Source organism: Bos taurus, chromosome 13 (genome assembly GCF_002263795.3).
Source record: "Bos taurus isolate L1 Dominette 01449 registration number 42190680 breed Hereford chromosome 13, ARS-UCD2.0, whole genome shotgun sequence".
NCBI classification, from domain to species: domain Eukaryota; kingdom Metazoa; phylum Chordata; class Mammalia; order Artiodactyla; family Bovidae; genus Bos; species Bos taurus.
This window is the reverse complement of record NC_037340.1, coordinates 35,363,046-35,435,134: the sequence shown is the minus strand read 5'-3', so window position 1 is coordinate 35,435,134 and position 72,089 is coordinate 35,363,046. Positions and strand designations below refer to the sequence as shown.

General features: G+C 43.9%; 1 long non-coding RNA gene across 2 annotated transcripts; it reads right to left on the bottom strand.

Moving 5' to 3' along the window:
* Positions 1-16,705: 16,705 nt before the first annotated feature.
* Positions 16,706-41,703, bottom strand: LOC101903449 (uncharacterized). 2 transcript variants are annotated; one of them, XR_009496874.1, is made up of 4 exons: positions 38,372-41,703; positions 34,496-34,605; positions 19,114-19,306; positions 16,706-17,027 (listed from the first exon to the last, which is right to left on the bottom strand). It is a non-coding gene; the product is annotated as an uncharacterized lncRNA (long non-coding RNA). The 2 variants fall into 2 exon arrangements; XR_009496873.1 differs by lacking the exons at positions 34,496-34,605; positions 38,372-41,703 and adding an exon at positions 22,042-27,943.
* Between the last annotated feature and the right edge of the window lie 30,386 nt (positions 41,704-72,089).

Here is a 72,089-nt window from a genome sequence, read left to right as displayed (position 1 = left end):
GAAGCAACAGTTAGAACTGGACATGGAACAACAGACTGGTTCCAAATAGGAAAAAGAATACGTCAAGGCTGCATATTGTCACCCTGCTTATTTAACTTATATGCAGAGTACATCATGAGAAATGCTGGGCTGGATGAAGCACAAGCTGGAATCAAGATTGCCAGAAGAAATATCAATAACCTCAGATATGCAGATAACACCACTCTCATGGCAGAAAGTGAAGAAGAACTAAAGAGCCTCTTGATGAAAGTGAAAGAGGAGAATGAAAAAGTTGGCTTAAAGGTCAACATTCAGAAAACAAAGATCATGGCATCTGGTCCCATTACTTCATGGCAAATAGATCAGGAAACTGTGGAAACAGTGACAGACTTTATTTTGGGGGGCTCCAAAATCACTGCAGATGGTGATTGCAGCCATGAAATTAAAAGACGCTTACTCCCTGGAAGAAAAGTTAGTGACCAACCTAGACAGCATATTCAAAAGCAGAGACATTACTTTGTCAACAAAGATCCATCTAGTCAAGGCTATGATTTTTCCAGTAGTCATGTATGGATGTGAGAGTTGGACTATAAAGAAAGCTGAGCACTGAAGAATTGACGCTTTTGAACTGTGGTGTTGGAGAAGACTCTTGAGAGTCCCTTGGACTACAAGAAGATCCAACCAGTCCATCCTAAAGGAGATCAGTCCTGGGTGTTCATTGGAAGGACTGATGTTGAAGCTGAAACTCCAATACTTTGGCCACCTGGTGCGAAGAGCTGACTCATTGGAAAAGACCCTGATCCTGGGAAAGATTGAGGGCAGGAGGAGAAAGGGACGACAGAGGATCAGATGGTTGGATGGCATCACCGACTCAATGGACATGAGTTTGGGTGAACTCCAGGAGTTGGTGATGGACAGGGAGGCCTGGCATGCTAAGGTTCATGGGGTCGCAAAGAGTTGGACATGACTGAGCGACTGTACTGAACTGAACTGAGAGTTGTAAGACCCACTGTCCTGAACAATTCCCTTCAAGGCCACTGGGTTCCGTGTGCTGCCTTCACCTTCATCCACTCTGATCTGGTCCAGAATATCCTCAGGATTAGACTCCTCATCTTCCCCAGGGGATCTTCCCTTCTGGAAGGACAAGGCTCTCTCTCCCTCAGGGCCTTTCCTGTCCAGTGGAGGGAATCCAGCTGCCAGCTGTGACATAGAGTATTTCCTGCCATAGCAATACACAAGGATGTTACAGTCATCAGCGATTCCAGCCCTCCATAAAACTCAAGAAGGAGGAGGATCCCTGAGATTGGCAGACATCAGGCTGCAGCCACTCCCCATGGGGAGCCCTGAGCAACTAAGGATGTGAAAAACACAGGATGCCTGACCCACATAGCTGAGATGCATAGGAAAGGAATGATTTCAGTGAGCCCAGACTCTTGCGTCTTTCCTTACACAGGAAAGCACTAAATTTGTTATCTTGGGATATCTGCTTTTCTTTAATTAACAAAAACACTGTTCATGTTCAGACTACTTGCCCTTTTTTTGCAAACTTCTGTATAACCTGACTCTTCCTGGGAACAAAATTCTCTCATAATCCTCAACTTTTAGGTTGTGACTGTTTTTTAAGTCAACACAACCTTCCTCCCACACATGCTTGGGGCCACACAGGTGGGGATGCCGCAAACATCCAACTTGCTTGGAATCCTAATTAACCTTCAGGATCCTTGGTCCTTGGAGATGGAAATGGTAACCCACTCCAGTGTTCTTGCCTGGAGAATCCCATGGACAGAGGAGCCTGGTGGGTTACAGTCCATGGGGTCACAAAGAGTTGGACATGACTGAAGTGACTTAGCACATCCATGGTCCTATCTCTTCTTTCCAAAACCAATCTTATCCCTGGACCTGTGCTCTGACGCCATCTCCTTGAGCTCTGCAATTTGGCAAGTCCACGAGATAAAAACAGATCAGCTATTCCAAGAACTCAGAGCTGTTCACAGTAATAAGATGTAAGTGGGAAGTTTCCAATGAGGTCCTTCCATATCCCTCTGTAATGAGGTCATTCATCAATGTCTCTGCAGTGTAACCAGATGACCTTTTTGAGACTGGACCCCAAATCTTTCTTTTTTAAAGCTTGATAAATTAAATCTCAAAATATTCATAAATGAAAAGCCACATGTGTGTTTTTCAAATTAGCAAGAGATGACCTGATCTCACATTCTGGACCCGATGAAATGTCTTTGTTCTGGTGTTCTGGGGGTTGCCCTTAGTTTTGTGATCTCTTAAGAATTTCTTGATTTGGGAAGGAAGAAACTATTAGTTGTGCCTAAAATTAAAGTGTTGATTGTTTTTGTCAAATTTCAATTAATTGTTCTCAAGAGACACGCAAAGTAGTTGAATTCAGGGTAAGCTTACAGGAACCGTCTTCACTACTGCCCCTTCCTTGGAAGGTAATGTGTCCTAAATGGGGTGAGGGTGGGGCTGCTGATGCCCTTGTTAATTTGTATTTAAGACCTAACATCCCAGAACAAACTCCTGATGGGGCTCTGCATTTTTTGAGAAATTGCCTTTAGGGGCCAGAGAGAAGATGATCCCACTGTCCATCAGCCTGAGAGCCAATCCTGGCACAGGAATTGTGGTTTGGGAGGAGGGTTTTACCTTGAAGATGAGGAAATAAGCTTGGCCTTTCTGTGGGTCAGGGTCTCCTGGTGCAGATACACTGTGGCAAACAACCCCCATGAACCCCAAGTCAGCTCTGGAATGCAGGCCGGCATGTCGGCAGTTCACAGAGAAGGACTGTCAGATCAACACCTGTGAGGATGTAGAGAGCAGAACTGAGCAGAGGGGGAAGTGGGCTTGCCACCAACACAACAAAGACCTCAGCCAATCCTATGATGTGCCCAGGACCCAATGTCCTGCAAAGTTGTTCCAAATCATGGCCTTTCCTCTCCGTAGTGACTCATCAAATGAGGCACGTCCACGCCAGCTCTGGGGGGATCTGAGCTCACCACTGAGAGAACTCTCTTTGGAGCCAGGATGTGGGCTCTTAGCCTATGGCCTTGGGCAGGGTGTTTCGCCTCCACAAGGCTTGGTTTCCCCATCTTTCATGAAGGAAAAGGTGGCACATCTTTGGGGCTAGGGGCAAGGATTCACTAAGACTGCAGGTGCCAAGCACTGTCACAGAGCAGCCAGTGGCACTCAGTACAGACACATCCTGGGGAAGACAGTGACACAGACAGGGATGCTTTGGGGACAAACGGGACAGTTCTTTTTTATTTTAAGATGGGGTGGATATTTGAAATGGAGGAGGCCCTGGAGGAGGCTGTCTGAAAGGGAGAAGGATCTGCAGATGGAGGCCTGGAGAGGACCCCGCGAAGTTCCACCAATTTCAGTTTCCCTGAGCAATCTCTGAAACCCATGATTCAGTTTTTCAGAAATTGTGTTTTAAGACGTGACCAAAACCACTCTCCATGAGCCTCAAAGCTGGGTTAGGGAGAAGGAGCTACCAGAAAACGCATCCAAATGAACATTTCCCGGGGAAGCCAGGTCGGAGCGAGGATTTACACCTCTTCTGAAAGCCTGAACACATTTGCCTCACACATCATCCAAAGGTTGGCGGCTTTGCTGCCAAACCCAACACACTCGGGCAGGCAACAGGTCAGGCTCCAGCCTGGCCGCGTGGGTTGTGTGATCCCACGATTGGGAGCCCTCGGTCCACATAAATCACAACAGCTCCAGACTTGGTAGAGGAAATGAGCTCAGAGAAACGCCATGTGTGATAAAAAGTGAAACAGATTGACATTCCAATAAAATCAGCTCTCCTACCCTCTGTACACTCTTGGGTCCCTGGAGAGGCGTATATACCAGAAATAGCATTGCAGTCACATCATATTCTTGGTTCAGAACTACCCGGGCTCTGCTCTCCCATCACGGCCAGAGGGCAGCTCTGATTGATGTCAAGTCCGCCTGCTCCATGTAATGCTGCCTGTTATTATTACTAATGGTGACAGATCCTTACCAGGGCACTGTTTGCAGGGAATGTGCAGCCTTGAAAACACAAAGGGAAACAAACTCATTCAATGCTGCAAAAAGCCTTACGCTCAGACAGCAGATCGTGACATTGACCTTTCTCAGCACAGGAGCAGATGGCAAGGTCAGGGAAGGTGGAGGTTTTTACTCGCTGTTAGGAGATCTGGGTTCCACCCCCCTTTTTTTTTTTTTTAAATTTTATTTTATTTTTAAACTTTACAATATTGTATTAGTTTTGCCAAATATCAAAATGAATCCACCACCCTTTTTGATGCCAATTCATTCTGTGGCCCAGGGCTCTTTGTCTCTCCCCAGGTTTCCTGCAAGCTTTAAGGGTCAAGGAGCCAATGATGGTGCTATTTGGAGGTGAAGGACGTGGAATTAAAGGGCGATCTCTGGGTTTCTGAAGGAAGGGTTGTCAATGTTGAAAAACTGTCTTTGACAGGGTGTAGTATGTCTTGTGTTCTGTGTCCTGCCTGTGACACTCAGCACAAAGGTCAGCCTGCTCTTTTCTTCCCACCACCCCCATGATTAAATAGCCAAGAGGGAGTAAGGGGACGAGGAAGGCAGGTAATCACATATTCCAGAAACTTCACCCTTTTCTGTTTCATACACAAGTATTGGAAATGAGAGTCAAAATCCAGTGAGATTGCTCAGGATATAAGATTTCTACCTACTTAAACCACAGGTTCAGAAAAGGGAGATCTGGGAAACACCCTTTAACTGATGTGGGGAGGAAAGATGGAGGAGGGGAAGTCAGGAAAACATTTCTGATTGATGTCTTTTTTAAAAGCAGTCTTGCTAATGTAAAAAAAAAATTAGGCGATAGATCTGTAATGTATGCCTCTGCCTTGGAATCCCCTCCCCTTTCAATCTAGTAGAATGCCACCTCTTGTTCTTTTGCATTCTTTTATTTTTAGAAGTATAAACAATATGATAGAAAAAATACAATTGGAGACCTATGGTCACCCTTCCAAATTTACCCCTCTTTTAGCCAAAGGTAATTTACTGCAACAGCATATCTATACAATCAGAAATGTGAATGCCCTTAGGGTCAAGTTTAAAAAACAACAACAACAACAATAAACTATTATTGATATCATACTGTCGATTTTGGGTTGGATTGAATTGTATTTGACTGGACTGAATTATATGGATTGGAATGGATTGGACTGCCTGACATTGGACTGGATGAGATTGACTGGATTGGACTGGCCTGGATGGGACCGGATTTGATTGTATGGCATTGCATTGCACTGAGTTTAATTAGACTGGCCTAGCTTGGATTGAATTATATTGGACTGTATTGAACTGTTTTGGATTGCATTGTATTGAACTGGACTGAACTGAACTGAAGAACTATGGATGGAGGTTCCTGACATTGTACAGGAGGCGGTGATCAAGACCATTCCCAAGGAAAAGAAATGCAAAAAGGCCAAATGGTTGTCTGAGGAGGCCTTACAAATAGCTGGGAAAAGAAGAGAAGCAAAAGGCAAAGGAGAAAAGGAAAGATATATCCATTTGAATGCAGAGTTCCAAAGAATAGCAAGGCGAAGTAAGAAAGCCTTCCTGGTGATCCATGCAAAGAAACAGAGGAAAACAATAGAATGGGAAAGACTAGAGATCTCTTCAAGAATATAAGAGATACCAAGGGAACATTTCATGCAAAATTGGGCACGATAAAGGACAGAAATGATATGGACCTAACAGAAGTAGAAGATATTAAGAAGAGGTAGCAAGAATACACAGAAAAACTGTACAAAAAAGATTTTCATGACCCAGATAATCACGATGGTGTGATCACTCACCTACAGCCAGACATCCTGGAATGTGAAGTCAAGTGGGCCTTAGAAAGCATCACTATGAATAAAGCTAATGGAGGTGATGGAATTCCAGTTGACCTATTTCAAATCCTAAAAGATGATGCTGTGAAAGTGCTGCATTCAATATGCCAGCAAATGTGGAAAACTCAGCCATGCCCACAGGACTGGGAAAGGTCAGTTTTCATTCCAATCCCAAAGAAACACAATGCCAAAGAATGTTCAAACTACTGGACAATTGCACTCATCTCACATGCTAGCAAAGTAATGCTCAAAATTCTCCAAGCCAGGTTTCAACAGTACGTGAATTGTGAACTTCCAGATGTTCAAGCTGGATTTATAAAAGGCAAAGGAACCAGAAATCAAATTGCCAACATCCATTGGATCATCAAAAAAGCAAGAGAGTTCCAGAAAAACACCTACTTCTGCTTTATTGACTACGCCAAAGCTTTTGTGTATATCACAACAAACTGTGGAAAATTCTTCAAGAGATGGGAATACCAGACCACCTGACCTGCCTCTTGAGAAAATCTGTATGCAGGTCAGGAAGCAACAGTTAGAACTGAACATGGAACAACAGACTGCTTCCAAATAGGAAAAGGAATACATCAAGGCTGTATATTGTCACCCTGCTTATTTAACTTACACGCAGAGTATATCATGAGAAACGCTGGGCTGGATGAAGCACAGGCTGCAATCAAGATTGCCGGGAGAAATATCAATAATCTCCGATATGCAGATGACATCACCCTTATGGCAGAAAGTGAAGAAGAACTAAAGCTTCTTGATGAAAGTGAAAGAGGAGAGTGAAAAAGTTGGCTTAAAGGTCAACATTCAGAAAACTAAGATCATGGCATCTGGTCCCATCACTTTATGACAAATAGATGGGGAAACCGTGGAAACAGTGACAGACTTTGTTTTGGGGGGGCTCCAAAATCACTGCAGATGGTGATTGCAGCCATGAAATTAAAAGACGCTTGCTCCTTGGAAGGAAAGTTATGACCAACCTAGATAGCATATTCAAAAGCAGAGACATTACTTTGCCAACAAAGGTCCATCTAGTCAAGGCTACAGTTTTTCCAGTAGTCATGCATGGATGTGAGTTGGCCCATAAAGAAAGCTGGGCAGCAAAGAATGGATGCTTTTGAACTGTGGTGTTGGAGAATACTCTTGAGAGTCTCTTGGACTGCAAGGAAATCCAACCAGTCCTTCCTAAAGGAAATCAGTCTTGAATATTCATTGGAAGGGCTGATGCTAAAGCTGAAACTCCAATACTTTGGCCACCTGATGCAAAAACTGACTCATTGGAAAAGACCCTGATGCTGGGAAAGATTGAAGGTGGGAGGAGAAGGCGATGACAGAGGATGAGATGATTGGATGGCATCACTGATTCAATGGCCATGAGTTTGAGTAAACTCTGGGAGTTGGTGATGGGGAGGGAGGCCTGGGGTTGCAAAGAGTCAGACATGACTGAGTGACTGAACTGAACTGAACTGGCCTCGCCTGGCCTGGACTGGCCTAGTCTGGCCTATTTTGAACTGCTCTGTCCTGGCCTGGATTTGATTGTGATTTCATGGAGTGGATTGGATTGTGCTGGATTGAATTCCATTGGACTAGACTGGATTGCACTGGCCTAGGGTGGATTGGATTGGATTGGACTGGATTGGACTGGCATGCATTTCACTAGCCTGGATTAGACTGGCCTGTCTTGACCTGGATTGGATTGGATTCAAATGGCCTGTATTGAACTGTATTGGCCTGGCCTGAAATTTATTGGACTGTCCCAGATTGAACTGGACTAGCCTGGACTGAACTAGATTAGATTGGATTGGATTGAACTGGCTTAGGTTTGCCTTCTCTTGACTGAATTGGAGCAGATTGAATTGGATTGGATTTTCATGTTTTGTACGTATTTATCATCTATTTCCCTTAATGGTATGAGAAATCTTCCTGTCTCTCTTTATCCTTATTCCTTTAGAATGCTGATCAAGCTCTGGCTCTTCCATGAGCTCTTTTCTGCCACCTCCAACCCGTGCGGTTTTTTGAAATGAGCTGCAATAGCACAGAGGGCCCTGTCCACCTCTGGGCCCTTGCCCCACACCGTGTACTTTTTGTCCTGAATCTTCACCAGCACCTTGCAATCCTGGTGTTAGATGCCCATTTTGAAGAGGAAAATGAGGCTAAATGGAACTCATCACCTTGCATCTCTTTATTCCCTGGAAGACGCAGATCCTGACCCAAGTGCGTCCCAAGCCAGTTCTTTCCATCTCCAGCCCTAGGCTCCATGTCCTCACTCCACCTACTCATTCAGCAGAAGAGTTTTGAGTATCAGCTACATTTCCATGCATTATTCTGGGTCTAGAGATTCAGGGGTGAGCAAAACAATTCTCTTGACCTTGTGATACGTACTTGTTTCCTTCCTTGTAATATGCCCAGCCCTATTGATGGGTGCAATCTGCACAGGTATGATAAAGAGTTTCTGCTGAACCAAACTAAGACTCATTTTGAGAAACGCAAGATGCCATGCCTGACCATGAGACCACAAGGGGAAAAACACACTATTTTGTAAAAAGCCAAAATGTCATGTTTATCTCATGTGTTTGGGCTTCCCAAGTGGTGCTAGTGGTAAAGAATCTGCCTGCCAATGCAGGAGACATGAGAGACATGGGCTCAATCTTGAGGTTGGGAAGATCCCTGGGAAGAGGAAGAGGAAATTGCTATCCACTCCAGTACTCTTGCCTGGAGAATCCCATGGACAGAGGAGCCTGGTGGGCTACAGTCCATGGGGGTCACAAACACATCTCGTGTGTTTAAAATCACTGGAAAAAGCAATCAATAACTCTTTTCTAAATCATATTTGTCTTAGTCTGCTTGGGTTGCTGTACCAAAATACAATAGACTGGGTAGTTTCAACAGCAGACATTTGTTTCTCACAGGTCTGGATGCTGGAAGTCCAAGATTAAAAGTGCTGGACAATGTGGTACCTGGTAAGGACCCTCTTCCTGGCTTTCAGGGAATCACTTCCTTTCTAGTCCTCACACAGCAGGAAGAGAGCAGTCTTAGCCTCATCTTCTCATAAAGCCTCTAATTACCTGCCAAAGGGCCCATCTCCAAGTACAGTCACATCAGGGCTTAAGGTTTCATCATATGAATTTAGTGGGTGGGGGGACAGTTTAGGTCACCACAATATTCTTCTCTTATCTAATCCTTATGATAAAAACTATCTACTATTTGAGAAACCAAATCCCTTTTAAACTCATCTCCCTCTCAGTATTTCTGTCCTCACCATTCAGACCTGGCCTTTTAAGGTGCTCACCGCTAAGTCATGTTTGTCTCTTTGCGACCCTATGGACTGTAGCCCGTCAGGCTCCTCTGTTCCTGGAATCTTCCAGGCAAGAATACTGAAGTGGGTTGCCATTTCCTTCTCCAAGCAATCTTTCTGACCCAGGGATTGAACCTGTATCTTCTGTATCTCCTGCACCGGCAGGTGGATTCTTTATCACTGAGCCAGGAAGGAAACTCTTTTTAAGATAATTACCCCTCCAAACCAGATCTTCATCTAGTAAAGCAAGTCAAATCTGAAACCATTTCTGTGTTTCCTCAGGTGCTCTTTCCAGTAAAAGTCAAGCAGGAATGCATGTCCCTGAGCTATACCTCAGGGAGCCAGAAGTTCACATTAAACTCAGGTAATGTTGCCTTTTGGAAGCTTGAGGAATCCCGCCACTGACAGAAAGTGAGATGGATGGAAGGAAGCAAAATGATCCGTTTATAAAATGTAAATTAATCAGAGCAGACAAATTTAAATTACATAGAAATATTTGGTCCCTGGAAATTACATCTCAGGGTGAGGGCCCAGGGATGACCAATAGGAAAAAATACAAAAGATGTATAGTATAAACCTTGATTCGTTGAGGGTGAGCAGGAAAGATCTTGAAAAATGCTAAGCTAGCCAATACGTGAATGGAGGCATTGATCTTCAGTAGCACACACTGTTTTTGATTTTTCAGTTCAAAAGTTAAAATTTACATCCAAAGTTTTGTTTCACTACCTCACACGTTGGCCAAATATCTCAGGGAGTCTTTTTCACCTAAGATCTCTCACAATTGACCCTATTATGAAGGACAATTTCCACTAAGAATACTCCTTTTTTAGGTTTTCCTTCTTTATAAATTCTTCAAAAGTAGACACACCATTTGAAACCGCTTTGCTTGCTATCTGTAACATAAAAGCAAGTCTAAGCGTGACAGAGGTCGCTTGGAAAGTATCTCCCAGCTTGTAGCTGTGAGCTCTCAGAAGGGGAGCAAGTTGCTCACACAAAACTGAAACCTTATGGTACAAATGGCATGGCTGTCAAATCAGGGCTGTTCAGTCATGTACCAAATAATTCAACAGAAGGACTGGGCCCGTGGGCCACCGAGAACTAAGTGCAAAGGCTGAAACAGAAAGTACACGGGGATGTAGCCCTGTACCCACATTCAACATAAATTTCACAAGTGGGTGGGACTTCAATGTGGTCCAGTTGTTAAGAATCCACCTTGCAATGCAGGAGACATGGGTTTGATCCCTGGCAGTCAGTTCAGTTCAGTCACTCAGTCATGTCCGACTTTTTGCCACCCCATGGGCTGCAGCACACCAGGCTTCCCTGTCCATCGCCAACTTCTGGAGCTTACTCAAACTCGTTTCCATTGAGTTGGGGATGCCATCCAACCATCTCATTCTCTGTTGTCCCCTTCTCCTCCTGCCTTCAATCTTTCCCAGCATCCGGGTCTTTTCCAAGGAGTCAGTTCTTTGAAGCATCAGGTGGCCAAAGTATTGGAGCTTCCGCATCAGTCCTTCCAATGAATATTCAGGACTGATTTCCTTTAGGATTGACTGGTTTGATCTCCTTGCAGTCCAAGGGACTCTCAAGAATCTTCTCCAACACCACAGTTCAAAAGCATCAATTCTTCAGCGCTCAGCTTACTTTATGATACTTTGCGGACAAAGGTCCATCTAGTCAAAGCTGTGGTTTTTCCAGTAGTCATGTATGAATGGAGAGTTGGATCCCTGGTTGGGTGGTCGGGGTGGGAGGAATTAAGATCTCATATGCCTCGGAGCATGTGTGCCACAAGTCTGTACACTGCAATGAAAGATCCTGCATGCCACAACTAAGATCCGATGCTGTCAAATAGATAAATTTTTCAAAAGTGAGTCACCATGGGCTGGGGTGAGGACAGCTCCATGTACTGAAAAGAACTTTCCACCAGCCCCCGACAACTGGGAATACTTTCTTTGGATTAAGGCAGCTTGTCTCCTGAAAGTTCTTAATAAAAGGAAAAGAAAGTACTTGGGTGATGGATGCATGAAGCCATCATCACCCAATATCACCTTCACACAGGGTCATTCATTCAATAAGCGGTGTCTGAAATTCCATTTTTAGAAAGTCCACACTGGGCACTGAGAGGATGGATGGGATGGCTCTAGGATCACAGAACTTAAATGAGAGAACCTACATCCATGTACTTTGGAACCTTGGAGCTTCTTCCGGATGTTGTTCGTTCTGATGGGATTAAGAGCCTGACTCTGGAGCGCGACCACCTGGTTGAATTCAGGCTCCATCAAGACCAGCTGCTGTCCTTGGGAAAGTGAAATAGGCCTGATAAGAGTGGTTGCTTGAAGGGCGGCTGCAGCAATAAACCTGATACTTGGGAAACACCACAACAGCCTGTGTATCCAGCATGTGCCCTGTTTTTGTGGTTGTTTGTCCTGTTGGCATTACTTTTACTACTAGAGTGCCTCTGACATAGTCTAAGAGACCCATACATTGCTGGCTCATGTTCTTTAACAGATGATCTAAAATAACAATGACTACATAAAACAAATAGAACAAAGGTACAGACGTCCAAAGCTGAGTGGTGAAGGTTAGTGTTGGGGACAGTTGTGTGACCACATTCAAGTTCCTTAAACTTTCTAAGGTTTAGTTTGCAAACCCATGAGATGGGGAAATTAATATTTATGTTGTTGTAGTGATTAAATGAGGCAATTTATGCAAAATGTTTGGTAAGTGCTATGACAGTGCATTTCTTCAAGTGTGGCATCGTTTTGAATTAAAAGACAACCATGCTGGCTGACCTGGGATACCCACTGGCTGGTGCTAGGAAGCACTGCCTAATGGGCTAGACACATTCCACATCCCTTTGGAACTGACACCTGCTCTTTAGGTTCTCAAACGTTTCTGCTTGACCCTGCTTTCTGAGTAAGATCTTCACTCAGCCAACAAACAAGTACTGAGTGCCTCTTTTTTTTTTTTTCTTTTGAACTTTCGGTTTTGTTTTGGAGTATAGCCAATTAACAATGTTGTGATAGAGTCAGGTGAACAGCAAAGGGACTCAGCCATACATATACATGTATCCATTCTACCCCAAACTTCCCTCCCCTCCAGGCTGTCACATAACATTGAGCAGAGTTCCCTGTGCTATTCAGTAGGACCTTGTTGGTTATTCATTTAAATTAAATAGCAGTGTGTTCATAGGAGAAGGCAATGGTACCCCACTCCAGTACTCTTGTCTGGAAAATCCCACGGACAGAGGAGCCTGGTGGGCTACCATGGGGTTGCTAAGAGTAGGACACGACTGAGTGACTTCACTTTCACTTTTCACTTTCATGCATTGGAGAGGGAAATGGCAACCCACTCCATTGTTCTTGCCTGGAGGATCCCAGGGATGGTGGAGCCCGGTGGGCTGCCATCTATGGGGTCGCACAGAGTCAGACATGACTGAAGCGACTTAACAATAGCAGCAGCAGTGTGTTCATGTCCATCCCAAACTCCCTAACTATCCCTTTACCCCATCCTTCCTCCTGGCAACTATAAGTTCATTCTCTAAGTCTGTGAGTCTCTTTCTGTTTTGTAAGGAAGTTCATTTGTATAATTTCTTTTTAGATTCCATATATAAGATTTGTTATACGGTATTTCGTATATTTAACTTATATGCAGAGTACATCATGAGAAACGCTGGGCTGGATGAAGCACAAGCTGGAATCAAGATTGCCGGGACAAATATTAATAACCTCAGATATGCAGAAGACACCACCCTTATGGCAGAAAGTGAAGAGGAACTAAAGAGCCTCTTGATGAAAGTGAAAGAGAAGAGTGAAAAAGTTGACTTAAAGTTCAACATTCAGAAAACTAAGATAATGGCATCTGGTCCCATCACTTCATGGGAAATAGATGGGGAAACAGTGGAAATAGTGTCAGACTTTATTTTGGGGGGCTCCAAAATGACTGTAGATGGTGATTGCAGCCATGAAATTAAAAGACGCTTACTCCGTGGAAGGAAACTTATGACCAACTAGATGGCATATTAAAAAGCAGAGACATTACTTTGCCGACAAAGGTCCATCTAGTCAAGGCTATGGTTTTTCCTGTGGTCATGTATGGATTTGAGAGTTGGACTGTGAAGAAAGCTGAGCGCTGAAGAATTGATGCTTTTGAACTGTGGTGTTGGAGAAGACTCTTGAGAGTCCCTTGGACTGCAAGGAGATCCAACCAGTCCATTCTAAAGGAGATCAGCCCTGGGTGTTCTTTGGAAGGAATGATGCTAAAGCTGAAACTCCAGTACTTTGGCCACCTCATGCGAAGAGTTGACTCATTGGAAAAGACCCTGATGCTGGGAGGAATTGGGGGCAGGAAGAGAAGGGGATGACAGAGGATGAGACGGCTGGATGGCATCACCGACTCGATGGACGTGAGTCTGAGTGAACTCCGGGAGTTGGTGATGGACAGGGAGGCCTGGAGTGCTGCGATTCATGGGGTTGCAAAGAGTCGGACATGACTGAGCGACTGAACTGACTGACTGACTGATACGATATTTCTCCTTCTCTGTCTGACTTACTTTACTACTGAGTGCCTCCTGTATGCTCAGTGCTGGAGATACAAAGATGACCGGGACATAGTCCCTACCCTGATCATGAAATCACCTTGAACTTGCTAATGTGAGGTTTCTATGGTGCTTCCAGGTGGAGCTGGATGTTCAGATCTAAGCTTTGAAGTGACGTTCAGACTGTAGATTGTAACTGGGCAGACATCCCAGGTTGTAGCCGATTGTAAGTGGGAAACACACGGCCCAGGACTGGGTGTAAAGTGAGAAGCACTATGAGCAGCAGACGGGCTCTGGGATGTGGGTGTCCAGCAAGAGCAGAGGGTCCCAGAGTCAGGAGGGCAACTCAGGGGACCGTGGTCAGAAGCAGGGCAGGGGAGTGTCCAGAAACATGAAAGGACAAAGCAAGAAAGCCACCAAGAAGATGGAAAAATGGCCCTTGGATTTGCAATAGGAAGAAGCCCCTTGACAGTTGCTCTGGGATGATCGGGGTGACAGTAAGAGAGATGGCCCAACACAGGGGTCCTTTAAGGTGCATGTGTGAGAAGAGAAGAGATGTGCGGTGGGTGGTCCTAGGAGGGCACTGAGGGTCCCTGGGGAAGAAGGGCTGGAGGTTTTATTTCTGGTGATTTTTATTTTGGGTTTGGTTTTTTGTTTGTTTGTTTCCATGGGGAGAAAATGATCTGATGGTGTTTATAGGTGGAGGGAAACAGCCAGTAGGGAGAGAGAGGCTAGCTGTAAGCCCAGGAGGAAAAACTGACTTCCTCATGCCCTCCATCCCAGACAAGCCATGTGCTCTGGGCCCCTTCCTGCCTTCGCTCATTCTCACACTTCTTACCTATACAGCTTACTGAGTAAAAGGGAGAACTATACAGAAGTTTTCTCCATTCCCCAGCTTGAGCCTCTCAGATCTCCAGACTGCAAGGGAAGGAATTATACAGATTAAGTGTGTTTATGTAACTTTCTTTGAAATAGTAACCAGCCTTGCAATTGGACATCAGCAGATGAATGCATCTGATAAAGTGCAGCCGGTTCAAAGCAGTCACTCACTAGTGTGGTTGATATGTAAGTGAAGACTGTCTTCCTTCTGCACCTGAAATAGTGGCAGGGATCACCATCTACCCATTATTCCCCAGTTGAGTCTTCATATTTCCATGCCTGAACACTGGGTAGTGTGATTCTAGTATAGCCCTGTTCCAAACATGAGGTTAATGCTTAGATTTATAAATCATCTACCTAATTATAACAGAGAATTTGTATGCATGTGAAGATATTCAGGCATAGAGTAAACAGTCTCTCTATGTGTATGTGTGTGTGTGTGTGTGTGTGTGTGTGTTTATAGGTAGGTAGGTTTAGTTGCTAAGTCATGTCTGAGTCTTGCAACCCCATGGACTATAGCCTGCCAGGCTCCTCTGTCCATGGGAGTCTCCAGGCAGGAATACTGGAGTGGGTTGACATTTCCTTCTCCAGGAGATTTTCCCGACCCAGTGATTAAATTCAGGTCTCCTGCATTGCAGGTAGACTTTTTACCAACTGAGCCACCAGGGAAGCCCTATATACAAGATTCTACAATCTTGATTATTGTAGAAAATATATTTGGATGACTTTCATTAAAGCCAGACCATGTTTAATAGGCCCATTTTAATACAAGAAGTATTGACTACATCCTTACAATTTACTCAACAGAAACCCACAGTTTTCTAGTTTGTGAATATCATAAACCTCAGGCCATGAAGCCCTTGGCAGGAGTGGGTTCGGCCCCTGCCATGGAGGGAAGTGGGATCTTTGTTGTCTCGATGCAGAGACATCTTAATGTCTTTATCTATATTTTCAGGAGCCTCAGGGCCCTGCACCTAGATAGCTGATAGCAGGTCCCAGGGCCACTTAATAAACAGCTTTGAATTGAGTGGCATAAACAAGCAGAGAACAAACCCTACTACCTCCCAAGACCTAAGAAAGCACCAGTATACTGGTCCCTTCTGGCTCCTTCAGGGCCTGACAACATGCAGGGGTCAGTCTGGCACAGGGAGCCAGGCCTCCAAACAGAGGAGTCTCTCAAAAAAGACACGATTCGGTGACCATGTGTCTCCATTTCCAACAATCTTAACACACGTGCGTTTGGGGACAGCATTAGTCATGACAATGGCCAAGTTCAGAGGTCACTCAGAACCCCTGATGTCCTGTTTGCCCCTCTCCCCTTCCCGTGAGGCTGCCTTCAGATGGGAAAGATGAAAAGCTGAAATCAAACTGGTCACTTTGTTTCCACAGTTAGTTCTCAGGTTGAGAGACTCGCTGGCAGGAGAGTCAGGGGCATTTGTCCAGGAGAAGATGCTGCCGTATGTCTGTCTCCCCCACCCCCCTGCTCCTCTGAGGGCCTCTGTCTGTCTGACACCAGCATGCTCTGGCAATGATGTGCCCCGCACCTTCCATGTGTTCAAACACTCAGCAGTTTTAATTAACTGACTGCTGTTCCAAGAACCGACATCAAATAGTCTTGTGATCTTTCCTGGTGAAGCAGGAACCACTAGGTAAGGAGACAGGAAGCAGCCCCGCCCCCACCCCTGCTGGTTCCACTGAGCTAGGGCCAGAAACACCCCATAAACCCTCGGCTGTCATTTAATAGAAATAATGTCATTGGGGAGTTGCCACGGCCCAGTGGCCTCCCGCTGAGCCCAGACTCCGGGGGAGGAGGGGGTGATGCACGCCAGTTCTCACTGATCAACCGGTAAACCCTGGCCCCCATCCTACAGATAAAGCACAACAAAGGGGAGCTGCTGACCGCTGTAATAAAAAGGCGGTTCCAACCAGGTTTCTTTTTAACTCAGTGGAATGAATATTGTGAAAGAGTTGGGGAGCAGAGAAGTCAAATCAGGAGCTGAAACAAAATGACTTAATTGCTTTGCCACATCCACGCATTTTTAAAATGAGAGGTGCAGCGGGCAAGATTGCATCACCGAGATTTTAAAGCCTTGGTTACTGCAAGCAAACACAGCCGCAAACCTGATGGAAAGCCTGGCCAAGTTGAAATGGATGCGAGGTTGGCTTTATTACAGACGGGTAAAGAGGTACAATTCGTGGGGCAGACAGCTTTCGCATTCCTCTGGCCTGATGTCGTTTTTTAGACAGACGTGGGGTTGGACGTTCTGAGCCAAAGGATACGGATGCAGATCGCCCAGGCATGTGGTTCTGTTTTTCAGCTCTTCTGGAGGTCTCATTACCTAGTGACCCACTCTCTGGTTTTTTGTAGCTGAGCCTCGTCTGAATATTCATTGGAAGGACTGATGTTGAAGCTGAAGCTCCAATACTTTGGCAACCTGATGCGAAGAAAAGACGCTGATGCTGGGAAAGACTGAGGGCAGGAGCAGAAGGGGGAGACAGAGGATGAGACGGTTAGATAGCATCACCGACTCAATGGACATGAGTTTAAGCAAACTCCGGGAAACAGTGAAGGACAGGGAAGCCTGGTGTGCTGTGGTCCATGGGGTCGCAAAGAGTAGGACATGACTTAGCAACTGAACAACAACTCATCTTCCTGATTTAATTAACAAGCCTATGCTAGTCTCCCTCTGCCATGACTTTTCACCTCCAACATACAAAATGCAGAGCTGAAAGTGATTTGTGGGGACTAGTGGACTCTGGCCCTTCCAGAGAGTGAAGCCCTGCCTGTTCCATCTGTGGTGCAGGAACTTAGGCAGGTCAGTTTCTATGAGTTTCAGGTTCATTATCTCTGAAATCGAGTGAATGATATTAATACTCAGTGTACTCGTTATCTATTGATGCCCGAGCGAATTACCAAAACTTAGCCGCTTAGAACCCCAGACATGGATAATATCCCACATTTTCTGAAGGTCAGGCATCAAGAGCAGTTCAGCAGGGATGTACGGGTTCAGGACTTCCCACAGGGCAGGTGTGGGCTGGAGCCGCTTCTTCTGAAGGCTCGACTTGGGCCGGGGCTCTGCCTCCCCACACACGGGTCCCTCCTGGGGCCACGCACCCCCAAGCCTCAGTTCCTTCGCTGTGGGCCTCTCCTGAGCCATCTAGGTGTTTTCATGACATGGCAACTGGCATCCCCCAGGGTAGGTGATCTGAGGGACAGCACAAAGAAGCCACCATGTCTCTATGCTGAAACCTCGGAAACGACCTCGGAAATCACTTCTGCTGTGACCTCTTGGCCACGCAGACCCACCTGGAGAAGATAAGAGATGGGGAGGCTACAAACGCTTGAAGCCCAGGGGGCAGGGGTCATGGGGGCGTGGTAGAGGCCACCAGCCCTGCCCCCAGAATGGGGCCTTGGAAGCGAGTTTTGACCCTCAACCAACAGCAGAGACAGGGAACTGATAGAGAAACATATACAGAAAGGGGCAAGTGAGAGGCAACACTCATTCAGCCAAAGGCAATGGCACCCCACTCCAGTACTCTTGCCTGGAAAATCCCATGGACGGAGGAGCCTGGTAGGCTGCAGTCCATGGGGTCGCTAAGAGTCGGACACAACTGAGCGACTTCACTTTCACTTTTCACTTTCAGGCATTGGAGGAGGAAATGGCAACCCAGTCCAGGGTTCTTGCCTGGAGAATCCCAGGGATGGCGGGGCCTGGTGGGCTGCCGTCTATGGGGTTGCACAGAGTCGGACATGACTGAAGCGACTTAGCAGCAGCAGCAGCAGCATGTGCATGACAGTGTTCGGGGAACTTGGATCATATTAATACACAAAACCAAGACCACTGTGCTCATGCAGCTGACATTCCAGGGAGGGACACGGGCCATTAAAACAGACATAGTAAGTCAGTAGTTACGCAGCCTGTCACAAACAAGGGAGGACACACAGATGAAGGGCCACAGTAGAGCACGTATGGGAGATGCAGGTAGACATACTAAAAACATGGAGCTGGGATCGGCCTCCCTGAAACAGGAAGTGGAGAAGGGGTTTGATGAGGGACCGAAGCCAAGCTAATCTTCAGGGAAAGCGACCCAGGCGGAGCAAGTGGCAGGTGCAGGCCTCACAGGGAGATTACCTCTCACCTGTGATGGGAAGACGACTTGGGCGTGAAAGTCAAAGAGAAAAGTCCCGGGGTGGGACAAGATCATGTGGGGTGGTGGTTTAGCGGGGGCCTCCCAGACTCCCATTCCATGAGGGTGAAACTGTGCAACTGTAGAGCACAAGGAACTCAATCTTTTATAATAACCTACAAGGGAATTTTCAGTTATATAAAAGAATATGTATACACCCATTGTGCGTGCATGGGTATATATATTCTTTTATATATCTGTATTACTGCCAGAATGTGAGACCCAGTTCTGTGCTGAGGCTGTGATTCTGAAGGCTGCTCCTGACCAATGACGAAGCAGAGAAGGGCTCCGAGGCACACACTGGTCTGGGAAACACGAACCCCTCTGCAGGACAGGAGCGGGGAGGGGGTTGCCAGAGATATGCGTACCTTCAGAGCCAGTGTCCTCCTGGCATCTGTCCATCTCCCTCTCCTCTTCACCTGGGGGCTGACTCACTTGGCAGCTTCATGGCTTTCCCTGCGTCCTCTTCCCTTTCCCGATGTTTCCTCGTGGGCAGATTCCCTCACAAAATCTTCCCTCATTTAATGCCACCTTGGTGTCAGCATCTCAGGAGACAAACCCCTGGGAGAAATAAAAGTGGAAATGAGGCCGAGCGGAAGCCCCGCGGTGATCCAGGCAGCCTGAGGCTGGTGGGGGCTGGGGTGAAACATGGCGGGACTCTGCGGGTCCCAGCACAAATCCTCTCCATGTCTCCCCCACCCCTGCACCACCACTTCTTGCTTGGAGGAAATAAGAGTTCATTCAGACCCCTTGATCTTCCCTGAGTTCCAAAGGGAAGGTTCACACAGTTGCTAATCAGGGAAGGGAGGGGATACAGAGACAAGGGAGGAGCTGACAAGAAACAAAGTGCATCAAAAAGTCTGCCCAAAAAAGTCTACAAATAATAAATGCTGGAGAGGGTGCGGAGAAAGGGGAACCTCCTACACTGCTGATAAGAATGCAAATGGGTGCAGACACTGCAGAGAACAGCATGGATGTTCTTTAAAAAAACTAAAAATAGAGTTACCGTAAGATCTAGCAATCTCACTCCTGGGATCTAGCCGGAGAAAACTATAATTGGAAAAGATACATGCACCCTTATGTTCATGGCAGCACTATTTACAATAGCCAAGACATGAAAGCAACCTTCACGTCCATCAGCAGATAAAGAAGATGCGGTGCATATGTACAATGGAATGCTACTAAGCTATTAAAAAGAAGGAAATATTGCCATTTGCAGCAACATGGATGGACCTGGAGATTATCATACTAAGTGAATAAATCAGACAGAAAAAGACAAATAATCATATGATACCACTCACATGTGGAGTCTGAAAAAAAGTTACACAAATGAACTCATTTACAAAGCACAAAGGGACCCACAGACATAGAAAACAAATTTATGGCTACCAAAGGGAGAGTAGGGGAGGGATACATTAGGAGGATCAGATTAACATACAAACCTTACTATGTATCAAATAGATAACCAACAAGGACCTACTATAGACCACAGGGAACTCTACTCAATATTTTATAATAACCTGTAAGGAAAAGAATCTGAATATATGCTATGGTGTGCTTAGTCCCCCAGTCACGTCCGACTCTTTGCCACCCTAAGGACTGTAGCCCACCAGGCTCCTCTGTCCATGGGGATTCTCTAAGCAAGAATAATGGAGTGGGTTGCCATGCCCTCATCCAGGGGACCTTCCCAACCCAGGGATCAAACCCAGGTCTCCCGCATTGCAGGCAGATTCTTTACCATCTGAGCCACCAGGTAAGCCCATTTATGTGTGTGTGTGTGTGTGTATAATTTTATGTAACTGAAACTAACATGACATTGTAAATCAACTATACTTCAATTAAAAAAAAAAGCAAATACAAACCTTAAAAAAAAATGGTGCAGTCATGGGACAGGGTTCTGTCTCCTCCTCAAGAAATACACATAGCAATATCTTTGGGTTCTTCTGTAGGAACTAAGGCCCCCACCCAGGTGGAGGATGGTGAATGCATGCTAAGTACGAGATTCCTGGAGCATCACCCTCTTACCTTACCACCAACCAATCAGAAGAAAGTCTACAGACAGTGGAAGATAAGGGAGACTCTGATTCCCTCCCGCAAACAATTCTCCCTTTAAAAACTTTCATGTTGGAGCAGAATCTTTGAAGTTGGGTTTCTGACAGGAGTTCACCTTCTCCCAGGTTTCTGGCCTCCTGAATGAAGCAGGCTTTCCTTTCCAACTCACAATAATTTCTCAAGAGCGGGAAGTAGCCAAACCTGAGTCTGGTAACAGCAAGCAGCCAGGAGGTAAGGAGTGATCTGATTCAGAGCATAGGTTGAAGGCAGAGCCTTTGGAATTCCTGGAGCATTGGAGGTGAGATGTGAGAAGAGGAGTCAAAGATTTTGCCTAAGAAGCTGGACTCGTACAGCTGCCGATGCCTGGGATGGGGGAAGGTTGTAGGTGGGGCAGATATGGAGGGAATTTGTACACATCCAGGTTGCTGTCTCCTGAGCATTCATGTGAAGGTATCCAGTAGGGAGTTGGATACACGTATGTGTGCTTTGGGAGAGAGGTCTGGGCTGGGCTAGACATTTGGGAGTTACTATATGGATGCTGTTTACAGACAGGGGGCAGGTGAAACCTCAAGGGAGCAAGTGGGGACAAAGAGGGAAGAGGCCAGGGATTCCAAGACAGACTGTCGGTAGCAGCGGGAGACCCAGCATGGAAGAGGCAGGACCAATGGGACAGCGAAAACAAGAGAGGGAAGCCAAGTGAAGACTGTGAGTGGGGGTGACAGGCCCCTGAGGTCAAGCAAGCTGAAGGCTGAGAGCCGCCACTAATTTAGCAACATGGAGGTCAGAGGTCATTAGTGACAGTTAAGGAAAAAGATGGTCCTTGTCTTCCCTCTGGGGCTTCCCTGGTGACTCAGTTAAGAATCTGCCTGCAATGCGGGAGGCCTGGGTTCGATTCCTGGGTCGGGAAGATCCCCTGGAGAAGGAAATGGCAACCTGCTCCAGTATTCTTGCCTGGAAAATTCCATGGCCAGAGGAGCCTGGTGGGCTATGGTCCATAGGGTTGCAAAGAGTCGGACACGAAGAGCCCACCACCCCTCCTACATGGGGGTGCTCCCTCTCCGCCCCAGGACCCTAGACATGTCCATACACCTGCCTTCCCAAGCAGCACTGAATGACCTAAACTCCCCTGCAGGGAGAGCCTTCCACTAGGACAAGTCACCAAGTCACCCCCTGCAGGGGGAAGGGGGGGAGTGGGGGAATGGGAGGGGGGACAAAGTGCCCCGAGTGGCAGCCGCCCTGCACACCTGAACAGATGGCTTCCGGACATGGCATGTCTCAGTCAAAGGAGAATGTTTGCATGGATGGACTTTCACCTGGGAGAACTCGTCTGTAGTCCTGGAAGCAGCACAGGCTGGACCAGAAGTGACACAGGCTGGACCGGATGTGACACAGGCTGGACCGGATGTGACGGGAGCTGATGGGAGAAGGGCCCAGCTCTTCCAGTTACCAGCCCTGTTGCTCTGCTCTCTCACCTCACCTTTCTGGGCCTGGGCTGCTTCCTCTGTGAAATGAGGGCTTTGGGCTGAGAGATTCTCCTGAGTCCTGAAGTGCAGCCAGCCATGTGAGCTCCTCATGGAGTTCTGATAGATTTCATTTTATCATAAGAAATTGTTTTAAAATTCAAGCGAAAAAAAAAAAAGGAAAAGTAGATCTTATCTCCATAGTCTTATTAGACTGGTTGAAATCTCTGCGTTTTATTTGAGTTTTGGGGGGAGGAGGAAGAGAGCAGCTGCTGACCCCCATTCATCCACCCCCAGAGTCTCCATCTCAAGTCTTGTTGCCTGTTCAGTTAGACACGGGCAGTAGATAAAAAGATTTAAGAAGACTGCATGGGAGAAGACTGTAAGTTGAGAACATTCTACTCATTATTTTTTTCCCCAGGACTTGGGGAAAAGTTCAACCATCAAGAATTACAGTTCTGGAGCAATTCTAGCCACAGTAACCTAGTTTTCTAGGCTAGAATCACTGGTTTATTGTTTAGTTACTAAGTTGTGTCCAGCTCTGCGACCCCATGGACTGTGTGTAGCCTGCCAGGCTCCTCTGTCCATGGGATTTTCCAAGCAAGAATACTGAAGAGGATAGCCATTTCCTTCTTCAGGGGCTCCTCCCAACCCAGGGATGGAACCCATGTCTTCTGCCTTGGCAGGCAGCTTCTTTACCACTGAGTCATCTGGGAAGACCAGAATCACTGCTAGACAATCACTAATGCCCCCTCCAACTTTAAGTGTTTGAGATTATGCAAAGGGACCCCTTCTTCCCATCAGCAGAGGGCCGTGGGGGCAGGCGGCCAGAGACGAAGCTGCCTTCAATACTGCAGTCTGGGCTCCTGAGGCTCCTGTGTCCCCAGAAGCTGATTGTCTTTATATTATTTTAGTTAATGAATTAAATAAGGTTCCAGGACTGGAGACAAATGGGACCTCCTGTTACGTTAAAGTGAGGAAGCCAGAGAAGAGCATAGAAAGACCATTTAAACTTTCAACACCAGAATCAAAATATGTGTAGAGACACAAACATAATATGTGTAAGCATCCCTTAGAAAGTAAAGCAGAGAAAGAAGAATCAATTATTTTTGCTCTCCCTGCAACCCCTTCCTCCTCTCCAGCTTCTCTGCTAAGGTGTTATTACCCTGATTGGCCTGTAGATGGCAGCCTAGGAAAGCAAAGATAAAATGATCGGATTTAATAAGTTGAGCCCATTAAAAACTCAAAAGGACCAGATTCAAGATTCCAAAGCAAACATCACTTTTAAACTCATTATTGACAGAGGGGTTTCTGTCGAAAATAAGACCTGTGGCAGGCGATTTTTATTTTGGCTGGCTAAAAATTAGTTTTTTCACTAACACTTGCAGGTTATTATATTAGTTACTGCCACATCTGCAAAGTCGTCTCCATCACTGTTTCATTTTCACTCTCTGTATCAGAATCAGTCACTAAGGTTTTTGTTTTTTTGTTGGTCTAATATTCACATTGTCTGAATCAGAACTATATTCTGAAGAGCTATCATTTTTCGAGACACTAGTATATAGGTCGCTCAGACAATTAGAGAAAGTATCTGCTTAAAATTCACCAAAAAATTCTTCTTCACTCAAAATTTTGTGGTGTATCATTTTTGAAATTTTTATGGCAATAAGCTTGTGTTTATAATATATATAAGGTTAGAACAAAACCCCAACAGAGCAAAATGTGAATGGTAACGACAATCGTAAGTTATACAGTGAACCTTTGATCAATTTTAATCTCTAACATCTACAGACAGTGATGTTAACTGTATCACTCTCTGAAAACGTATCGAAACATCTCTAGTCAATAATGTGTTAAAATACAGCATCATAAGAGCATACAGGTAAAATATGAAGAAAAAAACTAAGACAAGGAATTCTTGCATATAACCAACCACTTAACAAAAATCCCATTCAAATTCTGCCTAGAATTCTGAAACCACACCAGATCTACAGCTTACCTGGGATACATTTTTGCTAGTTCACAGTCACAGCACCAGTATGGATGCCTTGTTTTAAGCAATACATGCCAATGCAATAGGTGATTTCTTAAGTCTCTTAAGTTCTAAAATTCCCTGAATATATAGACTCCAGAAAAGCGGGGCAAATTCAGTTTTGTAACCTGAATGGTGTTTGCTGATAGATTTCAATGCAGTGTTCATTTTGACTATTCTGTACTTGCCTAGCAGCTCCTAACCTTTGGACCTACTGTTTGTAAGTCAGTGATACTTCCTGGATCCGCACACTTGTGGGAGAGCCTTGCGTGGGTGTCTCCTCCCCTGGGCTGGCTGCTCTGGGCACTGTCAGTGCCCTAAGGGACTGGGGCCTGACACAGAGCAGGTGTTAGAGGTGCTGGGTGAATTGCACTGACTGCAGCGGAACCACCATGGGAATCACAGGTCCTTAAATGAGGCCACATCTCTGCTGCGATGGGTGTGGATTGCTGGACCCAGGGTTTCTGCGCCAGTGCAGGCCTGTAGTGTAGTAGCTTGGGCTGGGACCACCTGGGTCCACATCCCCAGAGAGACCTGAGTGCTGAACAAGGCACTGAGGCCAGAAGCCTCTTGGAACCAATATCCCAAAGGAAGAAGCAGTCCTCACATCCAAGGTCAGCCACACCTGAGGACAGCCAGCTCCTCAGCCGCAGTGATGGACCTGGTAAAACCAGGGCCAAGGATCCAAAGGACAAACTTCCGGTTTCAGGGATGAATGTCCTCCTGATGGTTTGCCCACTTAAAACCCTACTAAGTGAAGAGGAACTAAAAAGCCTCTTGATGAAAGTGAAAGAGGAGAGTGAAAAAGTTGGCTTAAAGCTAAAAATTCAGAAAACTAAGATCATGGCATCTGGTCCCATCACTTCATGGGAAATAGATGGGGAAACAGTGGAAACAGTGTAAACTTTATTTTGGGGGGGGCTCCAAAATGACTGCAGATGGTGATTGCAGCCATGAAATTAAAAGATGCTTACTCCTTGGAAGGAAATTTATGACCAACCTAGATAGCATATTAAAAAGCAGAGACATTCCTTTGCCAACAAAGGTCTGTCTAGTCAAGGCTATGGTTTTTCCAGTACTCATGTGTGGATGTGAGAGTTGGACTGTGAAGAAAGCTGAGCGCCGAAGAATTGATGCTTTTGAACTGTGGTGTTGGAGAAGACTCTTGAGAGTCCCTTGGACTGCAAGGAGATCCAACCAGTCCATTCTAAAGGAGATCAGCCCTGGGTGTTCTTTGGAAGGAATGATGCTAAAGCTGAAACTCCAGTACTTTGGCCACCTCATTCGAAGAGTTGACTCATTGGAAAAGACTCTGATGCTGGGAGGGATTAGGGGCAGGAGGAGAAGGGGACGACAGAGGATGAGATGGCTGGATGGCATCACCGACTTGATGGACATGAGTCTGAGTGAACTCCGGGAGTTGGTAATGGACAGGGAGGCCTGGCGTGCTGCGATTCATGGGGTCGAAAAGAGTCGTACATGACTGAGTGATTCAACTGAACTGAACTGAACTGAACTGAATATGCAATTCAGAGAAAAAAAGTGTACTTGACAATCCAAAATGTTCACTGTTGAAATTTCTTTTTTAAAAAACGAAGGAGCTTTCATAACAAAAGAATTCATAGAGTTGGGATGAATCCTAATAACTCACCTGGTTAATTCCACATCTCCAGGCAGAGCAGCTCCTAAGCCATGCCCAAAACTGTAAAGGGACAAACCAAACACCCTTTCCTTTTCACTGAGCTTCCAGGGGAGATCTGACCAGATAGGTCCTCTGCCTCTCTGTCTTCACTGTCTGCACCTTTTTGTTCATGTTCAGCTGTGAATTGAAACAGACTTAACTCATATTCAGGCTCCTCTACTCTCTGGCTGTGTGAGTTTAAAAGTAAGTTACCTGCCCTCTCTGAACCTCGCTTTCTCCATTTGTAAAACCACTGTTAGAATACACCCCAATTAAAGGCGTTTCAAGGCTTGAATAAAGAAAAGCTAATGAATATAACAAAAAAGAAACAAAGTTTAAAATACAGAGAACAAAGTAGAGATTACAATTGGAAAGAGGGGAGGCGGGAGGGGCACAATAGGGGAAGGATTACGAAGGACCAACCACTAAGGTTTAAAACGGATAAGTTACGAGGGTCTATTGTACAACACAGGCAACGTAGTCAATATTTTTTAATAAATGTAAAAGGAATTTCCCTGGCGACTCAGTGGTAAAGAATCTGCCTGCAAATGCAGGAGATGCAGATTCAATCCCTGGGTCAAGAAGAACCCCTGAAGAAAGAAATGGCAATCCACTCCAGTATTCTTGCCTGGAAAATTCCATGGACAGCGGAGCCTGGCGGGCTACAGTCCATGGGGTCACAAAAGAGACATAACTTAGCAACTACACAACAACAATAACAAAAAGAGTATAACCTTGAAATTTTGTGAATTGTTATAGTATACACCTGTGACTTACATAATATTATTCATCAAATTTATCTCTATTAAAAGATGTATATAAACCACTACACCTATAACTTGGTTCCTAGAGCTGATCAACAAAATATGGCCCCTCTCTCCCCTCCTCCCTGCGGTGGGATGGTGGGGTTGTCATAACAACAGGGGAAGCAGTAATGAAAAATGATGGTCTAGGGTACCAGACACTATTTTGCTCCCTTCAGCCCCTCGACATTAAAATCACCCCATGGCCCTGTATGGTTGTCAAATAACTGAACATTCATGAAACTGACAAACCCAGCATTGCCCAGCCCGGAACATAATTCCATTTCACACACAAGTGCGAGCATTTTCCACATGGTTACAAATACTCTGGATGTTCTAGTACATGTTGTTGCTAATCAAAGGAAGATAGTTTTCTGTGCTATTTTTTACTTTGCTAAGAGTTGTTGGCAATTTTGTAAAATCTCATTAATCATGTTGAGTCTACACTACAGTCAATGAGTCACCCACACTAAGTACCTCTGTCCATCCACGTGGGAGCAGGTGAATTCCTGGTGGCTTTGAGCAGAGGGGCATTGATACCATCCATGGTATCATCCATCTTGTAGACGTAAAAATGAGCTTCGAGTGAAGGAGGTTCTATTAACCATTCATTTTGAGATAGAAAAAGAGTTTTTAACAAGTACCCTATTATCAAACAGGGGCTCTGGGTCTGATTAGCCCCTGTCACAACTGGTATTCCCAGCCTTCAGCCCTCAGGGGTCTCCTGGGCTGTGCCCCCTGCCACATGTACTCCCAGGAGCCAGCCCTTCTCTGCAAGGGTCCCAGAGGCTGCAGGGACCCCTCTCAAGGCACCTCTGGCATCAGGCCTGGTTCCCAGCAACAACCAGTTTTTCCTATTTTGTAATTGAAGCCTAGTTGATTTATAATGTTACATAGTTTCAAGTATACAATATAGTGATTTGATATTTTTATAGATTATATACCTCAAATACAGTTATACAATATTGGCTATATTCCCTGTGCTATACATTACTTGTTTGTTACCTATTTATTTTATACCTAGTAGTTTGTAGGAGGGCATGACAACCCACTCCAGTATTCTTGCCTGGAGAATTCCCACAGACAGAGGAGCCTGTGGGCTACAGTCCATGGGGTCACAAAGAGTCGGACGCGACTGAGTGACTAAGCGAAGCACAGCACAGCAGCTTTACCTCTAAATCCCCCTCCCTGATCAGCCCCTTTCCCCACCTCCCCTGGGAAAACCACTAGTTTGTTCTCTGCATCTGTGAGTCTGTTTCTATTCCGTGGAATCTAAAACAAAACCAATGAATGAAAATAACAAAGCAGCAGCCAGCTTTGAGTGCAGCCCCCAGGGGAGTCCCCTAGCACTCCCCACTAACCTGAACTTACCTTCCCTCCAGCTCGGGCCTCAGGGAACCACCTGCTCTCTCCCCAACTGAGAAAGACCCCTGGGGCAGCCAGGGCAGATGTTTCCCCCTCCACCCCCTACGCAGAGCTCCGTGCCCGGGCTCCAAAGGCTCCATGCCCCACCTGTATCACTGCTCCAGGATATCTGCTTTTTGTAACTCCCTAGACCATCCTTCTACCTTCTAGATCCATCTCTGGCTTCATGGCCCCTGGAATCTAGATAAGAGTCCTTGCTGCCATCACGGCCAGGAAGGCAGGGTCACGCTGGAATTTACTAGAGTTTCAAAAACTAACAAGAGCACCCGGGTCCACCCAGAAGTTTCCATTTCTGACAACCTGGTGAAGAAATCCAGTAGAACTTTTGAATCTTTCCACCCGGCTTCAGAAAGTTCACCAGTGCTAAGAGCAGAGAAAGAATGCAGGATAAATGAAAGAATTCTTGTTCTGTATTGTGTTTCACAAAGACCCATTAAGGCGAGCAGGAATCCATGCTACAAGGTCATGAAGGAGCCCTGGCTGGTAGACAGGGCAACTGAAAGAAAAACAAGCCAAAGTTTTGTGGAAAGTCCACTGGACAGAACAGACCAAGTGGATGTGGGGTGAAGTGTCATCTGCCGGACCCTGTTCCTTTTCCTCTTGGGTAGTGGTGGGAAACCACAGACTTGCAGAACTGAGCCATGCGTGCTGCAGAGGGGACAGCATCCTGTGAGACTGGCAGGTGGAAGCAGATGACATAGCACGGGGAGGCAGGGGCCCTGGTGGGGAGAGTGAGACAAACATGGGTTTAGCAGGAAAGATGGAATCTCCACAACCTAAGAACGATGAAGCTGTTTTTGCAAAGCAGGTGTACTTCATGAGTTGGGGGACACCAAGGGTTTTTCTGACTCGTACAAATTATACTTGGGTTGGGTGACCCAATTGTTAAAAGGGATCTCAGCCTAGACAAATGAGAAGAAGTTTCCAAAAGCTAATCCCTCACCAAGCTTCCCCAGGGCCAAATCGCCTGGTGAGGATGTCCACTGTCTGGCCCCAAAGGCATGATTTGTCCTAAGGCTCTGGAAGAAGGGCTTCCCTGGTGATTCAAACAGTAAAGAATCTGCCTGCAATGTGGGAGAGCTGGGTTTGATCCATGGGTTGGGAAGATCCCCTGGAGAAGGGCATAGCCACCCACTCTAGTATTCTCGCTGGAGAATTCCATGGACAGCGGAGCCTAGTGGGCTACAGTCCATGGGGTGGCAAAGAGTCAGACATGACTGAGAAACTTTCATCTGGAAGAAGAGAGAGGTGGTTTGATTTTACAGACATCTTCCCCACTGTACATGGGTGAGGCCCAGGGAGGAGGTCCTGCCTCAATGGCCACCACCACTGACCTCCAGAAACACGACTGTGTTGCGGGTGAGATGCGCAATCTACCTTGGGCTGTTATAACAAAAGAATGGCAAACTGGCGACTTAAACAAGCATCTGTTTCTCACGGTCCTCAGGGCTGGGCAGTCCGAGGTCAATGTGTCAGCAGATTGGGGGTCTAGCAAGGACCAGCTTCCTGGTTCCTAGATGGAATCTCCTGCTGTGTCTTCAAGTGGTGGCAGGGGCAGGCAGCTCTCTGGGGTCTATTCTCTAAGAGCACTAATCCTATCCCCACATGCTTTTATGAACAGGATTGTATGTGGTTTTATAGGAATCTATTTTAAGAAAACAAAGTGCCCAGCACCTTGAACAGACTCCACATGACACAGAATGATAGTTCTTTCATTTCCCCTCCATTCTTCCTCTGCTCTTGGTGCTGGGGACCCTTCTGAAGCCAGGTGGAAAGATTCAAAGGTTCTGCTGGGTTTCTTCACCTGGTTGTCAGAACAGACTCGCTCTCCTGTCACTCCCAAAGCTCTAGATCAGTAGTTTGGGCTGTTGGAGTAGTGTTCCTCAAACTGTAAGACACCCAGGAACCTCCAGGATCATGTTCAAACAAGGATTCTGATTCAGCAAGTCTGGGGCAGAGCCCAAGAGTCTGCATTTCTACCAAGTTTCTGGAGGGTGCCAGGGTTGCTAGTCTGTGCTCCATACTTGGAGAAACAAGAAGTCAGGCTGTCCACCCATAATTGATGTGATCTCGGGTCTAGCTCAATGGCTGTCGCTTTCACATTAGATCTCAGTACTGGTTCCCCCCTCCCTCCTTTTTTAATATATAATTTAATTTATTTATTTTTAATTGAAGGATGATTGTCCTACAACATTGTGTTGGTTTCTGCCAAGCATCAGCGTGAATCAGCCATAGGTATACATGTGTCCCCTCCCTCTTGAACCTCCCTCTCACCTCCCTCCCCATCCATCCCCTCTAGATTGTTACAGAGCCCAGGTTTGAGCTCCCTGAGTCACACAGCAAATTCCCACTGGCTATCTATTTTACATATGGAGTGTACGTTTCCATGTTACGCTCTCCTTACATCCCGCCCGCTCCTTCCTCCCCCCACCCCTGCCGTGTTCCAAGGTCTGGTCTCTATGTCCGTGTCTCCATGGCTGCCCTTGCAAACAGGTTCATCAGAACCATCTTTCTAGATTCCATATACATGTGTTAATATACTATAATTGCTTCCCCACTTTGAGGGCTCCCCGCAAACACAGTCTAATGAACCAGTGTCCTATCCAGTAGGTCAACATCTCCAGACCTAAATACGACTTTGCCCAAACTCCCAAGAAAAGACTAGGTCCAGACCCAGTGGAGTAGAACCAGTTTGCTCCCTAAGATGCCCTATAGATGAAATAATGAGGCGACCCATGAGGAAAACACAGGATCACAGAGACTTAATGCTCCCATAGTTTTTCCTAGATCCTTTCTCTGGCATCCGAGACCCACATCCTCAGAGGAGACAAGACTGCCTACCTCCAACCCACAGTTGCCAGAATTTAGAAATCCTTTAGGAGCTTGAGATGGTTGGATGGCATCACCAACTCAATGAGTCTGAGCAAACTCCAGGAGGTAGTGGAGGACAGGGAAGCCCAGTGTGCTGCAGTCCATCGTGTTGAGAAGAGTTGGACACAACTGAGTGACACAACAACACGGAACTTGAAATTAAGGGTTGTTGGTTTTTCTCCTTTTGGATTTTTGAAAGTTAAAACAATTCTAAGCTCACAAGCCAGACAAAATGGATCTTCATATCAAAACAAGAAGGGCAGACTTCTTGTGCCAGAAAATAAGGAAAACTCAAGAGAATGGCAGGGATATGTCAAAAGGATATAGATGCTAGCTTGGGATTCCCTGTAAGAGCCATTTCCCTGTTTCTGTAGTTGGTGCACTGACATCTGTGGCCTTGCTGACTTTGGAGGGACTGTCCCTCCCAGGATTAGCTAATTCCTAGAGATAGTCAATAACTCCTCCAGAGCCTGTTTTTCATATGCAATCATATGAAAATCAACCATTTCTTATGCAAATCAACCATTCTGGAGCCCATACCCCAACCACATCCTCTATTGGGCTCTCAGCGTCAGGGTCCCTATTCTCCTGCCTGAATCACCCCAAGGCCAGGCTCTCGACAAGGAAGGGCAGTCCTTGGGGCTCAGAGCCTGCTGAAAGGGTGAAACCGGCCCATCCTGACCCTACCCACCGCACCTCACCCATTCCTTCCTGTGGAAATGATAATAAAGGCTCCCACATTCTTCCCCCACTTCCTCTGTCTCCTGACTGGCCCTGTATGGTGCTTCCCCACATGGTCTCGTGAGCATCCTCCCATGTCTAGGGATCCATGAGGAAGACACAGGTCTCCTTTCATGATAGTCATTGTCATATCTGTACATCCCACCATACCTGATTAAAACAATCCTGCTGCTGCTGCTAAGTCATTTCAGTCGTGTCTGACTCTGTGCAACCCCATAGACCGCAGCCCATCAGGCTCCCCAGTCCCTGAGATTCTCCAGGCAAGAACACTGGAGTGGGTTGCCATTTCCTTCTCCAATGCATGAAAGTGAAAAGTGAAAGTGAAGTCACTCAGTCGTGTCCGACTCTTAGTGACCCCATGGACTGCAGCCTACCAGGCTCCATCCATGGGATTTTCCAGGCAAGAGTACTGGAGTGGGGTGCCATTGCCTTCTCCAAAAACAATCTTGGCCACCCTTAAACCCCTGCCTCTGGTCAAAGTGGAGACAACTGACCATCAAAGTAATGGTAATGATAGATTATGCCCCATTGCACTGAATGACAATCCATGAGTTTGTGAGTTTTCATAAACAAAATGGGCTTCCCAAGTAGCACTACTGGTAAAGAATCCACCTGACAATGCAGGAGATGCCAGAGATGTGGGTTCCATCTCTGGGTTGGGAAGATCCCCTAGAGTAGGAAACGGCAACCCACTCCAATATTCTTGCCTGGAAAGTTCCAAGGACAGAAGAGCCTGACAGGCAGAGGAGCCTGGAAGGCTGCAGTCCATGGGGCCACAAAGAGTTAGACACAACTGAGCACACACACACAATAAAAAATAATAATAATAAATGGGGGAAAGAGATAGCCCTTTCTTATAGTAGAGTCACCAAGGGATGTAGAAGGAACAAGGGAATCAGAATCCATTAAAACAAACGGTTAAGGCTTGATAGGAACAGGATACTTATGCAGTCTCAAAGTATCTCCCCACAAATTACTTTTTAATCAGAAAGGAGAAATTTGAAACTTTATGAAAGAGAAACCTGGTAGACACCACATTAACTAAAGAGGAAGTTCGTTCAGCATAGTGGAGAAGGATAAAACAAGCAAGAGGCCACGTGAAGCTTGGAAAAATCTCTAAGAAGGTTTGTGTCAGTAAGAACTTTTAACTGAATCTTGGAAAATATCAGAAAATCAAATTAAACACAGGATCTTTGCCCCTGGCACTTCAGCTGATTGAATCTCTCTCAACTCAAACAAGCTGAAAGTGGTGGTGCAACCGCTACTTGACATTTGGGTAATTCTGTTATTTCCAAAGTTCTTTTCCAAATAGTATCTCACTTAGAGCTGTTTTTCACAGCAGTTCTGTGATGCAAGGTATTGTGACCTCCTATTTCACATACAAGCAAACTAAACCCAGAGGCTCATGATCTGTCCAAGGTCACCCAACAGAGTCAGGACCTGATCCTAAGTTCCTGCCATCACTGCCCCAGGGTCCCCACCCCCCCCCACAACTTCATTGTCATCTGAATTCACTAGCACTATCTGTGTCCTTTGAAAAATGCCAGGCGACCCCACATTACAAAGGAAAATGTTCTTGAGGGGGTAAGAAAAAAACACTTTCACACTTACTGGAAGACACCTCCACCACCATCACTTTTTCTCTGGGGATCACAGTGACTTATAATGTTAAATCTTTCAGAGCTCTATTTTTAGAAACATTACTAAATTTCAGCGCTAGTTTCATCAACTTTTCTGCATGGTCTTATCATTTCCACATCTTATATGAAAAGCAGGAGGTTTTGGAGCCTACTAGAAAGCTATTATTTTTGTATCTGTGAGGGAGCTGGCACAAGGAAAGGAAGGGTTTGAAAGCAGAATGGCACCCCACTCCAGTACTCTTGCCTGGAAAATTCCATGGACAGAGGAGCCTGGGGGGCTGCAGTCCATTGGGTCGCTGAGGGTCAGACATGACTGAGCAACTTCACTTTCACTTTTCACTTTCCTGCACTGGAGAAGGAAATGGCAACCCACTCCAGTGTTCTTGCCTGGAGAATCCCAGGGACAGGGGAGCCTGGTGGGCTGCCGTCTATGGGGTCACACAGAGTCGAACACGACTGAAGTGACTTAGCATACCAAACAGGTGCAGAACTTGTGAACAGAAAGGCCAGCTCGTATGGCCAGAGTGGACCACAGGCAGACCTGGCCAGTTTCCCTGAAAGTTAACTGGACAATCAAATTATTTCATCTGCTGGTCTGAAGCTGTTTACTTGGTGGTTAAACATTTCATTGCAGTGCTGTGATGTCTCAGAGCTATTTTTGAGGTGGAGCAAATGATTTAGATGTTAGTATCTTTATAAAACTATTGCTATTATCTCTGCAAAGCAGTCTTTCAGTTCCTCAGATACGTCATGATGCTTTAGTGCAAGGACGCTGACCACACAAACCTACCTTCAACCCTTGGTTCAATACTTATTACTGGAGAGAGCTTGAATGGTTATTTACTCTCTCAAAGACTTAGTTAACTCACCTATGAAATGGGAATATTAACATTACCTACCTCACAGGGTTGTGAAGACTAAAGGAGATGTTAGGCGCATAACACAGTTCCCTGTACATAGTGAGCGAGGGATAAGCACCATCCATGTTGATGATTTTGATGACAGTCATTTGCTTTGTGCAACGCAGAGGATGATACCAACTTACCATCAATGGGGCGGGTGCTCCAAGACGTGTTTCTAGCTCTGATGGGAGTGATGGTGATTCCCAAAGGCTTATACCCACCTTTCTCACCAAGTCAGTAGCCTTGCGCATGTCTACAAGAGAATTAATGGCGACAGTTAAAGGAAGTCAAAGTGACGCAACACAAAACAGGACACCATCATGCCAAAGGGCCATCTGTTCCTTCTAACTTATTCATATTTTGGTGATCTCACAAAACAGCTGTACTGTGGTAGACTGGATAAGCTGTCATGAGATGCTAGATGAGCTGTAGGTAATAAGCACATGTATGCATCAGCTTCAGGCTTTAACACTCCATTGAAGGCCAATTTGGCAATAAAAATTTGAAACATACAAAATATCCATTCCCTTTAACCCTTTAGTCTAAAGAAATAATTACAAAGAAAATAGTTGGATGTGCAAAATTATTTCCAGCAGGAGTGTTTATAAACATGAGAACCTTATAAACAGCATATAAATCTAACCGGTTGAGAAGATTAAGGAAATTATAGGGTATTACTTGATGAAATTGTGTGCAACCATTAAAATGATAAATGTGAAGACTGCATATGGAGTGGTCAGGATACAAGACCAGTATACAAAAATCAAGTGTATTTCTATACATTTGCAATGAACAGTATAAAAATGAAATCTTAAAAATGGCTCCACCAGAGACAAGAAAAGGGTATCCCTTCTCATTACTCCTTTTCAACATCATACTAGAATTCTGGCCAGTGCAATGAGACAAGAAAGAGAAACAAAAAGTGTATGGACTGGACAGGAAAGGAAAACAACAGTCTTTGTAGATGACAGGATTGTCTATATATTCCAAAGGAGTCAACAACAACAACAAATTCCTTAGACTAACAAATAGTTACAGCGAAGCCGAAGGATGTAAGATTGATATATAAAAGTCAGTTTCTACATACCAGTAATGAACAAATCAAATTTGAATTTAAAAACACAATACCATTTACATTAGCATCTAAAAATGAAATACTTAGGTATAAATATAGCAATACATACAAAATCTATTTGAAAACACTACAAAACTCTGATTAAACAGGCCAAAGAATAACTAAATAACTGGAGAAATATTCCATGTTCATGAACAAAAAGAGTCAATGCTGTCAAGATGTCTATTCTTCCCAACTTGGTCTAAAGATTGAATGCAATCCCAATAAAAATCTCAGAGAGTTATCTTATGGATATTGACAACTTGATTCTAAACTTTGTATGGAGAAGCAAAGGATTCAGAATAGCCAACCAAATACTGAAGGAGAACAAAGTTGAAGGATGGTAGCTACTTGAATTCAAGACACAAATATATCAATGGGACAGAACTGAGAGCCCAGAAATAGACCCACATTCATGTATTGAGCAGTACAGACAAACACAATCTTTTCAACAAATGTTGCTAGAAAAATTGGACATTCAAGTGCAAAAATATGAATCTAGATCTCTGTCACACCCTCACACACTTCACAAAAATTAATTCAAATGGATCATATACCTCTGTTTATTTTTTATTCAAGTACAGTTGATTTACAACTTTGTGTTAATTTCTATTGTATAGCAAAGTGACTCAATTATACATAAATATACATTCATTTTCATATTATTCTCTAGTATGGCTTATCATGGGGTATTGAATATAATTCCCTATGCTATACAGTAGAAATGTGTTGCTTATCCATTCTACATATAAGAGTTTGCATCCGTTACCCCCAAACTTCCAAACCATCACCCCCTCCCCCTTGGCAACCACAAGTCTGTTCTCATGCACAGATCTATATTTAAAATGCAAAATTATAAAAGTAGGAGAAAATCTAAACAACTCTGGGTAAGCTGATGATTTTTTTAGATATAACACCAAAAGCCCAATCCATGAAATAAATAATTGGTTAGCAGGACCTCATTAAAATTAAAAACTGCTCTGAGAAAAACACTGTCAAAAGAAAAAGACTATCTGTAGACTGAGATAATGTATTTGTAAAAGACATCTCTGATAAATGACTATTATCCAAAATATATACAGAATTCTTAAAAATCAACAATTAAAAAAAACCTTAATTTTAAAAAAGATAAAAGACTTGAACATATAGCTTACCAAAGACAGATAAATGGCAAATAAATATATGAAAAATTGTTCAACACCTTATGTCATCAGGGAATTGCAAATGAAAACAATAGTGAAATACCACTACACACCTATTAGAATGGCCAAAATTCAAAACGCTGACATGCTGGTGAGGATGCAGAGCAAGAGGAACTATCATTCATTGCTGGTGAAAATGCAAAATAGTACAGACACTTCAGAAGTCAGTTGGCAGTTTCTTACAAAGCTTAACGTACTCTTACAATACAATCCAGCAATCAAACTCCTTGGTATTTACCCAGAAGGGCTGAACTTTTATGTCCACACAAAAACCTGAACATGAATGTTTATACTACTTTTATTCATAATTTTAAAAACTTGAAAGAAATCAAGATGCCCTCTAGTAGGGGAATGGAGAGATAAACTGTACATCCAAACAACAGAACATTGCCTGTAGTTTTAGTTATTAATTACTCTTTCCAGACAGTCAAGAGGTGGAAGAAGAAGGGATAATATTTTGCTATTTCCATTTTATTCTTCCAGTAAAACTGGAATAAGAAGGGAGGACTTCCCTGGCAGTCCAGTGGTTAAGACTCTGCCTGCCAATGCAGGGGACACAGGTTTGATCCCTCTCCCAGGAAGATTTCACATGTTGCAGGGCAACGAATCTCATGTGCCAGAACTACTGAAGCCCACACGCCCTAGAGCCCGTGCTCCAAAACAAGAGAGACCACCGCAGTGAGGAGCCCACACACCGCAACTAGAGGGCACCCCCCACTTGCCGCAACCACAGAAAAGCCTGTGTGGCAACAAAGACCCAGCACAGCCGAAAATAAGTAAAGGAAGAATTTTTGTTTAAATGGGAAGAACTGGGAGGTGGGAAGAGGGCCACTGCTGTCACATGTTCTGATTTACTTCTTGGTTCTCATAATCCACAGTAAGCATCTATTTGCCAGACCTTGACCCTTTTTTTCCCCTTTATTCTTTCTTCCTTTTTGGGCTTCCTGCCTGTTTAGGAACTGGACATTCCTAGATCCACACAATCCACATTTAACCCCAGCCCCACACTCCAAATACACAAGAGCACAAAATGATCACACTTCTGGGCTTCTGGTTTTGCCTGTGTCTTAGCTTGGAATACACTTCTTTCCCATTCTCATTCTACCAAAGTCCTGCTCATCTTTCAAGGGATGGTGTAAAAGCCACCTCTTCCAGGAAGTCTTCTCTGATTTCCCTGACCAAAATTATTTCTTCCAGCTTCTACATTCCTGTGCAACATTGCTGGTATCAACTTTATTTTTAATCAATATTTATTTATTTATTAACTCCACATATATAGCTGTAGATTTACATAAATACCATCATCAAAACATCAGCAAAACATCATCTATCTATTATTGATAGACTTCTTTGGGAGTTGATTGACTCACAAAACATACATACACTTTAGCCTTGGAATCCTTAAGTACTTTTTTTAGATCCTAATTTTTCTGTTTTTAATTTTATCACTGTATTCATACCAAAGTTTTTAATGACATAACACCTTTTGATATCAATGAGGAACTAGTTTTTCTTACAGCAATCAGTTGTAACAGATCCAAGTTTATTCTTTCACCTCAAGTGAAGTCTCTGTATGACTCAGAATATATACAGTCTATCCTGGTGAACGAGCTTCCCTCATTGCTCAGCTGGTAAAGAATCAACCTGTAATGCAGGAGACTCTGCTTTATATAGAAAATACAGAATAAATGCTCAAGTTTTACCTTGTTATTTACAGCATAATAAAAATGAGTTGGTCCCGTAGTATCTTTGAGAGATGACTTTCAATTCCTTGGTCTGGAAGATCCCCTAGAGAAGGGATAGGCTACCCATTCCAGTATTCTTGGGCTTCCCATGTGGCTCAGCTGGTAAAGAATCTGCCTGCAATGTGGGAGACCTGGGTTTGATCCCTGGGTTGGGAAGATTCCCTACCCACTCCGGTATTCTGGCCTGGAGAATTCCATGGGGTCACAAAGAGTCAGACATGACTGCACGGAAAAAAAAAAGAAAAAATCTTGGTGAATAGTCTATGAACACTTTCAGTTTATTTTTTTATCATATATTTTATTCTGTTTGTATCATAATTTATTGTACAAATATCTTTGACTCTCACTAGGGATTAGGTTCCTTGGAAGCAATGACCTTTTTTGATTCTTATTTTATTTCCCTGAACTGAACTTAGTGCCAGACACACAGGAGGTGCCCAAGAAATGTTTATTAAATTGTCTTGCTCTTTAATCTGTAATACTTCTTGCATGATTATTAAACATGCCTAGCATCCCACTCCAGTACTCTTGCCTGGAAAATCCCATAGATGGAGGAGCCTGGTAGGCTGCAGTCCATGGGGTCGCTAAGAGTTGGACACGACTGAGCAACTTCACTTTCACTTTTCACTTTCATGCATTGGAGAAGGAAATGGCAACCCACTCCAGTGTTCTTGCCTGGAGAATCCCAGGGACGGGGCAGCCTGGGGGCTGCCCTCTTGTGGGGTCGCACAGGGTCAGACACAACTGAAACAACTTAGCAGCAGCAGCAGTAGCATCAAAATATATTTACTCATGTTGAAAGCTACATGAACTGTGCTCTTATTTTTCTGCTTTTTAATTTTTAACAAAGAACATTTTCCCAAAAGAAAATTTCTATGTTTTCCCCAAATTGTCTGGCACATAAGAAATAGTTGTTCAATTTAGCTCAGTAAACAACTGGCATAGAGGTGTTTGGGAAGGTGGGGGAGGGGAGATATTTAAACAATCACAACGAAGAAACATCCCAAGATAAATGAAAGTGCCCCCCAAGAATTTCTTGCAGGTAATTTCAATGTATACTTGACCAGGCCCCGTGATCTATGTTTAAGTGTTACTAACGATTTGTTCTGACTTCAGCAGGATAAATAGAGAAGGGCTTTTCATCTGGTTTTATGACAGGTCTTTCAGGCGTAGATCGACAGAGAATTCTCTCTCCAGTACTCTTGCCTGGAAAATCCCATGGACAGAGGAGCCTGGAAGGCTGTGGTCCATGGGGTCGCTGAGGGGTCGGACACGACTGAGCGAGTTCACTTTCACTTTTCACTTTCACGCATTGGAGAAGAAAATGGCAACCCACTCCAGTGTGTTTGCCTGGAGACTCCCAGGGACGGCGGAGCCTGATGGGCTGCCGTCTATGGGGTCGCACAGAGTCGGACACGACTGAAGTGACTTAGCAGCAGCAGCAGCAGCAATGGGGGCAGTCCTGGGCCAGAGGCACCAAGCCGCTGCTGCATCAGGGAAACCTCAGCAGAGCCGGTTCCGGCTGAGCGAGTACACTGCCACCTCCTGGTAGGAACCGGGAAATGCAGATCATTCGGGCCCCGAAGGCATCACCGTGATAAAATGCTGATGGGGAGTCCGCCTGAAGGTTAGATGCATTTCCAACCCACACAGGTAGCAGACAACCCGGAGCCCTGGGTACACAGCTCTGCGTGCACTCTGAGAGACTACTCTACACAGAGACACAGCAGTGGACAAAACAGGCCGAAATCCCTGCTCCCGTGGAGCATAAATTCTAATGGGGAGACAGGCAAGCAACAAACACAATAAATATGCAAAATATTTATATAGAAGGCACTGATGCAAAATATTTATATAGAAGGCACTGATGCAAAACCAGGAAAGGGGGCAGGACAAGGAAGTGGGGGCTGCCATTTTACGTAGAGGGTCCGAGAAGGCCTCCTTTCTTGGGGGGAGGGAGGTGGGAGAGGTATCATGTCAAGAGGAAGCCTGAAATGTGGTCCTCAAAGGGTGTCGCAGGTGTCTTGTGGAGCAGGCAGGGCTCTGTGCCCCAGAAAGCCCAGCACAGAGGGCTGTGAACAGGGGGATATGAAACCACTTTGCCTAGAAGCCACACAGACAGATGAGAGGCCCTGTAGGCTTCTGACAAGCCAAGTGGTCCCGATGAGCTTCTGGCTTTGCTAACCTCATTTTCTTCTTCTATAAAAAGGGATCTGAGTTCATATCATCACAATGTTTCTGAGATAAGTGGGTGTGTGTTAGTTACTCAGTCGTGTCTGACCCTTTGTGACCCCCTGGACCGTAGCCCACAAAGGCTTCTCTATCCATGGGATTCTCCAGTCAAGAATACTGGAGTGGATTGCCATTCCCTTCTCCAAAGGATCTTCTCGACCAGGGATCAAACCCAGGTGATATCCAGAGATAAGTGGGTAATGGATAAAAGCACATCGTCCAAGCTCAGTAAATCATAGTCTTTTTGAAAATGAAATCACAATGAAGTCTCTCTTCTACAAACATTTCCCCATCACTTTCTCTGGCAGGGGGTGGTCTCCTGCCAGAGAAAGGGAAGGCACAGGAAGCCCACCTTTGAGATTCAAATCTTCAGATTGGCAGAGAATCGGAAACATCCATTCAAAGCCTTCCAGCTGCTCTGCCTTGCAAGCTAGTTCTGATTGATGGGTGGGGCTTGAGGTACAGCAGCTCAAATCTGGATCTCAGTTCCCTATCCTGGAATCAAGCCCAGACTGTGGCACTTAGAGTGCCAAATCCTAGCCACTAGTCGATGAGGGCCTCTGGGTGTGATGTAAGTCTCTCCCTGGTCCTTGTCTTCTTTGGAGAAAAAAAATTCAACATAGATCCCTTGGCTTATTTACAAACAGAAATAGACTCACAGACTTAGAGAACAAACTTACGATTACCTGAGGGAAGGTTGGGGGAGAAGAGATAGATCAGGATTTGGGGATGGACATGTACACACTGCTATATTTAAAATAAGGACTTACTGTGTAGCACCGGGAACTCTGCTCAATATTATGTAAGAACCTAAATGGAAAAATAATTTGAAAAAGAATAGATGCATGTATATGTATAATTGAATCACTTGCTATACACCTGAAACTTGGTTAATCACCTCTGCTGCTGCTGCTGCTAAGTCACTTCAGTGGTGTCCGACTCTGTGCGACCCCATAGACGGCAGCCCACCAGGCTCCCCCGTCCCTGGGATTCTCCAGGCAAGAACACTGGAGTGGGTTGCCATTTCCTTCTCCAGTGCATGAAAATGAAAAGTGAAAGTGAAGTCACTCAGTCGTGTCCGACTCTTTGCAACCCCATAGACTTCAGCCTACCAGGCTCCTCCATCTATGGGATTTTCCAGGCAAGAGTAATCACCTCTACTCCAATCTAAAATAAAAAGGATTTAAAAATTCAACTAAAAGACTGAGTAGTGTAACAGGTTAAGTGTTTATCAGGAGAAAGTACATGCGGATGAGTGGGCTTGGAGGACTTCGTGCTTTTAGGATGGCTTGTATTGTCTCTGTAGGGCAGCTCTCTAGGTTCCCTCTGGCCAATCATCTTGCTCGTTGAGCATTTCTGATCTGACTCAAAGTCCTTCCTGATGTATGTGCACATATTTTAGCCAAGATGGATTCCAGTGCCAAGGTCTCTAAGAGGTTGGCAAGACATATTGTAGGTTGGCGCCCCCTCCCTTTTTGACCCCCAACATCGGAAAAAAATATTTTTAATTTTTAAGTAGGTTTACATTTTTAAAAAATGTTTCAAAGCATGACAAGAGTTCATGAAAAGGGAAAGTGCAAATGTTAGTCACTCAGTTGTATCCAAGGCTTTGAGATCCCATGGACTGCAGCCCACCAGGCTCCTCTGTCTATGGAATTCTCTAGGCAATAATACTGGAACGGATAGCCGCTCCCTTCTCCAGGATATCTTCCCGACCCAGGAATCAAAAGTCACCTGTCAAAGGTAGTAGGCCACCAACTCATTTTTATTTTGCTGTAAATAAAAAGGTAAAAATTGAGCGTTTATTCTTCATTTCCTATATAAACTGACCCTCAGGGTAATCAAATTTTTGATGAGGGTAATTTTCTCTTTTTAGAAGCATTATGTCTAATAAATGAAAAAGAAATAATAGAATATTACCATTTTACAAATCCATAATGACAGTGGGTCTAAACAATGATAATCTATGGCTGCAAACATCACAACCAGGAGACAACCAGCCTTGTGTGTCTAGAAGAACTCCACTCCACCTATGAAGGATTCTTGCCAAAATATCAAAATTGAATCGGATCAAACCCAACAACTACCAAGTTACAGAATCAAAATGAGACAGAAAGAGGTAATAAACACCACCACAGCATGCAGTGATGAAGGTCAGACCATGGGAAGTTCTGTAGAATAAATATCCAGTTCAACAACCAAAAAAATAAAATAACATTTCAGTGAGGAAGAGAGAAAACAGGAGGGGAAAGTGCTAGGAACTGGGAAAGGGAGAAGGGGAACCTTCAGGTTAAAAAAACATTTCCGAACCCCTGTGGATCTTATTTAGATCATAATTCAAGCAACTTCCAATATCTTAAACCTTTGAGACAAACCAGGACTTCCCTGGTTGCGCAGTGGTAAAGAATTCTCCTGCCAAAGCAGGAGACACCAGAGACTTGGGTTTGATCCCTGGGTCGGGAAGATCCCCTGGAGGAGGTAATGGCAACCCACTCCAGTATTCTTGCCTGAAAATTCTATGGACAGAGGAGCCTGGTGGGTTACAATCCATGGGGCTGCAAAGAGTCAGACACAACTGAATACACACGCCTATGAGACAAGCAAGGAAATTTCTATCTTCAGGATATTTGCTGCCAGTTATTATGGTTAAGCTTTAAAATGTTATTATGGCATCATGCTTATATTTTAGGTCTCTGTGTTTTAGACTTACATACTGAAATATTTTCAGATGAAATGGTAGCATGAAATAAAATTCATTTTTATGGCAAGACAAGAAAAATTTAAACATGAAAGAATTTTCTCTGCCCTTTGGCCCACTCTCTCCCCACATTGTGCATTTTGTATCTGCGTTATGCATCAGGCAGACTCCCCCATCAGCAGAAATACCTGTTTAACCGCAAAGGGCAACCTTCTCCCGGCACCAACAAGACAACTCCTTAAAGAAAACATTCCTCCTCCATATTGTAGGGGCCGCAATGACCCATCACTTTGTACTTACAGATCTGGGCTGTGTAAACTGTCAATCACATGTCATCCAATGTGCCGCCCTCGGTCTCCAAAAACTCAGACAACTGTGCTTTGACCTCTAATGGGTGGAACAGTTCTCAAACCTTTCTGAGAGGCTCTTCCTGGATTAGAATCCTCAATATGGCTCAAGTAAAAATTTCCATTTCTTTCCTAGGCCACCTGATTAATTTTTTGTTAGCAAGAAGATACAGAGTTGGGCAGAGGAGGGTGGAGTGGGCTGGGAGGGGACAAAATTGGCTGTGCGGCCCTCGTGTACAGTGCTAAAAGTCAGGATGGTCATTCCTTTGGGAGGACAGTGATTGGAGTGAGCCCAAGCATGCCTCTGGGGTGCTGGTGATACTGCATCTCTTGGTTTGTATGATTAATAAATATAATTTTAAATTGGTGGAAATTTACAAGCTGTGCAGATATGATTTACATGTTTTATACTCCATGGTGATGCAGTGGTAAAAAATCTGCCTGCCAATACAGGAGACACAGGAGACGTGGGTTTGATCCCTGGGTCAAGATCTCCTGGAGAAGGAAATAGCAATCCATTCCAGTATTCCTGCCTGGAGAATCCCTTGGGCAGAGGAGCCTGGCGGGCTACAGTCCATGGGGTCACAAAGAGTCAGACAAGACTGAGCACACACACACACACACATATGTATATATGTGCATACAAATATATACATGTATTTGGCTCAAGTAAAATTTCCTGTTTCTTTCCTAGATCAACTGATTAATTTTTCATTGGCAAGAGGATACAGAGTTGGGGATGAGGAGAGTAGAGTGAGTGTATTATATGTATACAGTTAAGCCCTCTACAACTGAACCAGTTCCATTCCAAGAGCATGTTCATAAGTCTACTCTATTCATAAATCCAACAACTAACAACTAACCTACCCAACTAACATGTTCGGCTATACAGTACTGTACTGTAATAGGTTTACAATACTTTTCACACAAATAATACATAAAAAACAAACAAGGAAAACATTTTTAATCTGCCAGTACAGTACCTTGAAGTACAGTACTAGAATACAACAGCTGGCACACAGGGCTGGCATCGAGTGGACAGGCAAGAAGAGTTACTGACTGGAGGAGGGAGAGGAGGTGGGAGATGGTAGAGCTGAAGGGTCATCAGCAATAGGAGACGGAGGGCGAGATGCAGTTTCACTCATGCCTGACGTTGATGGAATACACATTTGAACATTTGCAACCTGAAGGTTTGTATGTAGGGGACTTAACTATTCAAGCTGGATAATGGATACAAGGGAGGTTATTACACTATTACCTCTATATTCGTTCATGTTTTAGATTTTCTATTATGAGCTAAAATTTTTATAGTCAAGAGTCTGAAAATGAGGTTTGACTCAAACTTTATCTGGGAAAACTAAACTAACAAAGGCAAAAACAAGTTTATTTAACACTTAACGAAAGCAAAGTGCTAGTCGTTCATAATCTGTTCATAAATCCAACAAAGTTCATGTCCAACTCTGCAACCCCCATGGACTGTAGCCGGCCAGGCTCCTCTGTCCATGGAATCCTCCAGGCAAGAATACTGGAGTCGGTTGCCATTCCCTTCTCCAGAGGAACTTCCTGACCCAGAGATCAAGCCTAGATCTCCTGCATTGCAGGTGGATTCTTTACCACCTGAGCCACCAGGGAAGCCAGCCCTACATGATGTAGGTTAAAACTATCCATGCACCAATTTTCAGAAAGAACAGAGTTAATCCTAGGTAGATCTATGATGTGCTTTGCTGCACTCTTGAGTTTCACAGTGAATCCAGAAAGCTAGTTGGGTGCTTTTGCCCAGTTCAAGTGTTTCATCCCTTTCCCCAGGAGCCTTCCCTAATTCTTTGATAGTAAAGTCACACTCATTGATGCAGCATCTGAGGTCCTCTTTGTTGGTTTCTATTACCAACTGCTCTAATGCAGCCAGGTCCTCATGTGTCAGTGACTTGGCAGATGTTTTGAGTAGTTCTTCCAATACCACTTGCAAACTTTCATGAAATCCCAACCTCTTTTGCAAGAGTTGAAATCCACTTTGCAGTGATGTGCATTCTGTTGAGGTCACACTCTGCAGAAGTTGACCACATCAATCACGTAGAAAAAGAGAAAAATGGGTGGGGATCAACTCTACTTCTTCATTTTAGGTAGAAAGAAAATGCCTACTTAAGACAAAATACAAAACATAATTCTGGAGTGAAAAATGGGAAGCATTGACTGATTCTCTCTGGCCACTGCATTAGGGAATGTTAACGCTAGTTAGCTTGGACTTCCTTCAACAAACAGGCAAATGGGTGCCATCTACTCCTTCAATCCCATTCCTGGGCATATATTCAGACAAAACTATGATTCAAAAAGCTACATGCAGCCCTAAATTCATAGCAGTACTATTCACAATAACCAAGACATGGAAACAGCCTAAATATCCAACAACAGATGAATGGATAAAGAAGATGTGATTATATATATGTATATGTATGTGTGTGTGTATATATATATGTGTGTGTGTATACACACACACAATAAAATACTACTCAGCCACAAGAAAGAATGGAATAATGCCATTTGTAACAACATGGATGGACCTAGAAATTATCATACCAAATGAAGTAAGCCAGACAGAGAAAGACAAATATTATATGATATCACTTACATGCAAAATCTAAAATATGACTCAAATGAACTTGTCTATGAAACAGACTCACAGAGAACAGACTTATGGTCACCAAGAGGGAGGGAAGGGGGGGATGGATTAAGAGTTTGGGGTTAGCAGATGCAAACTATTATATATAAGATGGATAAACAATAAGGTCCTACTGTATAGCACAGGGAACTATATTCAATATCCTGAGATAAACCATAGTGGAAAAGAAAAGAACCGGTAACTGGGGGGACTCATAATAAATAGCCAGGTAGCAAGGATCCTATGTTTAAAGAAGAAAAAACCTACTCCCTCAAAAGCATTAGTGACTGATGAAGAATATCCTGGCTTTTGGGGAAGAGTCTCAGAGGACACGGGATGCACCATGTATCTCACACTAAACCAGAAGTCCTCTCCAGACACTACAGCTTTGAGAAATTTCTCATCTCCCTGTCCCTCCTGCCATGGCCACCTCTCTTGATCCTATTTTCCTCCTCCTAGTTTGGCATCTTGCTCCTTCCCAAAAGAGACCTCAGAATCCTCTCCCCTCTTTTACATAGAAGAGTTCAGCTTTTGATCCCGTGAATCTGGAAGTGCAGATTCCATTCATTGCAACTTGAAGCACAAAATGACACACCTCCATCCTCCAACTCATCTCTGCTTAGGGGCCCCCAGCAGACTGGGTATCTGTATTTGAGTTTATCCTTCATGGCCTCCAGTGATCAAACCATCTGTATGTTCCTTCCAGTCACAGACCATGTTCTCCCCGCAACAAACTGGTGAATGCTGTTCTCTTCATATAAGGAAAGAAAACTGATGGAGTAATTGTGAGAGATGAGTATTTTCTTCTTTGTTCTTACCTGTATTGTCTGAATGTTCTATAATATAAGCATCTATTTAAAATATGTTACTTTTTTAAAAGATTGCATTGAGCATGAAAAGTTAACATACATAATAGTGACAATGAAACTGAGTTTTTACCTACAAATTATATCTTTAAAGAGAAAAGTGTATATTTTTTCCCTTTATGTCAAAGTGAAGAAGCATAAAAACTTTTCTATTCATTGTGTTTTTCCTGGTTAATCACCTGTATGCTCCATTGTTTGATTTTCCTCACATCATTTTTGGGAAAATGCTATTTAACAAGAATTCTGATAAATGTCATGAAAGTAGCCAAGGAGCAGTTTGTATTCAGCACATTGCTAATACAATCAGGAGGACTTTAACCATTCAGGAAGGAACTCCCTGCCCTTTGTTTAACTAAAACAGCTTCTCTTGAACATTAAAAAAAAAAAAAAAACTCTTTCCTGACTAATATTTACACGAAGAGCTGCCTGTGTTAAAAAGTGTACAGCCCATTAAGCAAAATTGTTATGCCAACTACATATTCCATTGTGTCAATGACCACCCTCAAAGAGCAGCAGACGGGTTCCCTTCCTCTGAAGCAGGGAGAGAAGCCCGCCAGGCCAGTCTGATCGTGAAGTGAGGCTTAGTCTCCGCACACGGCAATAACAACTTCTGCGAAATTTCCTCTGGGCCATGTATCTATCACTTGCTGTAAACTGACAACTTTTCAAATGATGGTGTCACGTTTTTGAGCAAGGCTTGATTCTCTTCCTCATCCTGCAGCCAAAATCCTCACCTTGCACAAAAATCAAGAAGGGAAAGACCAATTCCAACAGGATGAACTTGACTGGTCATCTGTCCAGCAAACCAAACCAATGACTAATGACTCTGGTGTCACGCTAAGAGGGTTCTGCCAAGGCTGGAGCAGTCTCCTCCAAGGCTGGTGATGGTGACCCACACCCCTTCCTGTGTCCCCATGTCAGGGCTCTGCCACCCACTCCCTCACCAAACAAGAGCCCGGAAGTTACCCTTCACTCCTTCTCTCTTACCTCCACAGCCAGTCGACTGCAAGTTCTCCCAACTCAACTTTCTAACCATTTCTTCATTTATCTCTTATCACTCCTGCCCCTTGGACATTGCACTTCTTTTCACCTTTCATTTATAAAATTTATTCTTTACAGCCAACTAGGCTGAAGAAGCCTGGGAATAAAGTTTGCAACAAAGTTAGTAAAGTCTTTGCCCCATAACAACAGCAAAGCTGGCACTATCCTATTTCAGTTCTTTGTTCTCGATCAGATATGCAAGGGTAATGGGCTCTGATGGTCTCCTTGTCCTTCCAAACCCACCACCATATCTTACTTGAACTCCTCCAGCGGCTCTCTCTGCTTTGCACAATGAAGTCCCTTCCTCAACCTGGTTCTCTAGAGTCTCTGACCAGTGGCCAGGCTCTGTGCACCTGCCTCCTCATCATGCCCTACTTCACACTGTGTGTTTTCCTCCCATAACTGCGTCTCAGCTTGTGGCCCCAACTTCAGCAACCCATTGACATCACACATGCATCTCATGACTTACTCCTATTTGTAACCTACAACCTAATCCAGTATCTCCTTCTTCAGACCTTTTCTTATTCACAACTGGCCCCAAACACACACATAGACCTCTGAACTCCTGGAACGCCCTGTGTGTGTCTATTATGACACTTAGCTTGTTGAAGTAGTATTATTATCTATCAACATGCTTTCTATCTTGAAGGCAGAGTTCTGTATTCATCTTTATATCTCTAAGCCCCAGCCAAGTATACAGAAAACTTATATTGAATATTTAGTGACTAAATGCAGGAATGTCACAGAAAAACCACAATGATGTTAAAGTTTTGACTGAAAGATATGACTTTTCAGATAGAAAAGATGAATCTTTAATAAGAAATGCATTCTATTCATGAAATTTAAAGAACCATTGGTGAGCAAGTGTTTTATAGCTAACAACTTTCCCTATCGTGCAATTCTGAATTTTTTTCATATTACCAATTGCTGTCATATAGGAGACAGGGTTCTATACAGAGATTTATATAAATAATATTGATAATTTCAGATAATTGTAATGCAAAGATTACATATTTAATTTGGGGGAGAAATCAAGGAAAACTTTAAGAAATCTAAAGAAGATTCTTCTTTCTTAATTAAGCACAAACTCCAAGAAATTGAAAAGAAGAAGTAATTGAAGCTACATGTGGAAGAACCATGAGCATCCACAAAGCAAAGGAAATTTCAACATTCTGGTGTTACCCCAAGTACAGAGAGGAATTTATGTGGAGTTAAAATATCTAATAAGACTATCCTCACAAGAGAAACTAAAAAGAAGAGAAGGGACAAAAATAGAAAGACAAAAAAATAATAGAAACAAAACTGGAGTGACTAAAGGAAATTATTTCCATTCAGCTTTGTGGAAAAATAAACCCATATATTCAAACAGAATATTAGCAGCTGCTTTGTGGCATCACTGGGAGTTCTGAGTGAATGGAGGCAGGGTTGTTATGTTTCTATTGATGATTTCTTCTGTACTGGCATCAGTTGTGATCTTCTTAACAGTGAGATTCCCCTTATTGTATCAGTTGCCTATTGCTGTATAACCAAATATCAGAACTTTGTGGGTTATTCATGACTCTCTGGTTGGCAACTTGAGCTGGGCTCAGCTAGGTCTCCTGCTGGTCTCACCTAGAGTCACTCACGAGGCCCAGTCATCTGATGGATTGTTTGGCATGATTCCTCCATGGTAGCTTCACATGTCTGTCTGCCGTTCTCCGTGTGCTCGTTCAATCTTAAGGAGACCAGTCCAGATTTCTAGAGGTCTAGGGGAGGTCTAGGGGAGCAGGAAAGACCGAACTCTGATGCACAAGTGCTTTTTGAGCCAACCTGTGTCCCGTGTGCTAATGTCCCACGAGCTTAAGCAAGTCGTATGGCCATATCTCTATTTCAGGAGGGAGCAAACATACTCTTTCTATCTTTTTTTAAGATCTTTGGCTGCACTGGGTCTTAATTGCAGCATGCAGGATCTTTAGTTGTGGTACGTGAATTCTTAGTTGCAGCTTGTGGGATCTAGTACCCTGACCAGGGATCAAACGAATCTGGGTCCCCTGCATTGGGAGTGCCAAGTCTTAGCCACTGGACCACCGGAGAAGTCCCAGACATACTCTGTCTCTTGAAGGAAGGAGCAGAAAAGTACAGGGCACACACAGAGGAAGAGGAGGAATTTGTGATTGTTAAACAACCTACCTCAAATGTCTCTTCTAATTTATTTCTGAGGTATCTGCAGATGCTCAAGAGGCCAGTAGAATCTGTATCTGGCACATCCAAAAGTTGGTTCAGCCTAGTGGAGGCTGACAAAGGAAACCAAACTGAGCAACGATCTCAGAGACCAGGATGCTGTCCTTGGACTGGAAGGAGTGTCCCTTTCTCTCCACACGTGCACTCAGCATGCCATGCTCTCTTTAAAAATCATCCTGTTTCTGCAGTAACAGGCCCAAGCTCCTTGGTGTGGCGTTCCAAGCCCTTCACTATTTTGCCCTCTCTGCCTGTGGTTTGTTGGTTACAGTAAGCTGGCTGATGTGTATTTAGTAAGTACATAGTAAACTACTGTGTTTGATACATAATGAATCAATGGCAATAGAAGCTATTTCTTGCTCACTTAAAAATATCAGAGGTGACATACTGGTGGGGCAATCCTCTTTTACAAATGTGTTACAGTTGGCAGGGTGACAGTCTCTGCCATCGCCAAGCATGCCTTTCATAACCATGTGGGCAGTGTCCCCATTCCAGCCATCCGGAAGGGAACTAGGGCAGGGGAGACCTGTACGGGAGGCTGAAGCCCAAATCCCAGGCTTGGAGTTGTGCACATCAGTTCTGCTTAGTTCTGTTAGATCCCAGTCGTGTGGTTACCAGAATACATCCTTCATACCCACATTCCAAACCTTTCACTGCTTCACCACATCTTGGTGTCAAACGCTCTTCTTTCTTTTCTCCAACTGACAAACTCATATTTGTTATGAAGACCTAGCTCTATTTTGTCACTTCCTCTGTGAAACCATCCCCAGCTCCAGAAAGTTACTCAGGCTTTGTACTTACCCTACTAAAGCACCAAAAGTACTGATTAACTAGACTTCGCTAGGCTTCAAGGTCTTCCTTCAAGGTGGGAAGATGCAATATTCACCATGGCATGGGGAGCACACAGCTCACCGTCTAGATACAGCACAGAAGATTTGAGTGAAGGAAGGTGGTTTCTAATTCAGGTCATCAGGCAAATCCTAAAACCTTCTTTGCCTTCAGTATTCCCATCTAGTGGTATTCCACAATATTCCATCACACTGCGGAGTGATCAGAGAAGGGTAGCAACTACCATTTCTGAGCATCATGGCAAAAGTGGGCCTAGCCCACACTTTTTCTTCATGTTCTTTCTTATCTGGGCGATTCTAGGGCTCTCGCAGGAAAGAGATGCTTTGTAATAGCCAAACCACAGCTCAGCAGTGAGCTAGAGGCCAGACCACCACGTCAGCTGTGCTTGTTCCCCCATCACAAAGCAGCAAAAATATATACCCTCACTGGCAATGAAACACAAATTAAAATAGAGACACTTTTCTTCGTACCATCTTAGAAAATATTTAAAAATTTTTTAAATTTGCTAAAAAAGGTGATACATTTCCTATCAACTTAACAAAGCCTTCAACAAATTTTAATGCTTAACACTCACCAAGACATGTTGAGACAGGGAGTGTCATCGTCTTCAGATAGAAATAGATGCTGAGTAATATACCTAGAAAGCAACCTGGCAGAACATAGCAAGAGACATTACAGTGTTCATATGTTCTGCTCCAAGCTTCTATGTCTAGAAATATACACTCAATAAATGAGCGAAGAGATCAGCAAAATCTTGTACACACATTTGTTCATTATAATATTCTTTACCATACAACAAAAAGGAGTAACCTAAATGTATAGGTTTAAAACATGTAAGTTTTTAAAAGATTTAAAAAATGCATACAAACTTTAAATAACGCAAGTCCCGGCTGATATAAACACTTGAATGTAAAGGGAGAGAAAAGTCAAATCTCTCATGGAGAAGAATTCCAAGTAACATATGGAGATTCTTCATTTTCAAGAGGGTAAGCCTAACTCCTACTCCTGAGGTGTGGGTAGTAACAGTGGCTGCCTTCCAAAGATGACAATGTGGAAAGGGGTCATGGTAACTTTACAGGGGATCAAGCCGGTGACCAAAGTGAGCATAACAGCAGCCATTATGTTGACACCATCTGCCCTTGATATGATGTGAAGAGGATGATATTTACTTCTCTGGTCTACTTCCAAAAACCCATGGCCCCAGGCAACCATGAGAAAAAAAATATCAGACAAATCCCATCAGAGGAATGTTCTGTAAGATACCCGCCAAGGTCTGCGTGTCTTAGGGCCTTTGGGCCTATCTCAGCCTGCATTCCTGGAGACCGCCGGCTCCTTCTGTTCTAGTCCTTCCCGGGTCTGCCTAAATGTCCTTCCTCTGTGACATCAGCCCTGTCATATCACCTGCTGTTGTGCAGGCTAGGTCGATAAATCACCTCAGTTGTGTCCAGCTCCTTGAGACTCCATGGACTGTAGCCCACCAGGCTCCTCTTTTCCAGGCAAGAATACTGGAGTGGGTTGCCATTTCCTTCTCCAGGGGATCTTCATGACGCAGGGGTTGAACCCGCATCTATTATGTCTCTTGCATTGGCAGGCAAGTTCTTTACCACCAGCACCACCGGGGAAGCCCTGGAAAGCACCTGCTATTATTTCCATCAAATGCCATGTTCCTTCATCAAGCTCAGCATTTTGTAATCAGGTATTTGTCTGTCCATTTATTCATTATCTGACTCCTCTGTTAGTCCCTTCGCTTCTTGACAAAGAAAATTATGCTTCTCTCACTATTTTATACACTATAAATATACAAATAAATAAAATAATGGCTTTATATCAAGATCTAGATATCTGGAAAGAGCTATTGAATGAACAATAGTCATTCTGCCTGAACTAGGATATCATTTGCTTTCTTTTTGCTTTCCAGTAATTTTTTAAAAATTTAGTATACATATGTATTATTTTGTAGTAAGAGAAACAAATGCATATAATTAAATGAAATATATATTTTAAATGAAAGCAGTGGGAATGCTTCAAAAGAATCCTAGCCTCCAATCTGGGCACCTACAAAGGCAAGACCCATCCAGCACCAGGTCAGGTCCCCAGGCTGACACCATGGTGAGGGGCCTCATTGTTCACAATGGAGAGGCCTCAGTCCCATTTGTGGTCCAGGGGCATCTGAGGCAGGTCTTGCAGCTGGTATCATCCTTGTGGTCCCTCCCAAGCTCCCAAACATCAAAGCCTATAAACCTCTCAAGTGCGTTCCTGATCCCTTTCAAAGGATCAAGTGGGTCTGTCTCTCTGTCCCAGAAGTCTGACCATACTCGGCCCACTGCTCCTCCAGCCACAGATCTGGATGGAAGAATATTGCAGGTGGGTGGCCTCTCTCCTGCAGGCAGGAAGAGGCAGTGAGGATTCTTTCCCACAGAAGGAATACAGACAAGACTGGTGAGTTTCCCAAACATCCGTACTGGCAAAAGCAGGCTTGCTCCAGCCCAAATCATTAAATTCTGGCAAGTCAAATTCTCCAGTTTAGGAGCTGGGACACTCTGCTTCCTGCCCAGGCAGTGCTAAATTGCTTCAGTGGTGTCTGACTCTTTTCGACCCTTTGGACTATAGCCTGCCGGGCTCCTCTCTCTGTGGGTTTTTCCAAGTAGGAATACTGGAATGGGTTGCCATTTCCTTTTCCAGGAGATCTTCCCAGCTCAGGGATCAAACCTGTGTCTCTTACTTCTCCGGCATTGGCAGGCAAGCTCTTTACCCCTAACGTCACCCAGAAAGCCCTGCCCCAGAGCTGGCAACAAACTCAGCAAAGAGCACAGGTTCATGAAGCTTTGTAAACCCCCCAAACAGGGGCTTGAGAATGTAATTTTCCCCCCAAAGAGTCCTCAAAAGACCCCCAAAGTTGCCAGAAAATGCACTTTCCAGCTGGGACGGCAAAGAGTTTTGTTCTGAGTTACAGCCAGAAGAGTGAAAAGGCAGCAGCGTCCCCGGCGAAACTCCTGAAATTTTTCAATGTCGGAGAAGATGTGGCACCTGAAACTATCCTTGAGTTCTCTTTAGTTTGCAGTTTCAAAAACGCTCAGGAGAACTTAAAACAGGAAGTTCCCGTAGGTCTTTGGGCCAGAAATGGGAATGCGCTGGGGGTGAGTAATGACTCTCAATGTCCTGACCTCTGGGACACGAAGTAGTCTGGAGATTGTGAAAAAACAGCAATGGGGAAAGTGTCAGCATTTTAACCACAATCTGGGGCAGAGGCTACGGCTGGAGCCAAGGCTGTACTGAGTGAACACTGACGCTAGCCTAGAAGACAGTGACTCACCAGCTTCTGATGAGCACAGACGCTTCTTAAGCCAACACACTTCTGTTTTACTCATCAGGCTGAACCTGGAAGTCAAAGGCGAGGTGTCCAAAGTGACACTGAAGCAATGGAGAAATGGCATCGCGAGAGTTGATAGAGCATTGCTCTCTGTCCTGGGCTATCTGCTCAGTTGGCAGCAGGTACCTTCAATGACTGCCACCCTGGATGGTTAAGTAGCAAGCAAACAAGAACATTCAAATAGTCGTGGTGTAGCACAAGGAAGAACCAACGACACAAACACACCCAAAGGTGGGAATGAAAAAGAAAAGCATATCCGGTTTGTGGTCCTGTAATGTCCAGAACCGCCATAAGTCTTTCCTCTCCATCTAAGTATGATTAGCCTTTGGAAGAGTTTTCTGAGTTTTTTCCACTTTCCACTCAATCTATGGTGGATGTTTGAACACTCTCTCCATGCCCACAGTAAGACTCAGAAGCAAATTTGTACAGATACTAAAGTAAGAAGTAGGGAGGTGAGAATTATAAATACCAAATGAATTATAAATACCAAACTCATTCTAAATAAAACTCATTCTAAAGGATTTCGGAAGCATATGGATAAAATGCTTTGCCAGAAGGGACAAATGAACTTTTTCCTAAACCAAATACGTGGGGATGTTCAATCCAATATTCACCTTTTAAATTTTACTTAAATTTCTGGAAGTGTACCCAAGAAACTAGCAATAACAATTTCTTCTGGGAGGAATAACTCTGATCAGAAGAGGAAAGAGCACCTCGCTTTGTTCCTTTGTTCTGAGTTCATCTCAGAACAAAGAAATTTGACTTTTTCTTTTTGACTTATTCTATAATTTGACTTTTATGATGAAGATGCATCTTGCCCAAGCAACCTGCTCAGCATTATCTACCATGCCCAGCAGCACGTAATTTCAAGAATATCTAATGTGAAAAATCCCTGACACAGAAGATCCACTGGTGAAAACCTGCCACTCAAAGTAGGCTGAGACATGCTTCACATCAGTTTGAATACTCTTCTTAAACAGACTTGAAAATGCCGACAGCCATCACCAATACCAGGGTTACGGAAGTTAAAAATACCAGACAAAATTGTTTTTACGACAGAGGTAATGTGAATTTCAAATGAACTTTTAGTGATAATTCTGACAGTCCTTGAAGGTTGGAAGGAGAAACTTTCCACCAAAGCCTGGGCTTATCCATCTTTATCATCTCCTGTAAAACTGGTAGCACACCATAATGGAAAAAAACCTCAGATGGGGAGTCAGTAACAGCTGGGTTTGCAGCCAGAATTTGTCATTAACCAGCTGTGTGACTATGGGCAAGTGACTTAACCTCTCTGAGTTTCAATTACTCATCTGAAAAATGGGGATAAGAATACCTACCTCCCCTGGAAGGCTGTAAGTAAAGAGTGTTCAGTGATTCGTCACGGTGCTGACACAGGTAGGAATCACAACTTACTTGTTCTCCAGAGCATCAGGCATGCTGAGTCATCAGCTCTTGTTTGCTGAGGACAATTTGTACCCTAAATCGAAGCCCAGTGCCCACTCAGAGCAGAATGCGCAGAGGGTGGACTCTGGAGTCACGCCACCTGGGTTCAAACTTCCACTCCACCGTGTCTAATTGGTGACCCTGGCACATTCATAACTTCTCTCTACATTAGTTTCCTGCCCATGAAGTGGAGCAGAAAACCAGCCTCCTACAGGAAAATGAGAGTTTGCCTGCCATTTAGCCCTAAACAGTTGTTATACAAATAACACTGATAACTAGTATTATTAAAAGGGCAAGTCTGGAAGTTGAGCAGAATTATTCCCCAAGCCCGAAACTGAAACTGATCGGGAAATGCAGATGTCCTGTTTAGACACAGAAGGGTCTCAATGATACAGGCATTTAGAGGAACTTGCTGAGAAGAGGTTGCTGCCAGAACGGAAGGGCTGAACTCCAGAGTTTCCTGTGTTCTTTTTTGTGTGGAAGAGTAAGCCGGTTGTCATTTCAGCAGCCTTTTTGGAGTCCTTCCTCTGAGCCTGGTTAATCAAAGTTGTTGATTTGCTTTTTAAAATGCAGCAGTGGAAGACCTTAAGCCTTTGGTAAGGAGAGGAAGCCCCTTGGGAGACACCACTAAATGTAAATGGAATCTTCCATACTAAAAATACAATAGACCTTTATACGAGCTGAGGCCCACAGATCACAAAACTGGTGACAATGCAAACAGCTCTTGAGCAGACATGATCTTTTCAAGCATCACATTTCTTCCAGAGTCATGCTTTCTTTGCGGGTCTTCAAAAGTCTCGTGAACTGTAATTTAAATTTTAAGTAACATTTCTCACATTGAAGGGCCATCATTTTTAATCAAAGAAATACATTTTTTCAACTCATAGGGCTCCTAAATGCACTGTGGGCCTGTAGCTGGGCTGCCAACTGTGCTTACGGGTGGAGGAACAGGGAACCAGTGTTTTCCTGCCTCGGGTGTCTTGTCCTGTAAAATAATAGTCCCTTCTTCTTGGGCTCCCCTGGTGGCTCAGACAATAAAGAATCTGCCTGCAATGCGAGAGATCCAGGTTCAATCCCTGGATCTGGAAGATTCACGGAGAAAGGAATGGCTACCCACTCTAGTATTCTTGCCTGGAGAATTCCATGGACAGAGAAGCCTGGCAGGTTACAGTCGATGGTGTCGCAAAGAGTCTGACACAACTGGGCGTCTTTCATTCACTCACTCCCTTCTTCTTAGTCATGTTTTTTTAAACTCAAAGCACAGAGACATGTGGTCAGAGCCCCGCCCCCCATCCCCCATCACCACCCTCCAGTTTAACACCTGCACCTCCGTGAAAGCTTCATTTACTGTGTGACATGCATCTTCACAGTTACTACTAACTAATAATAAGACAAAGATAATGTGAATCTGCAAATCTTACAGTGCAATTAATACCATGTGCTGGGATATCCTGTATGTTCTGGGTGCTCACTTTATTATTTCCAATCTCTCCAGCCCTACTCGAAGATTATTATTCATCTCACAGAGAAGGCCATTGAGGTGCAGAAGGATGAACTGCCTGCCAAAGGCCAGCCAGCCAGAAACAGCTGATGCAGGGCAGCCCACTCTGAGCCTCGCCCCTGCGGTCAGGTCATCTGGCCTGTCCAGGACCCAGTCCACCACCTGCAGAAAACACGTGCTTGCCAAGTCTCCCACATTGCAGGCAGATTCTTTACTGTCTGAGCCACCAGGGAAGCCCTAGAATACTGGAATGGGTACCCATAACCTTCTCCAGGGATCTTCTCAACCCAGGGATCAAACCCAGTTCTCCCACACTGCAGGCAGACTCTACCATTTGAGCCATCTGGGAAACCCATACATGTGCAAGGCATGCTTTTCCAATCCATGTAACTTCATTTTTTCCAATGCCTGCCACAACCTACTACATTATTTCATCATCCACTCTTCACACACAAAAAAATGTTTATCATAGAAAAGCAAGGATTATGTCCATCTCAATCACCCTCACATGCCCAGAGCTGGGGGCTATGAGTGCGTTGAACATATGAGTGGATAATCAAATCAGTCAAAGCTACATGGGTCCTCTTAAACATTAGAAAACCAAGAAGTCAGATTTCACCACCATGTGGAACAGAATTGGACTTTGGGACTAATTCTTTTTCTTCATTTGTTGCATTAATAAGGAAGGAAGAGGGACTTCCTTTCCTGGTGGTCCAGTGTTTAATAACCTGCCTTCTAACGCAGTGGACATGGGTTTGATCCCTAGTCAGGGAACTAAGGTCCCACGTGCTGAGGGGCAACTAAGCCTGCATGCCACAACTACTGAATCCCACACACACTGGAGCCCACGTACCACACCTAGAGAGAACAATGGGCTGCGAATAAGACCTGACCCAGCCAGATAAATAGCTTTTAATATTTTTTAAAAAAAGAAAGGAATAAAGGTGGATATCAGTTTCCCACTCATCACTCACCAAATAGAGTTCTTGGTGGAGAATTAGGATGTTCAGATCAACAAAAGTCCATCTAGTCAAAGCTTTGGTTTTTCCAGTAGTCATGTATGTATGTGAGAGTTGGACTATAAAGCTGAGCATCCAAGAATTGATGCTTTTGAACTGTGGTGTTGGAGAAGACTTTTGAGAGTCCCTTGGACTGCAAGGCAGGTCAGGTGGTCTGGTATTCCCATCTCTTTCAGAATTTCCCACAGTTTATTGTGATCCACACAGTCAAAGGCTTTGGCATAGTCAATAAAGCAGAAATAGATGTTTTTCTGGAACTCTCTTGCTTTTTCGATGATCCAGCAGATGTTGACAATTTGATCTCTGGTTCCTCTGCCTTTTCTAAAACCAGCTTGAACATCAGGAAGTTCATGGCTCACATATTGCTGAAGCCTGGCTTGGAGAATTTTGAGCATTACTTTACTAGCATGTGAGATGAGTGCAATTGTGTGGTAGTTTGAGCATTCTTTGGTATTGCCTTTCTTAAAAAGCCTCTTGATGAAAGTGAAAGTGGGGAGTGAAAAAGTTGGCTTAAAGCTCAACATTAAGAAAACAAAGATCATGGCATCTGGTCCCATCACTTCATGGGAAATAGATGGGGAAACAGTGGAAACAGTGTCAGACTTTATTTTTCTGGGCTCCAAAATCACTGCAGATGGTGACTGCAGCCATGAAATTAAAAGACGCTTACTCCTTGGAAGAAAAGTTATGACCAACCTAGATAGCATATTGAAAAGCAGAGACATTACTTTGCCAACGAAGGTCCCTCTAGTCAAGGCTATGGTTTTTCCTGTGGTCATGTATGGATGTGAAAGTTGGACTGTGAAGAAGGCTGAGCGCTGAAGAATTGATGCTTTTGAACTGTGGTGTTGGAGAAGACTGTTGAGAGTCCCTTGGACTGCAAGGAGATCCAAGCAGTCCATTCTGAAGGAGATCAGCCCTGGGATTCCTTTGGAAGGAATGATGCTAAAGCTGAAACTCCAGTACTTTGGCCACCTCATGCAAAGAGTTGACTCATTGGAAAAGACTGTGATGCTGGGAGGGATTGGGGGCAAGAGGAGAAGGGGACGACAGAGGATGAGATGGCTGGATGGCATCACTGACTCGATGGACGTGAGTCTGAGTGAACTCCAGGAGTTGATGATGGACAGGGAGGCCTGGCATGCTGTGACTCATAGGGTCACAAAGAGTCGGACATGACTGAGCAACTGAACTGACTGACTGGACTGCAAGGAGATCAAACCAGTCCATCCTAAAGGAAATCCATCCTGAATATTCATTGGAAGGACTGATGCTGAAGCTGACCTGATGGAAGAACTGAGTCATTTGAAAAGACCCTGATGCTGGGAAAGATTGAAGGCAGGACGAGAAGGGGATGACAGAGGATGAGATGGTTGGATGGCATCACAGACTCAAATGGCATGAGTTTGAGTAAGCTCCGGGAGTTGGTGATGGACAGGGAGGCCTGGAGTGCTGCAGTCCATGCGGTCGCAAAGAGTCGGACACAACTGAGCAACTGAACTGAACTGAACCCAATAACAGAAATAGATCAGTCAGTGCCCACCTTTCAAGGGGGATATCATTTGAAATACAAAAGGACGTATGGCTTTGAGTAGAGCTATCACAGATAACTCGTCCACTGGGTTAGATATAATGTAGTCAGACCGTAAACATAGTCAGACAGTAAACAGATGAGCAGAGAATGCACGTGACCTTTCAGGGACTCCTGGGTCTGTGCTGTGCTTCTGCCCCGGCGCGGCATGGCTTTGACTGAAATGGTTCCTTCTCTTCCTAGTTCCAGGATGGTGTGTGTCAGCCTTGGAGAGACCTGGGAAATGCGACAGCGAGCCTGGATTTTTGAAAACTCATCACCAGATGGCGTCACATATTTGTCAGGTCACAAAAGGAACTGGCTTTTCTGTGTTCTTAACTGTAAGGAGTTAAGCTGAAGCTCCAATACTTTGGCCATCTGATGTGAAGAGCTGACTCATTAGAAAAGAACCTGTTGCTGGGAAAGATTGAGGGTAGGAGGAGAAGGGGACGACAGAGGATGAGATGGTTGGATGGCATCATCAATTTGATGAACATGAATCTGAGCACACTCCGAGAAACAGTGAAGGACAGGAAAGCCTGGCGTGCTGCAGTCCACGGGGTCCCAAAGAGCTGGACACGACTGAGCAACAACTCTAATGTAGGAGATGCAGTTGGATGTTTCTGGTGCAGTATTTTCCTTAGTGGTGGGTAACCTGTTGTGGCCATTTCTTTGAGGGGTAGTTTTGTAATCAGCAACCTTTAATCCTGAAGCAAATGTATGAGAGGCTTGTGAGAATCCTGGGTGCTGAATATGATCCCCACGTGTGACCTGGTTAAGAAATGGCTCTCCATAAACCACAGTTATCAGTCTTCTACACAGTTCACTTTCATGGGCAGACCTTGAAGAACGAGACCAGAAAGGTGTATGCAAACCGAAGAGTAAACAAAATTCAGCTCAAAGTAATACCGTGCAGGGTTCAGAATTTGTGACGTGTGTGGCTCAGACAGTTAAGAATCTGCCCGCAATGCAGAAGACCCAGGTTTGATTCCTGGGTCAGGAAGATCCTCTGGAGGAAGAAATGGCAACCCACTCCAGTAGTCTTGCCTGGAGAATCCCATGGACAGAGGAGCCTGTGGGCTATAGTCCTTGGGGTTGCAAAGAGTCAGACACAACTAAGCGACTAACATTTTCACTTTCTTTAGTATTATCTGTGCCTTTTTGTGACAACAGGGAAAAGTCAAGGTTTTCACTGGGTCACAATAGGATGGTTGAGATATCGCTTCTGTTGTGATTTCTCCTCTTCCTCCCAATAGACCTTTCCTGAAGGGAGAATTTCAAGTTTGTGAAGACAAGTCATGAGTCTCTAGTGACCCATCAGACTTAGTCTCTCTCATTTATTTGGGGTGCTAAGAATGATACTCATCGAATATGTGTCCAGCCAAAACTATCTACTACTCTTCAAGTCTCTTGCATGAGCGTCAGATATGCAGATGACACCACCCTTATGGCAGAAAGTGAAGAGGAACTAAAAAGCCTCTTGATGAAAGTGAAGGTGGAGAGTGAAAAAGTTGGCTTAAAGCTCAACATTCAGAAAACGAAGATCATGGCATCCGGTCCCATCACTTCATGGCAAATAGATGGGGAAACAGTGGAAATGGTGTCAGACTTTATTTTTCTGGGCTCCAAAATCACTACAGATGGTGACTGCAGCCATGAAATTAAAAGACGCTTACTCCTTGGAAGGAAAGTTATGACCAACCTAGATAGCATATTGAAAAGCAGAGACATTACTTTGCCAACAAAGGTCCATCTAGTCAGGGCTATGGTTTTTCCAGTGGTCATGTATGGATGTGAAAGTTGGACTGTGAAGAAGGCTGAGTGCCGAAGAATTGATGCTTTTGAACTGTGGTGTTGGAGAAGACTCTTGAGAGTCCCTTGGACTGCAAGGAGATCCAAGCAGTCCATTCTGAAGGAGATCAGCCCTGGGATTCCTTTGGAAGGAATGATGCTAAAGCTGAAACTCCAGTATTTTGGCCACCTCATGCAAAGAGTTGACTCATTGGAAAAGACTGTGATGCTGGGAGGGATTGGGGGCAAGAGGAGAAGGGGACGACAGAGGATGAGATGGCTGGATGGCATCACTGACTCGATGGATGTGAGTCTGAGTGAACTCCAGGAGTTGGTGATGGACAGGGAGGCCTGGCGTGCTGCGATTCATGGGGTCACAAAGAGTCAGACATGACTGAGTGACTGATCTGATCTGATCTGAAACAATTCCTAAGCTGAAAGTAATCATGATTAACATTTACTGAGCACCTACTGCATGCCTGGTCCTGTGCTGAGTCCTCTGCATGCATATTTCATGCTACAAGAAGCCTTTAAAGAAGGTGCTGTTAACATCACATCCAGGACTTCCCTGCTGGTGATAAGAACCTGCTTTCCAATGCAGGCGACAGGAGACACAGGTTTAATCTCTGGTCGGGAAACTAAGATCCCACATGCTGCTGGGCAACTAAGCCTGAGTGCTGCAATTAAGACCTGATGCAGCCAAATAAATAACCATTAAAAAAATAGTTGTATATCACATCCATTTCATGGTAAGTGGAGAGGGTTATTTAGATCATGCTCCCAGTATCAGTAGATTTGGGTTCAAGTCCAGGCCTAATTAACCTCTACATGATACCAGCCCCTCAAGACCAATAAACTGCCATGAAAAACATTGTTTTTAACACTTCATGGAATTTTCCTGTAATACAACAAGGAGGTTTTCAGGGGCTCTTGGGCAAAGCTGATCTTGGAGCTTTTCTGCCATCTGCCTGCTATGAGACCTCCAAGAGGCCAAATCACATGTCCCCTTTATAGCAGGCTGTTATGGCACCGTAGATAAGCTGTTTCGACAGAGTCGGGAAATGGAATATTTACCATTGGGTGTGAAGCCCTTTATACGTGTGGATCATGTTAAGCCAACATGATATCTTGGATGTAGGAAACTGGGCTCAAGTAAAGAAGCACCTTATTATATTAATCAATACACACACACACATATACACGTATATACATATTTATATACACACACACATATATATATATGATACAGAACTTTTTCAAAATACTTCCTCTGATTCCTCTTTTGGGTCTCAGAACAGAGCTGGGAGCTAGAAGAGAGGCATTATTATCCCTTTCTTATATACACTAGTTAATAGGTCTGTGCAGGACCAGCCTTGTGGCCAGCCTTGTAGTCACACAAGGCTTAGCACTCTGAGGTCTCAGAACCTGAGGACTAATTTATTATCAATTAATATTCTTAGCAGTTTGGTCTTTGAATTTGTGTTTTGTCAGGGAAGTCCAGTAAGATGATAAAGATGTTTAGGGGGCTGGAGTCACCTACTGTCCCAGCCCTGCTGCCTCCCTGCCCCTCCGGGTTCTTGGCTACCTGCTCCCTGGCTGCCACCACCCACCAACCCTACTGTCTGCCACCGACAGCCTGGACACGGCCTGAAAAGGGCCAAGCTGCAGGCATACACAGTTCACCCTGTCACACGGTGGGCTCTGGGGGTCTGTGAGTCTGAACTCACCTTCCAAGTGTCCTCGTGCTTAAGGGAGTGAGACCTTAAACCAAAACTACAAAGCACCACAGCGGGTGGAGAGGGAGGCTCCCGGGGAAAGAAAATAGCTTTTTGCCTGCTTTCAGGACAAGAAGTCCCACTTTTTCATTTTGCACTGGGCCCTCAAGTCATGTACCCAGCCCCGGTTCTGTGAATTGCTTGAGGCTCCAAAATCAGTGTAGACATACGAGGGTCTCCTACAATGCTTTCCACTGCATTAGGCTAGGAAGTAGCCAGTGTCTTACAAAATAATTCAGTAGGTTTCCTCAAGGAGTAGTCTCCCTTGGGGGCATTTCAAAGCCAGATTCTCTTGGGGGAAGTCAGGAAGTGTTAGTCACTCAGTAGTGTCCGACCCTTTGTGAGCCCATGTGCTGTAGCCCACCAGACTCTTCTATCCATGGATTTTTCCAGGCAAGAATGCTGGAGTGGGTAGCCATTTCCTATTCCAGGGAATGAAACCCAATCCAGGGATCAAACCCAGGTGTCCTACATTGCAGGCAGATTCTTTACCATCTGAGCCACCAGGGAAGCCTTCTGTTGGCGGGGCTGGGGTAGGGTGGGGAGGAGCATCCAATTCTGTTTCTATGTTGGAATTGTTTTTTAAACTTATTTTTCATTGCTTTTGTCATTATAATCATACATAATGGTCTGCCTCAGAAAATCCTGCCCCTCTGTCTGACTATTAAAGTGTTTTTGTTCAGGACCCTGTCCACCTATAGATGCCAGGAAGGAAGAAATTAACTCATCCCCTGCCTGAGGCTTGCCATTCTAGGAAATGCTTGCAACATTAATGGTCTTTTTACTTTTCCTCACCTCCCTATCTCTGATCTACAGAAAAAGCTGGCATCCAGATCCAGATGAAATGGTTATTTTGAGACATTAGTCTGCCATTTTCTTGGTCAATCAGCTTTCCAACACATTCGTATTCCTTGCCTCAGTACCTCGTCTCTGATTTATTGGCCTGTTGTGTAGCAAGCAGAGCCAGCTTGGACTCGGTAACAATTCTGAGAATAAAAATGCATGTGCGGATACCTAGGATGGCTGTCCTTCAGGGCAGGGATCCTTGTTTTGGCTTGTATCCCAAATGCCCACATCAAGACCTTGCACATAGTTGATGCTCAAAAAATATTTGTTGAATAAATGAATGAAAGACTGCAGAAATCCGTCTCTAGAGAGGTGTTTTCCAGAGGCAGGGCCTGTGTCTTGCCTTCTTCTCCTCTCTGAACAAAGGACAAGGTTGAGTACTATAGGGAAACCAAGTTCATTCTTGCTAGAGGATCAGTGGTTATCTTATTGAAAAGGCAAAAAATCAACAGACCATCTTTTCATCCAGGGACATCTTTACATGTCTCTGCTCCCCCAACAGTCACCAGGAGCCTCAAATAACACCATGACCATTGCCCTAAAGTTCACTGATGAATGACCACAAAGTAAGTGGCCAAGGTGCACCCTTCCCAGGAAGAAAAATGAAGATCTGGGTCTTTCCTCAGCCTCTGGCTGGCCAAGTTGTGTTTGGGTGGAAGACTGGTGGGGGTGTAGGGGGGTGGGCAGGCACACCCAGCCACATGAGGCCTCAGAGAAGAGCATCCCAGTCAGGGAGGCAGGAAGTTGCCGTGGTGAGCCGCGGTACCTCCAGCCTGCAGCATCTCACAGTTTTCACAGAACGCGGATGCAGCTCTCGTAAAGGGCTGACCACAGAGCCTCAGAGGCTTGTATTCTCTGACCCGGTTACCCGAAACATCATGCCAAGGGGTCCATGACGCACGGAGAGTTTCAGTAAAAATGCCTGGTGGGCGAGTCCCCTTTCCAAGTCCTTATTAAGTGTGCTGTTTCTCCTGGAGCACAATCAGATACATGGAACTGTCAGAATAAAACCTTAACCATGCCACACCCGACTCCATGAAGTATATTTCTTTACGACTACAGCAATGATGCTGTTTACTCTAGAAAAGAGGTGCTAAAGAGCCATGTTAATGTCATTTAAAAACTTGCTTTTTCTAATGTTTTAAGATTTTTATTGAAGTGTTAGGTTTACAATGTTTAAAAGCTTAGTTGTTTTCAAAATGAGGAAACTGCCAGTTGCCTATTCTCCATATTCAGAGGTCAAAACAGAAGGAAATAGATTCATATTTTTGAAAAGAAATTTTGAGTAGATGGAATGGGACCTTTTGAATGTACAGATGACCCAATATATAAAACAAGCTCTCAAAAACACTTATAAAACCTCTCTCACTAGAGAGATAAGAGAAGGTATTGTATATTCATTCAACAAGTATTATGATAAACCCCAAACAAGTACAGCACACTAAGTTAGGTGCTAGGATAGACATAAAAGAAATGCAAAACAGGACTAATGGAAGAGGTGGAATTCACACATGGCACAGCAATCTCACATAACTTCAACATACATGAAAGAAATAGATTCGAGATTCAAGAGCAGGTTATAAAATTAAGTTCTGCTTTTAGGAAGAAGATGGACCAGAAATCCTGAAACCCTTCTGCTACAAAATCTAAAAATTTAGATAAAGTTCAATATTTTAAGTGAGTGAATAAGCTTGCAAGAAAGGAAGGAAGCTCCCATAAGAACCAAGTAGAAGCACAAGTTCAGCGAGGCAAGCCAACACTAGCTCTGAGGCTGATCCAGAGGGATCTATCATTCAGGCTGATTCAGCCTCTGTTTAAACAGCCTCACATAGAGACAGAGGGGGCAGGGTTCTCCATCATTTGAAAAAATCACAGACATAGAGAATGAACTTATGGTTGTGAGGGGGATGAAGAGGGAAAGGATGGGAGGATGGGATAGTTAGGGAGTCTGGGATGGGTATGTATGTGTGTGCATGCCAAGTCACTTCATTCGTGTCTAACTCTTTGTGATCCTATGAACTGTAGCCCACCAGGCCCCTCTGTCCATGGGATTCTCCAGGCAAGAATACTGGAGTGGGTTGCCATCCCCTCCTCCAGGGGATTTTCCCCGCCCAGGGGTTATACTCACATCTCCTGCACTGGCAGGCAGGTCTTTACCACTAGCACATGATGGATATGTACACTGTAATTAAAATGGATACTGTATAGCATATGGGACTCTGCTCAATGTTATGTGGCTGGATGGAAAGGCAGTTTGAGGGAGAATGGATACATGTATACGTATGATTGAATTTCTTCGTTGTTCACCTGAAAGGATCACAGCATTGTTAATTGGCTATACCTCAAAACAAAATAAAAAGGTTGAAAAAATAAAGAATAAGAAGGGAGTCAAAACAATGAACACCCTTATAACCTAAACACACACACACACATGCAGGCACAGCCCAGACTCAGGAAAAGACTAGATCCTCTCATGAGGAACAGGTGAAGTAAGAAAAAAAAAAAATCTACCTCACAGAAGCATAAAACAAAGGATAGGCCTATTTCTGCTTTGTTTCTGGAAGAAGGTTTTTAAATCTTCCCCGAATATTCCCAGTCCCTAACCAGCCCTCAGGTTAGAGGATTTGCACAGCCTGGAAATGCATGAGCAGAGACTTTGGTTTAAAATAGCTGTGGTTGGCAATGTCTTCAGTGCCAGAAAAAAGTAAATGCAAATCCTCCCTGAAAATATGTGTACTCAAACCAACTAGGCTTTAAATAATCCCCATAGCAAAATGACAGAGATCAAGGGCTCACATTCAAAAATTATGAACAGGCATGGAAACAAGACACCATGAACAAGAAAGAGCAAAAAGAAGAAATAGAGGAATCTTCAAAAGGACTTTGACATTGTAAGCAACAAAAGGTATAATTAATATAAGCAAAATTTGAAGAGTAAATCTTAGACTCAATCAGAGAACAAGTTAGTAAACTGGAAGATAGTTCTAGATCAACCACCACAATATACCCTAGAGGGACAGAAAATGAAAAGAAAATATTAAAGCCCAAGTGACAGAGTGAGAAAGACTGACATACATTCAATCAGGGTTTAAAAGCAAAAATAAAGGAAGCAGGGATGGAGGAATATTGGAAAAAGTGAGTCTGAGAACTTCCAGAACTGATGTGACACATTCAGTAAGTCCAACAAATCCAAACAGAGTAATTTTAAATGTATACCTACAGAAACCTTATAGCAAACTTCAAAGTTACATAAACAAAAAAGATCTTTTAAGAAGTCAGAGAGAAAAGACAGACTTTCTACAGAGGAATTAAAATGAGTTATTTTTCAACAGCAAAAGTGTTATTAAGACAGAAAATGGTATTAATAACAATATTAATGCTATTACAGAAGAAAATGAATATCAACCTAGAATCACCTGTGAAACTATCTTTTAAGAAAAAGAGGAAAATTTGGCTTCCCTGGTGGTCCAGTGGTTAAGAGTCCACCTTACGATGCAAGGAATGCGGGTTCAATCCTTGGTGCGGGAAGATCGCTCAAGCCACAGAGCAACTAAGCCCATGAGCCACAACTACCGGGTCTGCGCTCTGAAGCCTATGAGCTGCAACTGCTGAGACCACGTGCTGCAACTACTGAAGCCCATCCCGGGGCCATGCTCTGCTACAAGAGAGGCCGCCGCAATGAGAAGCCCACGTATGGCAACTAGAGAGTAACTCTTGATCGCCACAACTAGAGAAAACCTGCGCGAAGCAACAAAGACCCAGCGCGGTCAAAATAGTAACTAAACTAAATAAAAAAGATTTTTTTAAAAAAGAGGAAAATGGAGACATTTTTTAAACTGAGAATGATTAACATAATAGATCCTCAAAAAGAAATTCTTAAAAAACTGACTTTAAGAACAGATATCCTTTGGGGGTGCTCTTGGAAGACAGAGCGAAGGTCTGAAATACAAGAAACCTGATGAGTAGACAGGGCAGGCAAGCCCTGCAGGAAATCTAAACAATCATAGTCTGTACAAACTGATACAGTGTTCAATGTGTGAAGTTCAAAGTGACTGGACAGCATCCGCTTGGGAACTGGGAGTGAAGAAACCGGTGTTAAATCATCAAGATTCTCTGATTTGGTGGTGGTGGGGGGGGGGATGCATTACTTAACTTTGTCTTTTGTAAAGTTTTCACGTTAAATCATCAAGGGCAACCAAAGAAAGAACCAGTAATTTACCAATGGAGGGGAAAAAAATGAACAAAAAACATGCCCCACTTATGTGGTCGAGTCTCAGAAGCAATTTTATACCAAATCAAGTTCACACAGTAAAATCGGACTTATATAAAGTTTAGAGAATAAGCAAAACTAAGCAATACACTTGTTTAGGGATTCATAAAATGTTGGTAAAATTGTTCTTGAAAAAGGCAAGAAGGCAAGAAAAAGATGACAACATTATTTTTTAAAAGAGCAAAGAAATGATCGGGATTATAATTAGCTCTGGGAAAGGAATGTGGAAAATGTATATGGCGATGTTTATTTCCTTAATTTGGGGTAATGCATGTATGCTCTTCTATTAGTTTTGATGCAAGTGTGAAACGCTCATAGGCATTATAGATACTGTTCTAAAATCTGAAGTGTGTTTATACTTAAATTAGCTTGCCGTTGCTGAGAAACACATCAAAACTCAGTGGGTTTTAAACAGGAATCATTTATAACTGCTCATGCATCTGCAGATTCTCTGGGCTTGGCTGGTTTGACAAAGGATACAGAAATATGCTCTGTTGGTTGGGAGGAGTGGTAGTCAGATGGCAAAAGTTATGAATAAAGAGAGAAGTGAAAACTTGAGGTCGATAATATACCATATCAAGCTCTTGGGGGATTAGTTCAGTAAATCAACACATTTCTTTTTTTATTATGGTAAAATACACCTAACCCAAAATGTACCATCTTATCCATTTTTAAGTGCATAGTTGTGTTATTAAATATATTTACATTATTGTGCAACATTATCACCATCCATCTCTAGGACTCCTTTCATCTTAAAAAAATTGAAACTCTTTACCAACTAGGCAGTAATTCCTTCAGTCCTTCATTCCTCCACCCCTGGAGACCACCATTCCACTTTCCTGTTTTGATGAATTTTATGATTCCATAAGTGGAATCACATGGCATTTTTTTCTTTTTGTAATTGGCGCGTTTCACTTAGTGTAATGCCCTCAAGTTTCATCCATGTTGTAGCATGGTTCAGAGACCGCTTCCTTTTGAAGACAGAACAGTATTCCATTGTGCATATATGCCACATTTTGTTTAGCCATTCATATGTCAATGGATGTTTGCGTTGCTTCCACCTTTCAGCTATTGTGAGTAATGCCGCTATGTACAAGGGAGTACAAATATTTCTTCACGTTTCTGCTTTCAAATCTTTGGGGTATATACCCAGAAATGGATCAGATGGTAATTCTATTTTTAATTTTAGAGGAACCACTATTCCGTTTTTCATTGCAGCTGCAGCATTTTACATTCCTTCCAATAGTGCACAAGGATTCCAGTTTCTTTGCATATCCACCAACACAGTGTTTTCTGTGTTTTTATATATATATTTACCATTCTAATGAGTGTGAGGGATTCTCTCTTTGTGATTTTAATTTTCATTTAGGCAATGATGAACGATGAGTGTATTTTCAGGTACTTATTGGCCATTAGTATATCTTCTTTGGAGAAATGCCTCCAAGTTCTTTGTTCATTTAAAAAATTTTTTATTTTATTTTAATTGGAGGATAATTACTTCCCAATATTGTGATGGCCTCTGCCATACATAAACATGAAGCAGCCATAAGCATACATATGTCCCCTCCTTCTTGAACCTCCCTCCCCATTCCACCCACAGGAGGTCACAGAGCACAGGCTTTGGATTCCCTGTGTTATAGACTAAATTCCCACTGGCCATCCTTCTTACATATGGTAATGTATATATTTCAATGTATATGCCATTCTCTCAAGTCATCCCACCCTCTCCTTCCCCCGCTGTGTCCAAAAGTTTGTCCTTTATGTCTGCATCTCTTTTGCTTCCCTGTGAACAGGATCATCAGTACCATCTTTATAGATTCCTTATATACGCATTAATATACGATATTTGTCCTTCTTTCTGAGTTACTTTACTCTGTATAATATGCTCTAGGTGGATGAACCTCATTCTGACTCACATGTGTTCTTTTTTATAGCTGAGTAATATTCCATGGTGTAGATATACCACAACTTCTTTATCCATTCGTGTGTCGATGAATATCTAAGTCACTTCCATTTCCCGGCTCTCATAAGTAGTCCTTTGCTCGTTTTTAAATCAGGTTATTTGTTTTGTTATTGTTGAGTTGTAGGAGTTCTTTATATATTCTGGATATTCATCTCTTATCATATAAATTATTTACAAATATTGTCTCCTACTTTGTGGTTTATGTTTTCCCTGAATTGATTGTGTCCTTTGATGCACAGAAGTTTTTAATTGTGAAGTAGTCAATTTATCTTTTCTTTTTCCTTTGCTGCCTGTGCTTTCGGTGTCATGTCAAAGAAATTATTGCTAAATCCAATTCCATGAAGATTTTTCACTATAGTTTTGTCTAAGAATTTGGTAAAATTAATGCCAAAAATAGATATATTGTGTAGTCATAGAACCCTTAAAGAATTTGGTAGTTTGAGCTCTTACACTTTATCTAATTTTTGTATGTGATATAAGATAAGGGGCTTCCTTGGTGGTTCAGATGGTAAAGAATCTGCCTGCAATGCTGGAAACCCAGGTTCAACCCCTGGGCCTGAAAGATCCCCTGGAGAAGGGAATGGCTATCCTACCCCAGTAGTCTTGCCTGGGGGATTCCACGGACAGAGGAGACTGGTGGGCTACAGTCCATGAGGTTGCAAAGAGTTGGACACAACTGAGCAACTAACACTTTCACTTCACTTTCATAAGGTAAAGGTCTAACTTCATTCTTTGCGTGTAGATATTCAGTTTCCCAGTATTTGTTGAAAAGACTCTCCTTTCCCCATGATCTTGACATCTATGTCAACAATAATTTGACCATGTGTATAAAGGTTTATTTCTGGGCTCTCTATTTCATCCCACTGGTCTATAGGTCTGTCTGTAAGCCAGGATCATAGTTCTGCTTACTGCACCTTTGCAGTAAGTTTTGAAATCAGGAAGTGTGAGGCCTCCAAGCTTACTCTTCTTTTTTAAGATTGCTTTGGCTCCTTGGGGATTCACCAAACTCTCTCTTGAAATTTCATTTAAACTTTAGGATAGATTTTTCTATTTCTTAAAAAAAGCATCATTGGGGTTTTGATAGGGATTACACTAAGTAGGTAGGTCAATTTGGGTACCACTGACATCTTAACAGTCTTTAATCTTCTGATTCATGAATATGGATTGTGTTCTATTTACTGACATCTTTAATTTCTTTCAGCAATGTTTTGTAGTTTTCAGT